Source organism: Dermacentor silvarum, chromosome 1 (genome assembly GCF_013339745.2).
Source record: "Dermacentor silvarum isolate Dsil-2018 chromosome 1, BIME_Dsil_1.4, whole genome shotgun sequence".
NCBI lineage: Eukaryota > Metazoa > Arthropoda > Arachnida > Ixodida > Ixodidae > Dermacentor > Dermacentor silvarum.
In genome coordinates, this window is record NC_051154.1 from 66,694,107 (window position 1) to 66,766,195 (window position 72,089).

The following is a 72,089-nucleotide window of genomic DNA, read 5'->3' on the forward strand; positions in this document are numbered from 1 at the left end:
GCGCGGTCAACTTCCTTGCCTTTCCTCTCTTGCTTTTTCCCTCTCTGAATGCAACACCAAGTGCTAACACACAGGCCATTATAACATTTAGCGGGACAATTTTTTTCTTCTTTCCATTGTCAGTAAAGTTTCCAAAAGGCCTCATGCGCCTCAACAGCATGATGTCCCTTATGTAAGACAATAACGTGCCAACACTAATGTAGAAGCGCACTCTTTTATCCCTTGGAGCAATACGTGGAGGGGCCTTCTATAACTTTGTAGTTTCGCACGTTCACATATCTAATCCCTAGAGAGCTGTCTTTCGCAATGTGCTGCCGGTCGGTCACGTCCTTTTATTTTTATTCCTGTTTTTTTCTTTTAGTTTAGGCTATACAATATGTGCTTATGACGGCGTAAAACTACCAATTCGCCTACCGGAATTAGACTTATATTACTTGCAGAACAAATCACAATGAAGAGTTGCTTAGTTAAGAAAATTCCCTAAGTAACCTTTATATAGTGGACTCCTGATAAAGAAAACTCGATTAAACCGGAAATGACGGATAAACGGAGCAATGGTATCAACTTACTTGGCAACCCATAGGGCCATGTTAACAAACTTGCGTTAAACGGAATACATATTTTGTGAACTCCGGTTAAACGGAAATTTATACTAAACTCTCCTCCTGCCCATCGTGGTATGGAACACGAAAGTACTACAAAACATATCAAACGATGATGCTATAAATAGCGAAAAAAATTAAGTCCATCAGGCAGTTGCGGTAAAATAACGCTAATTAAAGATGTCGAAGTTGCAATGGTGTTTTCGTCATTAAGAGTTCGCTAGGGCAAGTAATGATCCTTGACTAGGAAGAGAGCATTGCGGAGTAGTTATGGGATCTTTTAGTCAGGCTGCCACTACTGCTTCGTTCATAAAGCCAGGAATAAGAGACCTAAGATGATAGTCTTGTTGCCTGCTCTGAGGAGGCAGTTGAAAACATCGGTGAAATTTGTGGTGGACACTGTGATTCTATTGACGGAAGACATAGATATTACTGTTCAATGAACGTTACTATTTCGTACCGGACGGGCAATAGATGCAGTGGAAAGTCTGCAGCACTATTCAGAACGCCAGGGCGGCGGAGAAGATAATTTCGCTCAAGAACAAGACCTTGGCGCAATAGAAGCTGCTATATTAGAAGCAGCGCACAGTAAAGTACCCCCCACCCCCCTTTTTTTTTTCACCACAATAATATCAAAAATACTCGGACCCTTCTAGAAGAAAATGGCTGTGGGTGATTTTTGTGTACTTCACTTAAATGAAACTTCGGATAAACCGAACAAATTTTCCCGTCCCTTCGAGTTTCGTTTAAGGGGAGTCTACTTAGTTGGGACAGCACAACAAATGTTACAAATGCGGAATCAAGTAGGTAAGCTCCAGGTATACGTAGATTTACCGAAATCCTGATAAGGCACCAGTTCGAGATATGCGTCAAGTACATGTGCCGCCGAGTGTCATTGACGTTTCACACAGTTTCTTCCCGACAAAAATGTCAATTCTTACCATATTTTGCGGATAGTTACAAGAAAACTGGTACTAAACTGAGGATTCCCGCTATACAAACATGCCTTGAGCGTCGACAACCTTCAACTGCACAATTGCTTTTTGTGCCACAAAACGAAAATAATTTGAAAATAATTTGAAAATAATTCGCGGCTTTCAGCTCATTAACTAATAGTACATTGTGGTTTGCTGAGCACCTAATCACAATCGCATAACTAAACTTTACTGAAGAGGTCACATAGTGGTAAGTGCTGCCAGTTCAATATGGCTGCATAGGCAAAAAAAGAGGGAAAGAAAAGTAGCTGATATAATACACTGTAAACATTTATCGAAGCTTTTTAAGATGCCGCCCTTGCACAAAGGCTATGATCGCAGCAAGGTGTCCTACTGCATTGATGAACACGTACTACAAGCGTGCGATTTAACGTTTTAGCGCACAGTCAGTGCGCCTTTCTTCAGTGGTATATAGATGTGCCGGCATGTGTATACAGCTTCCCGTGACATTACTCTCAGCACTGGTTATAATTTGGCTGCACTCTTGGTAATGGGAAGTTGGGAACGCTGGTAACTACAAGGACATAATACCGTGGACTCAAATAAAAAAAATACATACGGACCGAGCGACAAACTAGTAGTATAGTTGAAAGACACATAATGTGGTATGTAAGAGCACAATTCCATTTCACGTATCTTCGTTCTCTTAGTTTCTTCGCATGCCAGCCACGCAAACAACCAGCAGTTTCATGTCACCGTCACATGAGCACCGATAAAGTAAAGTTGCTCGCACTGAACTCATTCTGTCAATATGTATTCCGTGTGTCTTGATTAATAGACGCAGTGTCGTACGCGCGGAGGAGGGCGCCCTCACGCGGTTCGAGGGGCCTCTGGGAGCTTGCCTTGTTGTCACGACGGCGTCACCTCGCCCCAGGTTTCATCGCTGAAATTGCCGACGAGGTGAAAGATAACGGCGAACTGTAATCCGCTGGCCCCGTGACTCGTCGGAATAAACCAATTTGTTCACTGACGGCCAATTCTAATTTGTTCACTCAAGCGCTGTCTCTGCATATTGCTAGCGGCCTTCCTTTTCTTCTTTTTTATCTATACTCCCCCCCCCCCCCCCCCCCTCGACGGGAAGAGAGTGTACGCCCCTCACCCAATTCAGGAAGATAACTACACAAAGAAGCCCAAGCGAACGTGCCGATTCACACTCGAAGCAAGTATCGCGAGTGAAACGCGAAGGAAAAGAGATAAAGAATCGCGAGGCGGGAAGGCAAGGGGTCGGTGAAGTGTGATCGCTGTTCACGAGGCCCCTCCTTCGCCCCATTCTCTCGGTGTCAGCCGTTTTCTCACCGTCGCTACTTTCTTTCTCCCCGCCTTGAATGAACGCGGCGAGGTTCATCAGGGAGATGAGCTTTTTCTTCTGCCGTCAGGTTCCCTATTTTTTTTCTCCATCTTTTTTTTTCCACACTTCGCTTTGCGACGTAGGCCCCTTCGGAAATGTGCACCGGAGCCCAGAATCTCGAGCTCTGTTCGGGATATTGCCGTGGAAATTGAATGCGCTTGCCCTCTTGTGACTGATTGAAAGTGTCCCGTGTATACAGCCTCGAAACAGGCTCCGCGCGGGCGTCACTGCCTTATGCGCGCCGTTCAGCAGTTCGCTCGCGTAATTGCCTGGGTCCGTAGCGCAAAAGGTGTCGTTTACAATATAGTGAGTTACTCCCGACTTCAGCGCTCGTGGAATACTCCTGTAGTTCTAAATTTTTTTTCCCACAAGGGTGGACTGAATAACCCTGCCATCGATGACACTTCAAGAAAAAATAAATAAATAAGAAAGCGCCGTTATGGCGGCTTTCCGTAGTGAAAGGAGGTATATCCACTGAAAAGTTTATTCCTGCCAAACTTTACTGGTTATATGTCTGGTGCTGCGTACTTCTGATTTATTTGTCGGGCGTTCAGTAATGTCGAACTAAAACCATTGGAGGCATGTATAGAAAGGTGCACTTCGAAGAGTTCTCCTTTTAACGACGTTAAAATACACACGCACGCACACACGCACACACGCGCACACACACGCACACACGCGCACACGCACGCACACACACACACACACGCACGCACGCACGCACGCACGCACAAAACGTTTTGCAGATATCTACCACATTCGAAAAGCCCTTAGGTGAAGCCACCATAATCACCACCTCGCTTGAAGACATATAGTCGGTACGAGAAATGCCGATAAATAAAACAAGACTGCATTTTCTTTCCAACTGTTGTCATTACGCTTTTCATCCACCCTCTGGGCACTTTCAACAAAATGGCGATCTGTTACGAGCCTTGTTGCTATCGTATTTTCACTGTTTTGTGTTGATTTTCAGCGGGGTCGGGGGGGGGGGGAGGGGGCGTCTCCGGATGATGACCATCTAGCCGGAGAACCCTGGTGCCAAGATGAGCCTAAATCTCCTGAAGTTTGTAAGGAGCGGCCCTTTTTGATAATTCCACGGAAAACGTTCACTTTTATAGCAATAAAAACTGGGCACACACAGGGAGGAGCTCAGAGGAAAGGAAGGAGGCTATCCAGTTCATCTCGTACGAGTCGGTGGTGGGGCGCAGGTGGCTTTCGGGACGGCTAGGCCAGGCCGTTCGCATCAAACTTTAAGCGGCAGCAACGTCAAAATGACCCGGGGTTCCCGATCGACGGCTCTGTTGCACCGGCGAGGTACTGCACGCCGCGCGCACTGCGGCTGGCGGCGGGCGGTGAGCCGTTCACGGCGCACAAGGCAGCTGGGGCCGCTCGCGAACCGAGAGCAGCGGGCCAAGACACTCCGACGCCGGAGCCCCACGTGGATTCGCGCAAAATCTAAATTGGGCCGCTCTCGCCGTCGCGGGCCGGACCGTCAAAATTGAGGCCCCAAGAGAGTGCGCGTTTGGGTGTGCCCGACCTTCTAAAGATTTGATGAGCTTCTGCGACCGCTTGGGGGATGTGTTGCCTGCGCAATGAAGTCGAGGCTCTCGCGCACTGACGCTGTCACACCTGTGTTCTCTCGCTAGCCACCCCTTCGCTCGCCAGTCTGGGGACTCGGCAGCCAAATTGTCTCGGGCCTGAGGACGAGAAAAAAAAAAACAAAATAAAAGACAATTTCTTTTTTGTTTGTTGTACCGGACGAGCATGGACTCGCGCGTATCAGTTATTTAACGTAGTCCTGCTTAAAAATGAAGATGAGCAAGCGGGTTCTCTACAGACTATGGGTTAACCTTCCATACATGCCCCCCCATCTCTCTTCCCCCACTCGCTTAAGACCTACGATGTTTCAGGAGCCGGAATGATAAACAGCGCTTGGTCACGACAGTGTTAGCAAACAAAGAAAACAAAGAAACCTTAGCAAGAGGAACGAGAGGCTATCGGCAAGCGGCTGTTGAGCAAAGCAAGCTACAAGTAAAAAAAAAATTATGCTGATATAGGGAAGATTTTAAAGGCAAGTAAGCGTAAGTAGACCGCGAGAATCTTCGAGTGCCGAGGTGTGAATTTGTACGCGTTTCCGGCTAAGTGTGTTTCTTAAGCAGTAACTATAAAAGCAACGTGACATCTCACAAGAACGCGCAAGAACGTTACGAACTTGCGCCGACTGCAGTAGGTTCCGTCGGAGACGAAGGTGCGAAAAAGAAGAGAGAAAAAAAAATGCATCGACTCACACACGGAAAGCGCCCACAAGCATATAGCACTTGCATATCTGACGCTGCGCAGAAACCAAGGTGAAAAAACAAGATCGGCTGCACAATCCTGCGTTTCACGTACCTACAGAACTGTTTCATGAAGAGACGCACCTTTTCTTTGAAATCTTCGCGTACGTTGTACCCTTAGGCGAGGGGAAACTAAAATTAAGAAAAACATTTGGTGCCAATATTCGTCACCGAAACCTCAGTCCGAACTGCCTGGTTTGGTTGCCTTTGCGTTAGCGGGTCGACAGCCTGCGCCCGCCTCTAATCCTTTTATCTCCCCAACGCATGTCTCGGCGACCAACCGTCGCTTGTGGTACAAATCCCTGACTCCGGAACGGACGCGTCAGCACGTGATCGCTCAGAGCACGCCCTACGTCATGAGCGTCGAGAACAACGTGACAGTGCTTCCAGTGCCGTTTGCGCGCTCCGTTTCATTAGCGGAGCGAGAAAAGGCGAATTTTTGTCGACAAGTATCCCATCAACGGATGGCGCTTTTAAAATCATGGAAATAACTTTATTCCTCTTGCGGCATCGTCCTCCAGTACTGCCACTTCAATGTTGTCGTTAAAACCAGTTAAAAAAAAGTAATTATTGAATGTTTGTTAATTAATGAACGAAATGTGACTGCTACTCGATGATTTGGTGTACGGCGTGCTGGAAGAATGACTAGCGAAGAGACCGTCAGCATGTTGTTTTAAACGTACTATAAAAGAATAAGTAAAAAAAAAAACAAAAAAAAACGAGCAAGGCCGAGCTCCTGCATAGATTATAGATTTTACTATCCAGAACGCTGTTCAACACACACACACACACACACACACACACACACCACACGCACACGCACACGCACACACACACACACACACACACACACACACACACACACACACACACACACACACACACACACACACACACACACACACACACACACACACACACACACACACACACACACACATATATATAATAAGCGTCCCTAAAGAAATTCTCTCTCCTCCCCTCCCCCCCCCCCCCAAAAAAAAAAGAAAAGAATGAACAGTCGGGGCCCCCTAGCCGGTCTAGGTGACCTACGCTGTCGTAAGTTTTCCTATCCCCTCCTCGCCGTTCAGGAGGAGCCTTGCGCTCTCCGGCTGTCTGCGTTTTAGAAGTAACCTAGTCCGCCTTGCCGCATCGACGCAAGCCGTACTAGCCAAGCGGTTTCGTTCGACTTCAATAGCTCAGCCATCAGCACTGCACTGTACTCGGTAACTTATTTAAACGGACACTAAAGAGAAAAAAAAATAGCTGTGTTGGTAAGTTACTTTTATACAGTACCAAAAAAGCCCCCCTTATTGTGACAAGAGTCTTCGTAAGCCAGAAAAGACGCCACAACGAAAGACGGTTGGCGACACCGTATTGAAGTTTGCGCCCCAGCTCGACATGATGTCATGAATTTTGAGGGCGGCTGCTCAGGATTAGTTAACCTTTTATTATAAGGGAACTACATTATCTCTTAAAGAAGCTAAAGACGGAACTTAGCAAGTATTAAGAGTTTTTACAAAGGCAGAAATCCCTAATTTAAAAGAAAAAAAATGAAATTCTTGATGGTCACGCTGGCATTCCGACACTGGAGTTCTGGAGCGAATTTTAAGAAATTGAAACCCTGACCTTCATTTTCTCTTCTAATATTCGACTTATAACTGCGAAATTAACAAAAATGGTCGTTTGATTTTGAAAGAACGCTTTATCGGTCTGAACTGTATTAGTACTTATATTCAGCGTCCATTTAAATGTGCCACCACAGTATGCAGAGCAAGCTATCGCGACCCTCACCGTGAGATGTTGATTGATTGATCGCCGCATTAGCGATCGAGTGCACCGACATACCTACACACGGGGCGTTATCAATACGCCGAATGGAATTATTCTTCGGTGTATAACTTAGCGCCAAGGACATTCCATCGCGGAGAGCTTCTGACACCACTGCGTTCTTGTTGTTTACTCTTTGCACGACAACTCCGTTTCACAGATACATTCCAGGTTAACGAGTGTGTTTTCTGCGCCTCTCGTGTCCCTGCTTTGACAAAGGTGCCTACGCGATGCATTAAAATGCAAGGTCATGCGTGCACTCATGATTATTCGCAGGATGCGTGGTCAGCACTATGAGCACGTCTTGAGACCTTTTACGTAGTTGCATCCATTGAAGTCTTTTCTACTTTTTACACGAAATTATTTCCTGTCCGAACTTTTCACGGGTAGAAACAATGAAGAATGTAAAAATAATAATTTGAGGGAGCCAGTATGAAATATCTAGCAAATGCAAAATTAAACAAACCGTAAGGTATGGTTCAAAACACAAATTAGGTTACTATATTAAGCGCGCTTATAGGTGCGGTTTTGCTTACGTACATAATAGAAAGAAATATATAAGGGAGGGACAAGCGTGCACGGGAGCACTGATTGCGCCCCGCCTGCTCATGGCATTGCATCCCACTTTGGGCTTGCTTCTGCTCCTTCTGTCTTCAGTGAAGGGGCGCCGTTAAAAGTTTTTGGCGCGCCCCATGTTTGTCCAAGTCCGCGGCTACCGCGGGAGGCGGCGGGGCATAACCCGGCACGAATCGCAGGTTGCGTACGACAACGCCGCAGGCGCTGCTGGGCGGCAAATTTTGAAATCTCGATTGATCCCGTTTGTTCATTGGGCAGGCAGCTCACGCCCCGCCGAGAAAGCGCAAAGAGGGGAGGGGGTGGCTCGCGTGGAGCAGTTGACCGCGTCGGGATTCCAAGGAGCCATATATTCTTCGTTAGCTGCTGCGCCTACTTTGTTTATACAAATCATTAGTGCCACCAAAAACACACACACACACACACACACATACACGGAGGCACGCAAGGCGGCCTGGTGGTTGGGGGAACCACACACAGCATATTTGCGTGCGCCGCCGGGGCTGGGCAACGAGCTGCTCGGTATGCGAGCGGCGTCGTTGGCCTTTCGCTCGGACGGCTCCTGCGCCTGGCTTGTCGACATTGTGCGGCAAGTATCCTTCAGCCGCGGCCGCTCGGTTACTCTCGACCTTCCTCTCGCTCTGAAGCCTGCCGCAGACTGCGGGGCGTCGCTTTTCTTTCCTTTCTGCCCTGTGGCAGTGTGATCGGCGTCTGAAAGCTGGGTCTTGCGCCGGGGCCCAACAGGAAGGCCTCGCCACCGCTCGGAGACCCACACCGTTGCCAAGACCGCTGCCGAGAAACCCAGCGCTGCCACTCAACCAGTGTTGGAGGGGGGGGCTGGTTCTTGCGCGCACTCGGAGTTGTCTCTTGCGAACGTGACAAAGGCAGATAGCGTCCCTAGTCTCAAGCTTTCTGCCTGTTGGAAAACCAACCTTACAGCTTTCGTGGCTTCTATGCGACCACGTTTAGCCGAACGGGAGTGCGTTTGACGGCGGCACCACTTGGACGAAATTGGCCGCGCAGGGAACGCGTCTGACGTCCGGAACATTACAGAAGTAGGTGGTTTCCAAGTCGAAAACGTATTTGTTAAGGCCAATGACAGGTAATGATAACCTACAGAACACTTAAATATTTGTTTGAGACGTGGATTCATTGAGCGTCATTGCGTTTTCGGTGTACGCATTTAGCATATGTGCCGCATCCTGCAGTTGTAGAGTCAGACGCCACTTAGAATCACAGACCAGACCATACCTCCTCCTTCAGCATTTCATATCGACAACCCTAAAGAGAGAAGGAATGTGTTACTAATAGTCGTCCACAAGTTCCGGTGCTCCATGCTGCCTGCTTCTCTGGCCCTTCTGGGACGTGCGGGACGCAGAGTGACCATTCGAAAAAAAAAAAAAAGAAAAAAAAAAAACGTCTATTCGCTGCAGTAGCACGTCTTGCGATGAGGGTGAGATATAAATAGTTTGGTGAGTTCCTGTTGGGACAAACGAAGCCCGGTGTTGGAAACACAAATATAAGTAGAATAGACTGATATAAGAAAACGAAAATGTCACCAAGCCAACCAGGATAGGCTAAGCAGTGAAGAGGTGTGCGTCACACGGGCTCGTGCATGTCTCCATTCTGCTCCGTCCTCTCCGCTACCTCCCAAGGATGCCGTGAATGCGTTCGAGGACACGCCCGCGAAAGTCTCCACCGTTCAGTACTTTGCCGCTCAAGAGCAGCCCATATCTCCGCGCATTCCCCTTTTCGAGCGTTTAGGCCACGCGCGCGCCGCCTGCGGGCCACGCTGTCCGCGAACGAGCCGGCCGAATAGACGAGGCTAACCGCCGGCTCCTATCGCGCGCGCTCAGCCCATCTCGCGCCCTTCGCTGCTCCCTTTGTGCGACTGGCGGCCATTTGCAAGTCTTTGGGACCGCCTGTCGCTTCCATGCCAACCTGATGAATGCAACTCTTGCGTTGAGAAAGAAGCCCTGGCCCGGGCGCCTTTCTTCCCCACGCGACAAAGGAAAAGCAAGGCGGCGGGAGAGGACGAGCGCCGCATACGGCTGCCATTCAGCGTGGCCCCGAGATGACTTGCTCGCCCCCTTTCCTCGAGCTCTGATCGCCCCTCCCTGGCTCTCTTTTCTACTTTCCTGCCCTCATCTTCGACTAGAGTGCTTGGCCCTGTTATCTTCTTCTTTTAGATTAAACGAGCCCTCGGTTGCGACTCAACATAACGTTGCTTGGGCCTTTTTATTTACTTGCATAGCATTATGGCTCCCACTTCCGTTTGGTGGCCTAACCACCGTTAGACGTTTACGCTGCCGTCGCTATGTGGAATCGGTGTTTCCTGGAGAGGCTTTTTGTGTGCGGTTCTATTTGAGAAGATCGCTACAAGCGCGGCATCAACATGGCAAGGAGCGCTGCCGCGCCGAACGCGGCCCTGCATTTGGACGAGGGCGCATCCGCCGCGCAGAGCTTGTTGCGGAAAACAACACGAACCAAGTGAATGGACCCTGTTCGGTACCCATTGCAAGCAGAATTGCGAATGAGAAAAATGTGGCTTCAGCAATAGAAGCATTAGGGGAAGCAATCTCTCTCTGTGACGTTTCAGGGCCGACTTTGCTGAAGCAATGCCAGTTCCTCTTTTCTAGCAACGTTCACTTCATGAAGCCTATGCCAATATGAATATTAAGGCATTTCAGTATTCGTGTTTGGTTGAATACCTGATTGATTTATATGTATTGTTGGAAATGTATGAAACTGTCTTGTCGTCGGATTTTCCACAAACAAGAAATCTTAAAACGTTTAAAGTATGATAACATGAAGTGAAATGGATGTGGTAGGTCAACAAAGCAGTTTTCACAAACGTACATACATGTGGGTTTATGAAGTGTAAAGGAGACGCGAAATTCCGAGGGAGTGGGTTGCGTATTCTAATAACTCTATAAGCAGAAACACGAGCGCGCGCGCGCACACACACACACACACACACACACACACACACACACACACACACACACACACACACACACACACACACACACACACACACACACACACACACACACACACACACACACACACACACACACACACACACACACACACACACACACGCACGCACACACGCACACACGCACACGCGCACACGCACACACACACACACACGCACACACGCACACACGCACACACGCACACACGCACACACGCACACACACACACACGCACACACGCACACACGCACACACGCACGCACGCACACACACACACACACACACACACACGCACGCACACACATACACATCGAGAGAAGGGGGAAATATAGTTGTTTATGTGCCGACACGTTTAATGTAAGGTTTTTTTTTTTCGCTATTAGCTCTCACGAAGTCGCTCCCCCGCTCTTATCGGGATCGGCACACGGCGACACAAATGTTCAGGAAATGTTCAAATCGGAGGAAATAAAGATCATTACAAGGTGTGCTTCTGGATTACAAAATTGCGAATGTTCCAGTTTTCTCACATGGCTCCACCTTAGGCCTCGTATTTAAGACGTTGTATTTGAATGTGGCTGTGCATTTTGAAAAACTGCTGTACTTTTCTCGCGCATTTCACATCAGATATTCAGATCGCGAGAGCACAGTGTAAAGTTTTGACCAGGAGAGGAGTTTGCACACTGCGAATCTAAGCAGCTCCTAAAGGAGATTTGAAGAGACTATGAGACATGCTGAGCTATGTTTATCTAAGCGGAGATGTCATTCGACTGCATCAGTCATATAGTAAGTTTAATCTGGACCCAACGCTTGCATTCGCGAGTGATTGTTCATTAAGTGTGAACAAATGAGCTCACAACAAAGATATAATTGACTGGCTACTCTATGAAATCATGCGCGAGACGACGAAGGCTTGTGTTCCCATGCTCAAGTGAAGGTTGTAAAATTACCACATTACCGCATGTAAAAAACGTATTCAGACTGATGAACAAGCCTTTCGAGCTAAACAAATGATTAAAATGGGCGCGAAGGTTGAAAGAGAGAGATATGAGATGCGAAAGGCAGGGAGGTTAACCGGAAGGTGGATATTCAGTTTGCTACCCTGCACTAGGGAAGGGGTAAGGGGTGACAGAAAAGATAAAGAAAAATGCACACACATAGAAATTATTATTATTATTATTATTATTATTATTATTATTATTATTATTATTATTATTATTATTATTATTATTATTATTATTTGATTTGTAAACACATACACAGGAAAAAGAAAGCGAGAAGCAAGGCTGGCAACTGCCACCAGAAGGGGCACAACGCCTGCCACATGAAGTGAAATGGATGTGGTCACATAGAAAGAGAGGGAGATCAGAAAAACACACACAAGCACACATGCACACACACAAAGGAACTCCGGAGTGTCACAGTCGTTCAAGCAGGTCGCTTGTCCGGAGAAACCTCAGCAGCAAACTCATCGCCTTCTGGTGTGAAGACCGCGTCAGCCGGCACTCTAAGATCGTCTGCTCAGAAAGCGACCGGTCGTCGAGGCGCGCCAGCGTCGTCACCAGCGTCTGTCTCTGGGAGCTGTAGCGGGGACAATGACACAAGATATGTTCGATTGTTTCCTCGCTTCTATCACAGGTAGCACTGTCAGCCATTCCGATGCGGCAAGCAAACGCATTCGTAAAAAATAGTCCAAGCCACAGTCGGCAGAGAGCAGTTGTCTCGATTCGGGAAAGTCCAGATGGAATATGTAGTCGGAGGGATGGATCCAAGCGGTACAGTCGAGTATACCGGATACCTGGCGTGTTCCACATGGATCGAGTGGCATCACGCGCGAGTATACGAAGCTTTGCTGCTGCATCGGTTCTTGAAAGTGGAATGGGTTCCTCCACAGCATTTTCGTGAGCCCTCCTAGCAGCTTCATCGGCCTGTTCGTTTCCCATGATGCCGCAGTGGCCTGGGAGCCACTGAAAAGTAATATCATGTTCCTTTTCTACTAATTTGAGATATATCTGCCTTATTTCAAGCACAAGTTGGTCTTGTGGTCCAGGACGCAGAGCGGATAGTAGACACTGCAGGGCTGCCTTCAAATCAGTAAATATACTCCATTTTCGTGGTAAATCTTCATGAAGCATGTGAAGGGCGCTGCGAAGTGCAGCAAGCTCCGCAACAGTCGACGTTGTCCGGTGACAAGTTTTAAACTGAAAGGTCAAGGCTTTTTCGGGCAAGATCACCGCTCCTGTAGATCCATCAAGAGTTGTCGAGCCATCAGTGTAAATGTGATGGTGGTCCTTGTATGTCTCGTGCAGCATGAGTAGAGATAGCTGCTTGAGAGCTGGTGACGAGAGTCCTGCTTTCGTTCGAATCCCTGGTACCGAGAGTCGAACTTGTGGGCGAGCCAAACACCAAGGAGGTGATAGCAGCCTCTCGGCAGGCGTATAATCTCGAGGGAGGGAGTCACGGTGCGTCAATATCATCTGGCAAAAGGAGGAATTGGGTCGGTCTTTCGGCAGCGTGGCGAGGTGATGGAAAGGGGCGCGGGCAATATTCCTGATGTGTGCTCTTAGCACTTCCAATGCCATATGAGTTCTCACTGGGTAATCTTGAGCTATTGCAATTGTTTCCGCTGTCGATGTGCATCGTGGCAATCCAAGACGAACCCTTAGTGCCTGCGCCTGAGCACTTTCGATTGTGCGGATGTTGCTTCTGCAGGTATTGCTCGGTACAGGTAAGCTGCACCTCAGATATCCGAGAAACAGTGCCCTGTAGAGTTGTAACATCGCGTGTACTGACGTTCCCCATGTTTTTCCTCCAAGAAATTAAAAAAAATGTGTGAAATGGCCATTAGGCGTTTCTTCAGGTAGGCCACATGAGGACTCCAGTTGAGGTCTCGATCAATGATCACCCCTAAGAATGTATGCGTCCTGGCGTAACATACGTTTTGCCCATTGATGGATATGGCGTAGGACGTCATTGGCTTCCGCGTAAACGCGACCAGCGCACATTTCTCAGGTGAAATCTGGAGGCCTTGTTCGCTAAAATACGCCGATATTGAAGTCGCGGCTTTTTGAAGCCTCGCGCGCACTGAGGACGTGTTACACCTGACGTCCACACGCAGAATGTCATCGGCATACATTGATATCTGGACATCACTTGGTAAGCGTTCCACGAGACCGACAAGAACGAGGCTGAATAGTGTGGGGCTCAAGACGCCACCTTGGGGAACACCACGGTATGTGTAGTGTTGTGAGGTCGGACCGTCATCGGTCTGCTCAAAAAAGGACCTCATGTGTAAGTAGTTGCGGGTCCACTGGTACACTCGGAAACCAAGGCCGACCGATTAAAGAGCGTTAATTATGACGTCATGAGCAAAATTGTCATAAGCTTCCCTTAACGTCGAGAAACATGGCGACGGATAACCGTTTCAATCTCTTTTGATGCTGGACATAAGTGACCAGATCGATGACATTATCAATAGAGCAACGGAGACGTCGAAAACCGGCCATAGCTTTTGGAGAAACATTGTGGCGTTCCAGGTACCACTCCAATATGGCAAGGATCATGCGTTCCATCACCTTCCCTACGCAACTTGCCAGTGCGATTGGGCGGTATGACGTGAGCTCTAGTGGTGACTTGCCAGGTTTGAGGAGTGGCACCAGACGGCTTGTCTTCCATTCCTGAGGGACGTTTGCATCCCGCCAGGATTCATTGAATATATCCAGCAACACATTTCGTGCTCTCTCACCCAGGTGGCACAAGATGCGGTACGACATGCCATCTGGTCCAAGAGACGACGACCTACTACACAAAGTAAGAGCCGCATCAAGCTCCTCAGTGGTGAAAGGCAGGTCCATGCGTGAATCTCGTGGATGGGGCATGATGCTATTAGTACCAAGAGCGCCTGTGTACGTTGATTGGCCTGCAATCTTCCTGCAAAAATCTTCTGCAACCTCCATGTTCTCTCGACGTTGGAAAAGCGCCAGGGCTTTGAATGACACGCGTTGTTCGGGAAATGTACGTATGCCTCGCACGGTTCTCCATATATGAGAAAGAGATTTTCGGGGGTCTAGGGATACACAAAATTTTGCCCACCGTTGAGACTCCAATTTGTCCATTCGGCGCTGGATCTTCTTTTGAGTAAGTTTTCTTAGATCATGGATGGACTTTGTGCGTCGGCATCTTCGTTCGGCACGCCAACGAATCGCACGGAGTCGCGCCAATTCCACGTCGGATTTTGAGCTTCTTCCATGCTGGTTTCGACTGTAGACCAGTCAACACGACGGATTGTGTTTGGCGAATGACTGCTGGCCAAACCTATAATAGTAAGGTAACTGGGGATATGGTCACTCCCATGCGTCTCAATGTCTAAAAACCACTTCATACGAGTAGCAAAGCGACGTGACACAAATGCTAAGTCTAAACAGCTGCCGTATGACGAGCCTCGTAGAAAGGTAGGGCTCCCATCATTAAGCAAGGACAGTTGGTGGTCAGATGCAAATGAAGCCAGTCGTCGGAAGGTTTCGTTAATTTTGGAGCTACCCCAAATAGGGTGGTGAGCGTTAAAATCCCCTGTGATGATCCATGGACCAGGGGTTGCTGTCAAGATGTCTTCTAGTCTCTTGCTGTCAAACCGGGTTGATGGGGATAAGTAGGTACCCACCAGTGTAAAGGCTACCTTTTTCTTCTTAACACTCAGGCAAACATACTCATTCTCATCATGAGGTGGCACATGCTGAACGACGTAGGTAAGCTCCCGATGAATAAATACAACGACCTTGCTGCTTTCGTTGTAGGTTGAGGACATGATGGATTCGTAGCCGGATAGCCGGATTGGGTTTGTTAATTGCGGTTCACAGATTACGATGATTGGGAAGTGGTTAGAGTATACAAACTGACGAAAGTCAGGCATCCGACATTTAAGTCCTCTGGCGTTCCACTGGATTATCGATGCTTCTCTGAGCTCTTTGCGGAACGATTGGTGATTGTCAGCCATGGTTATACTCGAGGGCTGCTAAGAATGGGCTCAGCGCGTCCAGCACTTGCAGGCCACGTCGAGCGGCTGGAGTTGCGATACTTGTCAGTAACTCTTTAATGACATTCATTAGGGGGCGCAGCATCGGTATGATCTGTCGGTCAACCCTTGGTACTTCATCAACCGAAGTATGCGTGGAAGTAGACATCAGGCGGGGAGGCTCCTTGGCAGGCTGTGTGTGCCGAAGCGCAGGCCAGTCTTCCGCGGCGTTAGATTTCTCAGTCTCAATCCTCTTCGTGCTTGTATGTTTGCTTGCACTCGAAGGTGGTGGGTTGGGTACGTTCTGCGTATGATCAGCACCCCGGGCGTCTTGTACGCTGATATTCAAGGGCGATTCCATGCCTTCGCATGTCAAAGTTGGCCACTTCCGACATGCTGTTCGGCCATTCGTCCCCAAGCCACTTCAGTGTGATAACTGCATGAAGATTGGCCATGTCAAGGGCGTCTGCACAAAGAGTACGGTGTGTCCTCGCTGCGCTGAGTCGCACACTGTGGACGCTTGCCGCGCAACAAATCTAAAGTGCGGTAACTGTGATGGCTCCCACGATGCCTCATCCAAAGACTGCCCGCAAATCCGGAGAGAAATTGCCGTGCTCAAACAAATGGTCCGAGACAGCTCATCCCACAGAGAAGCTGCTGAGACTGAACAACGCCGGCGTAATCATCGACGCAAGCGAAGGTTGAAAAGCTTGAAATAAAACTACTACATGATATTTTCGCGTACACCTAGCCGATATTTAATATAGTATAAAACACAGTTGCAGTCGGAGAGTCCGGTACTGGGATAAATGTTAACCACATATATAGAATTATAAAAGTACCGAAAGTTGGGCGAGTTGGTAGCTAATCAGTACGATATCAAGCTCATTTGCGGATGTCTTTGTTTGGTGTGTGCGCGCTGCAGTATCATAATTATTACATATAAAATATTGTTGATAAGAATCACCCCATACCTCACTCGAACTCGAAAGACAGCGTGGTCACTGAACGATTTTTGTATAAGGTAATAAATACTAATAATTTCGTTCTCCACCTGAATTACTTTTTGGAACCAGCTGCTTTCAAACCAAAACAGCAGCTAGCGATGACAGCTGCATAGACAAAACCAACGCCACGCGTCACCGACCGTCGGTGGCGAATACGTAAAGCTTGGATTTTAGCCCGGCCGGTTTTTCAAACTTTCAGCATTGTTAACAAAACTGGTAATGGTAGTGTTTGTACTATTCATTCATTGGTCCGTTCGTTCGTTCGTTCGTTCGTTCGTTCGTTCGTTCGTTCGTTCGTTCGTTCGTTCGTTCGTTCGTTCGTTCGTTCGTTCGTTCGTGCTTTATTTAGTTATTTATTATTTATTTTTTTGGGTCCTTGGCTGCTTTTTTAACGACGTTTTAGATATAGTGGACTGGCTCTTGCGTTTGCTGTAATCGGAGTTACAGTGACAGTGTATGCTATACATCTAACAGCAAGTGACGCTTCTTCGTATGTGATAAAAAGCCCAAGTACCAGAACAACGTAATTTTAGCACGGCATGGCAAGAAAGCAGATACATGAACCTGGCTTGCGTGCTTTTCTTCGACGAAAGGCTGCGCTAAAGGGGCGTCCGCTGCGTATAACCGGGAGAGCACTGCAAACGCCGCAGCTGAGTGCAGCAGGCGTCCTATATCGCGTTATCCAACGTGTCAGTATAAGAGGTACGGCCGGACGGCTCTCGGCGCCGCTGCGCCCGCACGACGCACGGTGCAGCGAGCGACGTGGCCTAAAGTGAGCAGAAAGTAATATGCGAGATATCTAGATATATTGTGGCCACCGTTTGCTTTGACAAGCGACCGGGAAAGCTCCTTCGCGGATATCGCAAACTTTCGCCGCAGAAAGGAGCCGGCTTTGTCTTGCAAATTGAGTCTCTTGTGTCGGACAATGGCGGTGGCCGATCCGGCCGGATCCCAGGGCGCATTCAGATACTGCGCGACCGAGCGAGGACGACCGAGATGCGCTTAGCTTTCCCTCCCTCGCCACAGGCGAGGCACCGAAGGAGAAAGGTATACGCTTCTTCTTCTTCTTCTTCCCGCCTTTTGGCTGTTCGCGCTCACAGTGGTGTTAACGGGCAGGTATCTGAATAGAGTGCGCGAACAGAGAGATGACAGAGTGAATATACTTCGGCTCGGGAGTATTCTTGCATGAGTGTCACCGCTGGTAATCGCTTGCACTGATATGCTTCTTCTGAAGAGCCCGTCACCACGCTTCTTCGTGGACCCCTCTTTGAACGAACCTGAGAGGAGCGACGTGAAAGAACGCTCGAGCGTCATATTTTATTCTGTCTTGCGATCTGAAACACGGTATATTTTCCATCCGTGGTCATATCAGTGAAATATGTCCTTTCGGCAAGTTGAAGCGTGGGGTCAAAAGTGTTTTGTATCAACTCATGGCTCCGAGGACTTGTGTTGTGTTTATGAAAAAAAAAATTGCTTCTTTGATCATGAAATATTGTCGCTGCTAGCAAACTATTTACGGTAACGAATTGTTGCCAAGTAAATTATATTAGTGTTACTTGCAGAAATAGAAAATAAAAATTGACAAAGTGGTGATGACTGACTGACGAGTCACAATAACGTTCCTTGCGTCTGTTCCGTCCTGTTAAACAGATAAGTCTTCAGAAAACTTCTTTCTCCCTTTAATATTGACGGTATTTCAATAAAAATAACAGTCGCACCCCCTAAATTCGATGTCGCGAATCCAAGTACCGCGGGATTATCGAAATTATTTTTGGGGAGATTGCGAATTTCATGGAGGACGCAAAATATTTCCATTTAAAAATCTGCAGCTGTCATCCGCACAGTCAACCACGAAAATGCTCTGCAAAACTTTTCTCCTTTTAATTGAAACAATGTCTTAAATGGTATGTTTCTGAAGCCTCTGTGAGACTCTTGTCGATTTGCCTATTTTAATATTCACAGAAATGAGGCGTGGTCCTTCTGTGTTTTTGTCAAAAGAGAGAGAGAGAGAGGTGCTTTCCGGGGTGTCCAGTGTCTTCTTTACGGACGGAGAGATGGTATAGGTAAGCGAACAGACAAATTTATTCGTCTTGGTTAACTGATATTAGCTCGGCATTACTTACTATCGTCGACGCCAAGGTGCGCTCAGACGTAGCCTCGTTCTCTGCACTCCGTACACACCCATAGAGTTTCATACAATTACTAGAGGGAACTGTATGTCGCTAGTGTCTACGGGAAGCTGCAAGCAGGGCAGTTAACCCAGCATCGAAATATTGGGTAGTACATGGATTTGTCTACACTTCGTCCTTCTGGCTTTATATGGCTTCGTGACTTTGCAAAGTGATCACTTTTAAGAAAGTACTGCGTTATAAATAATTAGCGTAAACATTATTAAAACTGTCCGACGGCAGGATTCGAACACCGGACCTCTAAGCGCCGAATCCCGATGTCGAAAACATTACGCCACGGATGCACGGACAAGCGGAACCACTGCAATCAGCAGCGATTATACGTGATTGCACAGTATTATAACCCTCTGCATTAAAAAAATATATAAAGTGCTTCAAAATTTAGGCCAATTTAGGCCCAGATAAAACGTAATAAATGAACTCACAAAAACGTCTGAAGCCCCAAGCACGTAGATCAGACAAATCCATGTACTAACCATGATTCCCATAATGGCTGAACGATCGAAGCGCCAGAGTTCCCTGTGGTAATTGTAGCAAACTCTATGTACACTGGATTATTGTAGTTGTTGCAGCGCACATATATGGATGTCGGTAGATGTTCATTAGAACTGAACGTTCCATTACAGAAGGTTAACCAGGTTACACCTCGTTTGATATCCAGAAAAGAACAGACAAAAAATTGTTGTAAATGTGTGGGTTCTGCATTCGGACAAACTAAGTTATGTGGAGTGGTGTGACATAACATCAATATTTGCAGAAAAGGCTTCAAGGTCTATGAATAAATGTTAAAAATGCAGTAGCAATTCACATTTCTTCTACCTTTTATTTTTCGTCATTTGCTCTGACTGTTCGCATATTTAACGATAAGTTGGTATTCTTAATGCTCTGAATGATTGTGCCAATTTCATCTGTTGTAATTAGACTTGGAACTAGGGCCAGTATAATGCAAGATGTATTTTCGCTGGCTTTAATTGCTTTCTCATCATCCACCGTTCACGATCGGCCAAAACCAGTGGTAACGTGGGCGGAACGCTATTCGTACCACTTATGAAGCGCCAAAAAAAAAGGAATAGCATTAGAATAGAGTAGCTACATTACCCCGACATATAGATTCCATTCATCTTCGCATTCGGCTGGTTTTTGAAACATTGAGTAGTTGCTAACAACTTAAAAAAAATTGTGCGTATTTGATGCAAACATTTATCGGCAGAAAAACGTGCACCAGTGTAGTCAAGAAATACTCACTTATAACATATGTTTATACTGTACGCCTTTAGTCTTAACTTAAGCTAACACATCTGTATATGTATTCTAACATTAGCTCGCTCACTAGAAAAAAATTCAGGGCCCGTATTTACAGAAAGCTATTGGCTGGAATTGTTTGCGAAACAAGTTTTCAGCCAATCCTGATTCTAGACATATTCGCGAATGCAGCTGGTCAATTAATGGAAAAGAAAACTTACAAACGAAAAGCGTTGTGAATTAGGCCCCAGTTTATTTAAGAACGCATGCGTTGATTATAATCAATATTCTGTCTTTATCCCAATCACAATGAAATTTGTGATACTAAATACTTTTAGCAATTATTAACACGCTGTTCACGGTAGCTCAAACAACGTCACAAGAACGAGGACGAAGGAGAGCGCCGGAACACAAGTGCGGAGCTTGTTTTGTGTACGCGCACTATAAGCAAATAATGTGTGCGAGAATATTCTCTTACAGAATACTAGGTTGCTCAAATGCATTACTTCTCCGGTGGCTCTAGAGCTCATCTGACAGCACTAGCAAAGTTCAGCCTCGTGCGTTCAATGTTCTCCTCGGCCCCATACCAACACGTCTGTCTGCAGTGGCAGCGTCGATGCGCGCCAGTTTATGAATCGGTTGTTGCATTTTCCCGATCACGGTGGCTTAACGTGTTGCTCTACTGGCGCCCTGAATTCAAATGGGCCACAGGCTACTTCCTGCGCCTGTTCCGACTCGCGCTTGCACCCGGAGGGTTTCCCTTGGCGCTCGCCGCGAAGGCTCAATGAGCGCGTGCAAGGAGCGGAACGGGCATAAAGAGGGAAATCGCCACCATCCGAATCCGGTCACGGATCCGTCTTACATTGGCATGCGTCTCGAGGTCGTACACGTTGTGATCAAATATTCAACCAGACACGGATATACGTCCCCCTCTCCCTTCCTGGTTCGGCGGGCGGCAGTTGCGTCGTCTTTAGTGGCCGCGGAAGGACAACGCTCCGACCGGCGGACGGAGAGCGCCGGTGGTCGCCTACGTGACACGCCATTACGCGTACGGCAGCGAGGCCCCAGCGCTCGGCGATGCCCGTCGCCCCGCCGCTCTCCCGGTCGTCCTCGCGGAGGGGGGAAAATGTAATGAGGACAAGCACAACGCGCGGCCCGAACCGTGCGGCCACCGCAATACGTCTCTTTCAGTCGTTTGCAGCACTTGCTCGGACTTAGCGCTTCCTATACACGGCCCTGCCATCGCTGCTAAATATCTACGCGCCGCTTCTGGCTCCCCTACGTCTCCTTTTTTTTTCTTTCTTTCGCCTTTTGTTTCCGAACTTCCCTTTCAGTCTCTCCTTTCGCTGCCTTTCTTTTTTGTGCGTGTGTCGACAGAGGCCCAGCGCCTGTGGGAGGGATGGAGGCGGTCATTCGTGATCCGAATTCGCGCTCTGATGTAATCAAGGCCATCTTTTAGCATGCACTAGGCACGTCGGACGGCGGGGCCCCTCGGTGGAACCGAGCCCAAAGGTGTGCGCCGATCGAGTTGTTGCCACTCCCTCTTAGGAGCCTTTTGTTATGGCCACCATTCCCCTCCCCCCCCCCCCCCCTTTTGGTGTTTTTTTTGTGTGTGTGTATTTATGTTTCTCGCGCTATTATGACCGGATCGTTTCTTAGACTGCTGCGTGATAGTGCGCATGGTAGCTGACACGAGGCACTCCGTAGCTTACGTGGTGGTTCTTGACGGAATGAAATTGCGGTTTCTTGAATAATTTATTTTGACGTCTTGATAACTTCCTGCTCAGGTAGCGACATTCCTTCAGCTAGACAACAAAGAGCGCGTGCATACGTTAGGATAGCGCTCTGGAAAGTGGTGATGTGCGCTCAGTTTTGCGTCACCGATTACTCTCTTTTTTCTTTACGCGTGCAATATGGTCACCTGGGAAACAGATTTTTTTCTGTGTTTGAAGAAACAGTTTGTGGTAATATGCCAGAGCTAGTAAAAGTACGAAATTCCGTCGTACGGATTGCTTGTGGCATAAACGTACTTCGTACGCAATAAGCTACCATACAATGAAGCGTGTCAAAATATTGGGCCCTTGGAAAGAAAATGCATTATGCCCACATAAACTATCACATCTAGCGGAAATGTGTGTAACACAGTGCAATGGGACACTGTACAGTGGAGTTGAGACAATGTTTTCTAGAAACCAATGCACTGCAGTTAGTTATTAGTTTGCACGGCATAATTCTATCATCTATTGAGAAAATTATTTTGGAGTGAATGCGTTGTGTCAGTAAGCGAGGTAAACCTTCACACAATTAATTATTCTAATAAAGTGTCGGGTTTTACGTGCCAAAACCACGATCTGATTGTGAGACACGCCGTAGTGGGGGACTCCGGAATAATTTGGTTCACCTAGGGTTCTTTAACGTGCACCTAAGTCTAAGTACATGGGTGTTTTCGCATTTCGTCACTGTAGCCACCATAGCCGCTAAGCAAGCACGGCGGGTTTAATGATTGAGTGCATGAGAACCATAAAACCATCAGACAATGAGGCCAAGCAAAGTGTAGGGGAGACGAAGTGTATTGTTTTGTTTTTCTTAACATGCAGTTTTCAAAGTAATTATGGTTGAGGGTAACACTTCCGATAAACCTCATGTCCTTCATCAACAGAAAGGGAAGTAGAAATGAAAGAAAAGATAATTTGCTACCGGTGGGAGCAGAACCCACAACATCCGGATGACGCGCGTGGTACTCTATCAAGTGAACCATGGTACCGTCCTTCCGCCCGAATATTTTTTCTTTTTTTACATAATAGCAGCCAAAATTGAAATGCCATCAGCAGAGCGCATGGTTGATAGCACAATGACCACGACCTGCTGTGCTTGTTGAGTTCAGGCGATGGGTGCGAGGATTAGCGGCTAGGGCGTTGCGCTGCTAAGCACGAGATCGCGGGATCAAATCCCGGCCGCGGCGGCCGCATTTTGATGGGGGCGAAATGCAAAAACGCCCGTGTACCGTGCATTGGGTGGACGTTAAAGAACTCCAGGTGGTATAAAGTAACCCGGAGTCCCCCACTACAGGCGTGCCTCATACGCAAATCGGGGTTCTGGCTTTTTTTTTTTTTTTTTTTGGGGGGGGGGGGGGGGTGCGAGGATGCACGTCTCATTACGATACGTTCGTCCACAGTTTGCTGCACAGTTGCTTTGCCACACCACCGGCAGAGCGCCCCTTATATCGTGCTGCATTGTATCACCAAAATTCAGCCCACACGCGAGAGTCCAGCGCGAACGTGGCTTCGTGGCATGCGCGGCTTTCTGTCTTTCTTCTTTTGCACCCATCGTCGGCCCGCTATCATCCACACCTTGACCACTGGAAAATGAGTGCGAAGTCAACGGCACATGTCGGCGATGTGAGGTGCGCTCCTACGGTGGTGTGGCAAAGCAAGTATGCAGCAAATTGTGGCCGTACATGCCGCTGTAGGACATGCATCCTCATACGTGTCACCTGAACTGAACATGCCCAGCTGATTGCGCTGATTGTGCTAACTAGCACGTGCTCCGCTGTTCGCATTTCAATTTTGGCGGATAGTACAGGTAGTTGCAACCGAGGTTTGAGATTCTTATCTAGCGTTACTCAACGGCATGGCGGCGGTTGGGGAACAACCGTTCAACCGTAGGCGTCACGTAATATGTGACCTTAGGAGCAGACAACTGGGCCCCGATTTTGTAGCGATGCCGATTCCTATACTATTCCTTTTTGCGTGTTTCGCACGTAGTCAGAGCGACGCTCCACCATCGTTATCAATTGGATCAGCTGGCCGTGAACGGTGGATGATAAGAGTGCCATAGAACCGAGCGGAAGGCATCGCTAGAAAATCATGGACCTAGTTAGGTAACTGGTTACGCTAGTACTAGGTTGCCATGGTCAATACACTCGCTATACAATGGGTGAGAGGAGTCAGGGGAACTGGTGGGCCTAAAATTAAGTGGCAATCATGTGGAGCCAACGGGACCCTAATTTTGAGCATTTTATTTTGCCCTCCCTCCAGCCATCATTATAGTGGTTCTTTGATTACGGCAAGCTGGCTTTTCTGCACACAGAGTCTTGATCTGGAGAAGTATCTTGTATGAATGAACTGTGCTTGAGTGAATGAGGTTGTGTCAAGATGGGGGAAAAGGAAAAGAAAAAGAAGAACTGTAAATGATGACAAACGAGCAGGAAGCCAAAACGCCACGCATTTATTGCACTTGTGTAGCTGTTGAGTGCACATTTTTGCTGCATTGATTGAACACATTTAAGCAATCGCTAACGTTCGCTGCTGTTGTCACAGTTTATTAACCTGCATTTAATGTCCATTGTGTACACCTTTCACCTGAAGTTGTATAGGGCAGAATTTCACTACATCTACTGCGGCAATCAATGCTTTGCTAACAATCTGGCCATAGTCACTGGTGGTGGTCTCGATACTTCTTCCTGAGTACTCCATTGGACAGAAGGAGAGTGGCAGGTGATTTTATACCAAGTTTCTATTTGTTTCCCTCGATGTTTTTTGAAGACTCAGCCGTCTCGTAAAATGTATATGGGAATATACTGTACACGTTCATATTTAGTTAAACGAGGCCTCTTGTATACAGATTTACTGTACAAAATATTTTGCTTTTGAGATTATGTTTGCACAAGAAGCGCCATCTATTTGGGATTGCTAGCCCGAATTTACCTGGACTATTTGCACTGTCATTTTAAGAGTATACGGAGCGTGGAAAATGCCAGAAAGCAAATTGGCTGTCGGAGAGGCCGAGCAGGGCATATCGGCTGTTTGTCTCAAACTACCAGCGCCTAAAAATTTGAAGAGCTTTTGTAATGAACTTAAGTCGGTGTGCGCAGTCTGTTTAGGATTTTTGTACGCACAGACCGACCAACATGACGCACACTTTATCCTTTCTTCAAGTGGAGATTTGAGTTGAACACTTTGCAATATACACAGAGTGTCTGTAGCTGGAACTAATTGATGTTCACATAACAGGCATAAGCACTTTAACAACCGGGTATGCAAGGGAAAATTAGCGGCTATAATAAACTGAACTCCATGAATTTCTAGGACATTGTATCAGGATTGAGCTTTGAAGAAAAAGCGTGAATCCTCTCTACGGAAACATATTCCTTGAGAATACTTTGCTAACAGTGCGCTTCCGCATGACAGGAATGTTGCTTTAACGTGCACGCTCGATGCGTGTGTAGGGAAGCATCGTCATTTTTCACCTTATCTCGATTAATTCACTTCGCAAAAGTTTCAGACCTTTACGAGAAAAAAAAGAAGAAAAAAAAAAGCACGCCCTCAAAGTGAAACGAGTGATCCGAGAGCGCAGCCACTGGAGCGAAAATTTCGCTACGGCGGAGGACAAACAGCTCTCGGTTTTCTCCGCGAGACGCGGTGGCTTTTGCGACGCAGGGTTCTCTACGGTTGCAAAGCGAGCGGCCAACTGCACGGCCCCAGTGAACGCGTGGAGATTAATGAGCGGTGCGTCGCCTCCGCAAAAATGGACGCCCCGGCTGTAACGCGGTTCCCGAGTGGAGCTCGCGCGCGCGCCGCTCCCTAACGACGATTAGAAATGCCGCGGAGCCGCCGGAAGCTCGAATGCGGCACCCGCGACGAGGGAGAGAGTGGCTGAGCAAAGGTGAGAGAAAGCCTGTTTGGGAGAGAGAAATTCGCTCACGCATGAAATTGCTTCCATTAAGCTGATGGACTTGAAACGAATCAGGGTCATAAAATGCACTCCCCCGCCTCGCCCCGCGCTGCCGCGCGCTCGCCTGTCGGCGTGCGCCAACTCTGTCGCGACGCCGTATACCTGTTCCTTTTCACGTGGCACACATTGAGGCGCTGTTGCACCGCCTGCGGTGCCCACAACAGGTTGCGCCCGTGGCCCGAGTCCCCCTTGTGACTACAAGGCTGCCCGCCCGCTTATCTTGCACTTCACAAGCATCGGGCACGCGCTTTGTATAATACTACACGCCAATCCTATTGCTCAGAGCGCGGACCCTCCCTGTCGGTGCTCGATGAGAAACGTGGCCCGAGCGAGTTTCGTTAATTTGTGCGGTATAGGCGTCGCGTGCGTGGCCCACGTTTATATGCCTCCGAAGCGCGCGTGGAACGTGTTATTACCCTATGGTCCTATGATCTCGTGTCCTCTCAACCACTTCACGCAAGTGCGCAGGGCTCCATTTGGAATTGGTCCAATAATCGCGGCCTCATTTAGTTACCAGTTTCCGTTGGCGCAAATTACATATCGCATTAGACAGCAGCGTTCCACAACATCACAAATTTGTGATCTGGCCGAACTTTTCCAGCCCGGTTTCACGCTGTTGCACAGATACACTTCGTACCTAAGCTAACTTTCGACAGATAGCAACAACTTCGCACAAGACGTTTTTTTTTCTTTTGTTTTGTAAAGAGCGTGTTTCGCACTTTCAGAACCAAGTAAACAGACCTCGTACTGGCCACGGCCCCAGCGCCATCTCGTGACCTCGAGCCAATGGGCACTGGCGGGAGGGGTTCGGCGCACGTGCTGCCAAGTGACCGCAGTGGCCACGCTCGAAGGTTGCTTCCGGAGATGCCGGCCCGGGGTCACGCTTGACGCATGGCCCTGGTGTCGGCAAGTGAGCCATCGCGGCCCCGCGACTCCCTCGGCGGCGCATTATCTGCGCCGCCGTCACTGCGGGTGTCGCATCTCGAATGCGACTCCTCGACCAACTCTACCTTGAAGGCGTATATGAATGCGTTCGCTCCATGCCGCGGTGCGTACGCGTGTGGGGGCGCATGCTTAGGGATGCACATAAATCAACATTCCCATAACGCGATCTTTCGCGACCCGTCCGTTGGCGCGCAACCTCCGAGCGCCCTTCTCCTCGGCTTCCGCCGGGCGCTTTACGCTCGCTGGTGGCTGGCCTTTGTCTCTTTTTCATCTACAGCACGCGCTCTCTTTGTGGCCCTTTTGCGGGCGGCCTATTTTCAAACTTGCCGCTCTTCTCCGGCACGCTTCTCTGGGGATATAAGCGGCCATTACGTACCCAGGGCACGCCCCGTGCAAGGGGCGCAGGAAGAAAAAGAAATGGGAGGGAAAAAGTAGTTGCCGCATACAACACGGAATGGCCAAGCAAACTGGGCGCAACAAGCTGCTTGCTTCTTGTCTTTTCCACTTGCTGGCGCCTGCCCTCCCGCTCCCCTTTTCTCGCGCATTTACACTCCACAAAGAAAGTTACAAGCACAAGACATTTTTCTTGTAGATTTTGTTATTTGTGTTGTTTGTCTGTTATTTACACTTCGTGTCAAATATTCAGGGAAAGCAGGAACGAAGACGCTCGGTGCTTTTCACCCACAAATCTTCCGCTACAACAGTCGAGCAATGTCAAACTTTTCGGTGGCGTTTAGTGCGCTCCGCTTAGTGTGTATGGATGTGTACAAAAGTGTGTGGGCGCGTGCGGGGGTGTTTGTGTACGCGCGTGTGTGTGTGTGCGTGTGTATGGGGGGGGGGCGTATGATGGAGTGAGCTTTTGTAGCGATCCTGCCCGCATGCGGCGCCTGTGTTCACGTGTCCTGCTGCCCATTCTCTCCTGCGTCCAATATGGTGGCGTTTGTGCCTCGCCTCAGCTGCGGCAGTGTTGAGCCTTGTGTCATTTTTAAGACACAGAAGAGAGCCAGAAGTGAGCCATGTGTTATCCAAACCAGAAACAGTGGGTTCTTGCAAAGTGCCTATTGGTAAAGGAATTTCTCAGTGAGGTTAACGATGACTAAAGGAACGCTAATTAATGTATCTGGCGTTAGTATAGCCCCCTGTGTTATGCCACTCGTTGACGTACGCCGCAATATTTACTGTACGTATCTGTTCAGTCGGTCAACCCTACTCACGCGAAACAGCAGCGGTGTTACTATCGATTCCATTACGTTCAAGTAGACGAGCCTCGGAACGACGTCAACAGTATTTCTGAATAAGATAGCGAAATTTACCGCCACCTCAGTTCCACAGGCTGCGCGCGAGAACTCAAGGCACGCGACTAGTTCCTAATGACCCCCCCCATATACGCTTCAGCACGAAGCCCTGGCGCCGTAAGAGCAAAAGCACCGCAGGTGGGTGCTGTCGGGCGTATACTTGTGGTGCGCTTTGCTGATTACCGGGACTCTGTTAACAAGAAAAGCACTGGCGCGAGAGCGGCAATGGAGGCGGAGGGAAGAAACCACCTCACTGGGCAGGGCCCGTTGAACCGCGCCTTTGTCGTTGTGTCTGTGACACTGTATCGTATAACATGACCAAGGACGCGATTGGTATGACACATGAGCCGTCGCCGCTGCAGCAGCGGCGGCCGAGTTCGGGCAACTGCACTTTGCTCGTCGGGCCTCACACAGGTCACGTTTGCCGATAATGATGATGTTTCGTGCCGATGTTCATGCGGATCCAACAATAAACATTATGCGTGTGAGCATTACTCGGCAACACCGAGGCTCCTTCATGCTTGCCTGAGCAGGGAGGCGTTGATAGTCCTCTCGGATCATCCGCGGTGGCGTCGTTCGCATCAAGGGGAAAAGAAAAATTAAACGGAGAAAGAAAAACCCTGCTGGAATAATAAAACCGGGCGCTTTTTGTTTGATTGGAAAGTGGTCTGATGAAAGCTAGCTGCCGAGCCCGGTTTACGAAACGAGCGCGTTGTGCCACTTCTGCTAATTCTGTACAGATCGCCAGGAGGCTTTTGAAACTGTATGTTCCTGTGGCCGAAGCAGTGTCAGTGAGTTTCATTGTAATGCCAATTTCCCTTTGGTTCATTTTCTTCACTATCGGGCCGCTGATACAGCGGCAGATAAAATGGCCTACATACATACATACATACATACATACATACATACATACATACATACATACATACATACATACATACATACACACACACACACACACACACACACACACACACACATACACACACACACACACACACACACACACACACATACATACATACATACATACATACATACATACATACATACATACATACATACATACATACATACATACATACATATGTATATACGCGGTGTTTCTGCGAAGATTTTATGTAATTTTTAAAAATCGCCTGGTGGCAGATAGCATAATTTTAGTCTTTGAGCTGGACTACTCGAAGAGCCGGGCATTACTTTCATGAGAAATTGAAAATAATACTTACCTAATTAACAAAATGTCACCATTTAAGTTTTAACTAAGTACCTTACGGCACATATTTCAATTTACAAAGTGTAGCCGGTGAATTTACAAAGTGAGCTGCAAGGAATATCCACTTGAGAATAACTCTGCGGACGACATCATTTTTGAGATATGCAACATCAACATTGTAGTAAAAATGCGCTTACCTTTGTAACAAAACACCTTTTTATGCATTGAAGCACAAAATTAGCTGGACCGCCAATGTATTTGTTCGCAAAGTTTAGGAATTGATATCTAAAGAGTGGTGGTCATTCTGAGAACAGGTTACAATTGAATCCGCCTTGCGATGTGCCCGGCTACAATCAGTCAATTTCAATATGTGCCGTAAGGTAACTATAGTGAAAAAAGGTTGTTAGTGACTTTTTGTTAAGTAGTCAATAATGTATTTAAATTTATGGTGTAAATAACGTCGTCCTGTTTGAGCAATACAGCTCAAGGATTAGAATTGTGTTATCTGCCACACGTTATTTTTCAGAATTCCTTAATGTCTTCGCAGAAACACCCGGTATATGTCAGTGCAACCAATTTATATTAATATTATTATTATTATTATTTGATTTGTACACATATACACACAAGGACACAAAGGGATTAAGGAGGGAGCAAGCTGACAACTGCCACCGAGAGGGGCACAACGCCTGCCTACTCCTATAGGAGGAGGGAATAGAGGAAATGAAAATATGAGAAAAGAAAAGAGGAAATAAAGAAATGACGGAGACACAGACAGAACAAAAACAAAAACAAAACAAAAATAGAAATAACGTCTATAAACGGGAGGCCAAGTCAGTGTCCTTCAGAAAACTTAGCAGGGCTCGATGGGCCTGGTCACGTCTTGCAGCGCTCCCCCTTGGAAAAAGGCAATCGTCAAGGGTCGCACATGGCAGCCCCATAAGTCTGTACTCCTTAATTAGTAATGCGCGCGGCGCAACGAATGCGGGACACTCTAAAACTAGATGTTCAAGTGTCTCACAGGAGCCACAAAACGTACACGACGGGCTGTCCACACGTCCTTGTCGGTATAGGCGTTCGCGCACCAACACACACCCAACCCTTAACTTGTATAACAGTGCTCTAGCACGACGGGGCAGGCCTCGACCACGAACGCGTGGAGGGAACGATCCGTCTGCAACACGCCGGTCTGGGTGCTGCTTTAGGAGGTGTCGGCGTATCAGGAGACAGGCATTTTCAAATGTGCACGAAATGTCAGGGCAGTCACATTCATGGTGGGCACAGCTTAGTGCATATAGGAAAAAGCGTATGGTACATACACGTTGAAAGTCATTGCCGCTAGCTACGAGTAGTTAATAATAATAACGAAGACGACAGAAATGACGTCTCCTACATGACACATATCGTGGAGGCGATAAGTGTCATGTAGGAGACGTCATTTCTCTCGTCTTCGATATGATTTTACAAAAGTGATCTGCTTCTGAGTGCATTCATTTGAATATTTGGTGTCATGCGTACGAAACTCACAAAGTCGAGAAGTGTCAAGCAGACGGTGACTGAGTTTTTCAAATATTCTGTTAACCTTGTGGAAAACAAAATATGGTAAGAAATGGGTCCAGTGACCTAATCACTGCCAAGTTGAAATGTTTAGTTGGACGATGTGCATTTGTTTTTCTTTTTGTAAATTCTGTCACTCCGGGAGCCTGCCGCCAACATTTACATGTTGAAACGTATTAACAGAAAACCACACTTTAAACACGGGAACTTTTGTAGAAATGCGCATTCTAATATTTCTGCAAGTAAACGCTGCTAGTTACGGCTCCGTACATAACGTTAAGAGCAGCGCAGGTTTTTAGTTTTAACAGCGAAGCTGTTTAACCTAGGCGTTTGCCGGCAGGTGTAACGTCGAAATGTGGGCCGATCCTGGTGGTAGTGCAGAAAGGGTCCAAACGCAATGGCACATACCCCTGTGAAATAGCGAAGCTGCTTAAGCTCGAGGATGGTTCCGTCGAGTGTACGCCGCAAAACCTCCGCCTGGCGATGACGTCACCGTGTGTCGCCTAGCAACGCTTCGCCCCAGCTGCGCCGATGGCGCCGAGCCTCACCATAGCTGCGTGAGCCACGACGTCATCGCACACGCCGCATCGTTTCGCCTTAGCTTTGCCGAACCATGACGTCAACGCGCCGTGCGGAGTGGTTGCCGCGGCTGCGCAGAGGCGGAGCTAAGCCATGACGTCACTGCGCCGACCCACGGGATATATAGCTCCGCGTCGCCACCGCGGTGACACAAAAGCCCCGCCGTCTCCGCGCCGAGTATACTTCGCGAAGATGGGGCGGCCGAAATAGAGCGTCACTCCCCAAGAAGTGGAACGCGGCGCGAAAGCCGCCGCGCTGCTACTCGAAAGCGAGTGAGACGACTTCGGTCCAATACCGAGTATTGGGTAACAGATTATTTGTCGTTTTTTTGCGTGTGTTTGTGTGTGTTTGTGCTATATTTCGCAGCAAATACTGCGATCATTCATGCACGTTAATTTAGTCAATGCTTTGCCCAACCTGGCAGTCTCATCCCAATATTCGGAACGTCATTGTTTGTGGGGTTTTATGTACGAAGTATATTTCGCTGTGCACTTCCTCTTCGTTTGGTTTTCTACTGAATATATCTACACAGTGTCGAGAAAACAACTGAATAAAGATTTATTATCAGTGATTTTCCCACCTCCCCTTTACCGTTCTACATTTTCTGGTCTAACAGGGCATGACGTACTTCAGCGAGTAAGCAAGATGCCTTTATCCCCTTGTACAAATATACTTTTCCGTAAATTTACCAGCGAAACACTACCTGTGATAACTTGGCTGCGTAAAAAAGGCATTCTTGTATCTACTGTGAATTGTCGCCTTTGTCATGTACCTGAAACTATAGATCATTGCTTCATAAGTTGTAAAGATGCAATATTGTTTTTGGATGTGCTTCAAAGGACTCTTAAGAAAGACTTTATTTTGAACGAGCATACCATCCGACACTTGATTGCACCACATGAAAAAGACGCCCCACATCACATGTTTTTCCTAATTGGGCTGCATAGCTTGTGGAAGACATAGTACATGTTGGATACCAAAACGCTGAGTCCAATGTTTCGTCGAAATTTCAGTATGTTCAAATGATTGGTCACTTGAAGGACATGCATTACCTAATAGAGTTTCAACAGGACTTACACCACATCTTGATAAGGTAACTTTATAACTTGATATCTTGATAAGTTACAAGAATACCATGTATGAAACAAAATGAAATGATGTGGCCTAATGATTAGAGCATTGGGCTGCTGTCCTGAGGGGCTGAGGTTCAAACGCCGCCGCTGGACGCGCACTTTCTTTTTTTTTTCTTTTTTTCAAGAGTGAAGATCAATCTACTCTACGAGAACCCGACCAGTGACCAACCAACGCACGCTAAATTTCCACGGGATGGTAGGCAAAGAGCGCTCAGCTTCAATAAATAATAATAATAATAATAATAATAATAATAATAATAATAATAATAATGAAGTTTGTTATTTGAAACGAATGCGTTCAGACTGCCTACATGTGCAAAATTGCAGGGAGAAAGAGTGCTTAAAAATTGCCACTAGAAATTGTATATATAGCGCAAATATGAAAGTAAGTATCTTGGACCAACTAGCCCAACAGACGGTCCTATTGAAGAAGTTGTATGCTTGTGCTCTTCTCTTGCTTTAATGATCGTCACTGAAACCCAACACGAGAACAAATATGGACATCAGAGCATCATACTGAAAATCAGAGCAGAAGCTTTTTTTTTTGTTACCCAGTACACAAAGAATTTCAATGCTAACAGACGTTACTAACTCGCTCAAATCTTACTACATATGACATGTGCTTCACTGCTACGAAATGAGCGGCATTTTAAGCATTTAGTGTATTTGTCTTGCGTCGAATTAAACGCTCGTGTTTACAAAAAATTCACCCGAATATTAGGGCTACCGAAGATGTAGCGATCTCGTTCTTCCCGGTCTGAACGAAATAAAAAAAAAAGAACTGTAACTAAGAAGAGAAAATAAAAAAAAGAACACTTAGAACAGTGGCATAGCTGCTTGAGTCACAAAAGCGGGCTCGAAGAGGAATCGACGCCCTTCGCGCTTTCCAGGCTTCTTGACTGAAAATTAAAAAAAAACCAAAAAATAGATAAGAAAAAGCGCACGACATCGAATGCTGAAAGAAAACGTGCTCACTTTTTACCAATTCGCGACGCGTAATTAGTAATCGCGAAACGCAAATCCTGTTCCGCTACTCCGTACGTTGGCCTCGCCGTTTGTCACTCGGCGCCGCTGTACAGAGGCGACAGAAGACCACGAGAGCGAGCCTTATTTCTTGTTCTTCTCTGCCGAACGGACGAAATAAAGATAAATACGCTTGGAGTTGAAAAAAGAAAGTTTTCCTTGTTATGCAAAACCTTTTCTCCGTCTTTTGCTTGCACTGTACCGCCCTCTATTTCCGCACGCTAAGAGGAGGCCTGACTTTGACATTGCTTCGCTGTTTTCTTTTGCTTTTCGGTGTTACTTTTTTTTTCTTCCCGCACCGTCCCTTTCTCTGAGGTAGAGGCGCCTTAGCGCCGCCTGCACATTCACTGTACACCCCCTTCCCCCTGGGAAGCAACGTTTTCGCTCAAAGGCCGAGACCGGCTCCTATGATTACCATCCAAATGAGCGCTGGCCGGCGAGATGGGCAGCGAGGGAGCGGCCCGCAAATGCGAGCCACGGTTCCTTCTGGGCAAACAAAGTACGCGAGACGCCGTGGCAGTGTGTTCGGTTTTAAAGACTCACCCCCCGATAATTGCAACAGCAACGGAAAGTGAACGTACTCTTGTTTCGCGAAGTACCGACGAGACAACGCCGCTACTATCATCCCCTCTCCTTCTTGATTTTTGTTTGTACCATCTATTTGCTTTCGGTCCCTTGTCTAGTTTATTGTGCTTGCTACGGGGGGAGGCGGCTACGAGTTGAGCTTTTTCGTGGACTCCCCTTGTCCGCCGAAGGCTGCTCATGCATGCCATGTATTCAGATGGAGTTTCTCTCTCGACTTCCTAGCGTCGGCTACACCAACAAGAATTCTTCTGTGTTTTTGTGCAGGTTCTATCGAAAAAAGAAAAGAACACTTCTGTAACTGATTGTATGGTTTTCCTTTAGACTGTTTTTTTTTTCAATGTAATTCATGGCATAAAGGCAAAAATCGGGAACACTCGGTGTTTCTTTTTCTTCTCGTCGACCGCATCCATGCCATTTGTGGTAAGCCAGTTGCTAGGTTCAATGCCGACTGCCACTGCTGAGACTTTTATCCACATCTGGCGTTTTCCCTAGCGGTTTGAGTCTCTAACCAGCAGTATAGGGCATAGGGCAGATGTGGCATCTATACCTACATGCTGTAGCTATAGATGCCACATAGCTATAAATGCCGCAAAGTGAGGGCACTCTCAACTATGGGAGTGCCCTCACTTTGTGGCATCAATGGCAATACTCTCACTACACCTTTGAATTTGACGCGTCGTTTCGCGCCTTAGCTCTGAATTTTTCTGCGTTATCGCGACACTCTTCGCAAGTTATTTGTTGTGTTTGCTGTGATGCTATGTTAATTCGATCGTTAATGAGAATGTGAAATTTATCATTTGATGCGTTTGATGGCTATTCGCATATTTCGCCTTCTATCTATTTTGATTTCTTGTGCTCTTGCAGTTCCATTCTTAATCCGTTTAGTTGAGCTCATATATTTGATTTTTATTCCCTTTCTGCTTGTCAGAGCGTTTTACTAGACCTTTTTTGTCTCTGACTCAATCACGCCTCTCGTGTGCGGTACTGTAGTCAAGTTGTATAAAAACTTCAAGGTACTGCGTACACGCTTTGGAAACTCAAACAATACAATTACTACTACAGCAGCTTGTGTGTGAACAGCTTGTTTTGAACCTGCAGAAAAAATGGGATTTCTTCTTGGGGGCTGTTATACTAAGCATTTAACCCATACGCATCAGATTATGTATCGCTCTCTAAGTGGTTAGGATACACTAAATATAAACACGAAAAGTCCGGAGGGTACGTTTTCAAAAACAGATCGTAGTTAGTCCAACTCAACGACTAATTCTGTCGCTGTCTGTGTTTGTGTCTAATGCGTTTCATCTGCTTGAGGCAGATGAAACCCGGCAGACACTTGTGCAGCGACCAAACAACTTATCGCTTGATCGTCTCATTCTTAAGTAACTCTGCCAAATGACTCTATTCTAAGGTCAAAACATTGTTCATTGTACCCTGTTTAATCGGCGACTTCCTAACTCTACTTACAAACAAGGCTGCCTGGGTCTCGGAACAATCAGTTAGCAAACTGAGCTCAGAATAGTTTCACTGCTGTTGTTTAAAGATATTTAAGGACATCAATGAAACATGCCAATTGGATATGATTGCTCATTAAGTTGATTGGCTTTATGGAACTGGTAGAGTTATTCCTGGCACCCTGCTCACGTTCTCGGTGCGTGCTTTCTCTCACGTAATAGCTCCACCACGTAACATGTCTGCCTTACAGACAAAACACTTTTTGCTCAGTATCCCACATTGTTCAGTGGCCTAGAGAACCTAATTTTGCGAATGCTATCAAGAAGTACAAGGAAATGCACAGCATCAAGGACATGCGCAGTAAGTATTACAGACGAAAGCATAATATTTCCGACCAGAGTATAGAAGGTGCTCGTTGATTGCTTGTTTTGAAGGGTCAAAAAACAAGTTCCTTTCACGGCCTTCTTCCTGCATCATGCTGAGGCTGCAGAATGGTTATTATAATGAGCCAAACTGAGACGTTGTTCATTTATAGTCTACAGGCACATTAGAAATGTCGGAGTGGGCTGGCCGGGATTACAAGGGGGAAGATGACCGAGTGATTTAAGTTAGCCATGTTATAGTGCATCAAGTTAAGACATCATTAATTGAATGAGTTTTTATTTATAGCGCCCATTCGCAGCACTGTCGTGAGGGGCGCCGTTGGCGGAGAAATGCGAATTCAATTGGGGCTTTTGGCTTTCTTTAACGTATAACGAAATATCTGTGGAGTGGCGATTTTGTTTCCCGCCGCGGTCGAAATGGGGCCGCCACGTCTAGGAATAGAAACTGCGACCTCGTGCTCAGCAACCGAACGCTGCAGCCACCGACCGACCCACTATGGGTGGTTTCTATTAAGAATAGTGTTTGCCCTAGCTCGTTCGGTGCACATTGCAAAAGAGCTTCCTCCAGAATACATTGACATCGACAGAAGCGAATAAGACGCACATTGCTGGAGTGGTGTGTCACGTGTCTTCTTCCCTTCTGTCAATGTCAATGTTTTCTGCTGGAAACCTTTTTCGCCATATACTGAAGGCGTGATCTTTTCGAGGTATTTTTTTTCAAAATAAAACATCGACATCCCTCCCCCCCAGCTTTCCTTCCCTCAGGCGCACGTCAAAATAAACTCAACACCATGCAGGCCACAAAAGGTACAACACATCATCCCACTTGCGTCACTCGTTTATCTATGTTTAATATGAGCTGAATATGTTTATTCCCTCATAAATGTCATCTGAAAATTTAAATTCAATGTAGTCAATTAAAGCAGAACCGTCATTGCCACCGTTTGAACCACAATCCTGACATAGCTTATATCAAAGTCAACGTATTTTTGAGACTACGGTGGCTAAATGATTACTTCCTACTTGAACAAGCATAGTGCAGAAAGAATAATAGGATGCATAGAATCTGGCTTCACGCTACAATATTACTCATTCTAAAATTTCTCACCAACGTGTCTCTTTTTCTTTCTATCTCTTGATTAGTTGAATAACGATGACAAGTGTAACAAACATAAGCAGCGATGATCCTATAAAAATTTAAAGGCGAACGATAACAAGAAAAAAAAAGAAAGCGGTGACCCGTAAACGGAAGAATGCTGTTGACATGGCCCCTCCTTGCCCGGTTGTGAGGACCGAATAGACGGCTTCTAAATGATACGGGAAGGGGCCCCTCACACGCGACCGTCGCATCCATCGCGATTTGGAAGCCGGTTGACGAGGAAAACTCCTTGAAATCGATTTGGTTCAAGTTCCCAGTGGCCGAGGTTGTTGCAAGGGCCGCCCCTGGTGCAGAAGCGAGAGAAGACAGGCGAAAGAGCCGCGCCGCTGCTTTCTTCTGCGCGCACGTCGCGAACGCTCCGGCGGCTTTCGGCGCCGCCGGCGAACGACTGCCGGCCGAGTGAGCAATGCCGCATCAGGTTCGGAATGCCAAGCCGGGTCTGATCGCTGGCATTCCAGGGGCCCGCGCGCAGCGCAGACAGCAGCCGAGCTCGGAAGCGCGCGCGTGCTCGGGCTTTTCTACGGTTCGCTTTGAATTGGAAATGTCCCCGCCGCCAAGAGCAACAGCGCCCGGCGCAACTCGGCGGAGAAGAAGGGCCTCTGCCTCCTTCTTGGGAGAAGCCGTTGGGCTTCCATTCGCGTGATTGCGGCGGCGGGCCCGGCGTTCCAGGCGTGAGTTGCGCCGCGTCGGCGGCCTTCCGGCGGCTGACGGGGCTCGGCACTTCCTGTTCCTCGCCGCTCCGGGCCGCAATTAATGGACGCCGGCCGCGAAGAAGCGCTAGACGGGGACAAGAGCGGCGGCTCGTTCCCGTGCGCGGCGGAAGCCCGAGTGACTGAAAAGCCATCGGCGACAAAGAACACGCTGCTTGCACTCTCTTTGCATCTTATTGCGGAAAGGAGGAAATTTGTTCCGGCCAAGCCATTGTCTTCTCGCTGGAGGCGCGCGAAGGCACGCAGGACTTTGCGGTGGGCTGGGCGTCGATGGCTCCTTATATAGGTGCAGACATGCCTTCCCTTCAGGCGCCCAAACCACGAGATCCAAAGATCCTACAAAGAGCGCCGCGAGGACCTTTAGTGCATTGGAGGGTGCGGACTTCTTGCTTGTTTTAGCAAATATCTGCTTTTTGGGACAAAATGTACTTAAGGCAAACAAAATTCGCACTTCTGGATCTCTGAGCTGCCTTCATGCATAAGAGGTTTCTTCTTTTTCAAACTGAAATATCCGTAGAAAATCAGTACTACTCTGGAGCAAGAAAAATATCTGAGATAGATACTAGAACACAACGATTGGAAGACTGTGTTTATTTGGTGCCAGCCCAAAGGGTATGCTTATGAGCTTTCGCCTGACCCATGGGTATAACTAAAGAAGAAATAAACAAAGGCCGTTGGCCTGTGACATGGCCAGCACAGTGGCATGCATAGTGCGGGTTGGCCTGTGCCTCACACGAAGCGATACAAGGCACTGGAGCATGTCCCTGACGAGGCGCGGTGATGGTTATATGTTTAATAGATATCGTTCTATCAAGTCTCATCAATTAGATGACCACCCGTATACACGAGGCGGGAGGCCTGCTCGCTGAGACAAACCCGCAGAGAGACAATCCCACACCCATGCAATGATGTTTGGCTGAAAGGCACCATAGTGGTTCATTTCGGTGTAACAGCGACGTTTCCGTTTCTTCTGTCGCGTGTGCCCTGAGACCGTAAAATGTATGTCGCCTTTGCATATCGATACTGAAATCTGCGTAGCGTATACTCCTTAAGGCATTTACTAGATTAGCCGGTCTAATGAGTCTGTTCCCTTGGCGCCGCAGGAATTCTCAGGTTCTTTAAAGTCCTGAACCTTCGTAAGCTTTGCTACATTCTTCTATGACCATTGAAAGGTTGCGACAAATGCATTCTTGCGTCATTTCGCCAAGGCTCAGTGACAAAAGGAACTGACTTCAGAATGTTGCATCCCTAAAGGGCAACTCCGGCGATTTTTCGATGTCCACTGACCTTAATAAAATTTGTACGTTCTCTTTTGCACTCTGATTATCTGTGGCAAACCATAAGGCTGCAAGTCATTTAGTTTTCCTGAAAATGAATTTTAAATATTGGTTGCGTGTTCCCGACTCATGCCCACATATGTATGACTTTTTACTGGCCACCCTGTGTTTGTGACGTTGGAGACTACACCGCTACTTCGGCCAGAAACGACGAAGCTGACACATTTTTCTACGAGACGACAGGCGACAATCATCGTTTTGACAGACGTGATAACCGGTGCTTCTCTTCGTCTTGCCGCAACACAATACGTTGAGCTTGGGCACGCCAGCTTCGTCGTGCGGCGGCGGCTGGCCAAAAGCCAATGGCGATCCTTCACTGCTCACATTGTCGCTGATATGATCGCTGAAATCGCCGCTGTCTAGTTCGAAAGGGCTGTAAAAACACCCCGTTTCGTCAGGTGGCATCATCAGCTTCGCTTTCTTGGCGTTAGCGCCAAGTGTACTGCGTGTTTAGCACGCGTGTTTACATTACGGTAGTCTAGGATCTGACATCATCGACTCATCGCGACGTCACACGAAGCAGCCGCCCATTTCGGTTTCGGTACCTCGTTTATTGGTTATTTAAAATTATTGATTTATTGATTAGTTTCTAAAGAAAATTGAACCCCCCTACCGGTCACAGGACTGCCAATGCCATTTGAAAATGACAATATCCGGATATGGTTAAAAAAACGCCGGAGTTGCCCTTGAGGATTCTCTCAACGCTGTCTGCAAGGTATGACTTTGTGTCGCTGCGTAAAATTCTGGCTTGAATGAGATTTTTGGGAGGTAATTCGATTGTCTTCTCGAGTGCAGTAGACCTTATAGGTGCATAGCAAAATCTCGGTTGTCGCAAGGGATTGTGGGGTACGGCGTATTCTGCTACAACTTCCGGTTCGAGACCACGACGCCGTCTATGCCGCCGTAACTTCATGCCCATGCTTCACGCGCTTTGTTTTTTATATACTGCGGAACTTTGGTGAAAAACCACGATGCAAGCACCGCTGGGCACTTCCGAAACGTAGGTGTGAGCTATCGCTCCTTCGTATTTATGTTGGCGCCCTTAGACTCGTGTATTTTTAGGTGGCAGGCATTTCATGCCCTAATGTGTTTGTGTCGCGTCAACGTTTATCAAGCGTTTTTAACGTTTATCAAGCGCAAACGTTTGTCGAGCGCAAATAAACGTTTGTTAACTTAGAAGTAGTTTTTAATAAGTGGTAAGTCAACCTAATAAGTGGCTGTTTGTAACACTTCCCAACAAACGGTGCAGTCGATCGCTTCGTCCGCTGTTTTGTCTGCAGCGGTGCGCGCGCCATGTCGTCGGCTGCTGTGCCTTCGCAGTCTCCCGTTTTTTGTCAAGAGACGCATGTCGTGTATAACTGCAGAGAGAAAGCACTGATTTAAGTATCTGACAAGTGCACGAATTATTTTGACGTTACCTCTCCTCCCTCTTTCGTGCAGCCTCAGTTGCCTTTTCGTTGTACCGGAATGAAGACGGCACATAATCAATGTGCTGAGGATCCTTGCTGGGTGCACCTGTGTGTATTTAATTGATTGTTAAAAAGGGGTATCTGTACTAGAACGTTAGTAGACGAAGTTATTTGCCAAAACACTTGCCTGTGACGAAATTATCTTTACATATTCTGACTCCTACGTGCGGTACCCACAGCTCGCCGTTCACGGTCGCTCGTTTAATGGCAACTGCCCATTTACGTTTGTGTGCTTCATTCCATGGAAAACGAAACATTTTTTTTCCTTTCACGGAAGAGTTCGCGCACCCTAATTCCGAGCAGCCAACCATAATCACGTTGCTAAGCGTGTTTTCTTCGCGAACAGCGGGAAATCGCCCTATAGAAACTGCTGACAAGGCTGAACGAAGCAACAGAAGCGCTAACTCTCGAACCGTAAGTCGCTAGCTGACGACATCGTCATTTTGCTATCCACCTATTGTCACTGGGATAACTACGGTTGCAGCAGACGAGGTTTAGTACACATACACAAATACTGAAGTAAGAGGACGGGGGGACAGCTGCCGCCACAGCTCAATTAGCACAGCACCGCATGTGCATGCAGAGGTTGTGGGTTCGGCTCCCACCGGTGGTAAGTTGTCTATTTTTTCACATTCGTTTTCCATTATCCTAGTTAATGGCAAATTTCAATTGAAGGAGAGCTGATGTACCCCGTGCTTTCCTTGGTTTCACTGTCGATTGGGCTTCATATGATTGTTACAAAAATAAAAAAAGTGGGCAGCTTGCACTAGTGGTACAAGGCTTGAGTAAACAGTGGAGCTGGTGATCGACCGAGCTTCTTCCAGGTTTTACTAGGCTTGGCTATGTTTTACTAGGAAGTGCTGCTAGGCACGGTATTCCGAATCGGCTCACCGCAGACGCGCAGATTCTCGCTTGGCCGTGCGACGCGCTTCAAGATGAGCGGCGGCTTCTTCGTGCGTCCGGATCTTCTTTGGTCGTCCAATGTCCTACATGTACTCGCTACAGAGTCAACGAGAGTTCTGCCGCCGTCGCGGCGGCTTCGAGCTTTGTCGCCCTGGTGACGTCATGGCCAAGCTGCGCCTCCACACTTGCCGGGGCGTGGCTGGCCGAAACCTGCCGAGCCGCTGCGAGAGGCGCCGGCTGCAGTCACGGACCGCGCGCGTTCGCCGCAAACGCGGGGAAACGCGGACCCCGTCGGCAGCAGCTCTGCGCGTTGCCTCGTTGGTGCTGCTACAATTTCTCTCTCTCTCGCTCTCATTTTCTCCTTCTCTCTCCCGAGCATGGCGCGCGCCGCGCACATGCTCTCCTTCCCTCTCCTTAACGTACCATGTCAAGGCAACATGTGCACGGCACGGAGAGGAGGCGAAGCACACGCCGCTCCGCGAGGCGGTTTATAGGCAACGCGCGGTGATGTCATCGCCAGGCGCAGCTTTTTTTTTTTTGGTCGCCAAGCACGGTTTTACGGATAGCTTAACAGCTTCGCTATTAAAAAGCTACTTGCTTATCCTGATAACGAAAGCGCATTCAATTCAGTATAGATACGAGCAGTCGTGGAGGCATTGCGTAATAATGGAGTAGATCAAGCATAGGTGAATATCTTAGCAAATATCTACAAAGGTTCCATAGCCATTATTGTACTTATAAGTGAAGCTCGAAAAATACCGATTAAGAAGGCTGTCAGGCAAGGAGACAAACTCCAGTGCTATTTACTGCATACTTGGGAGGAGTATTCAAACGGGTAAATTGTAAAGGATTAAGTGTGATGATGAATAGAGAACATCTCGGAGACCTGGGGCGGTATTCTGTAAGAGTCCACCTAGTGGACTGTCCATTTCGGCGGCCGTTGATTCGCTGCTGCTTGATGTGCAGGAAGGTGCCAGCCAGTCACCTTCCTGCACGTCAGGCAGCAGCGAATCAGCGGCCGCCGAAATGGACAGTCTACTAGGTAGACTCTTACAGAATACTGCCCCTGCTGTTTGAGGATTACGTCCTGTTCAACAACGCTAAAGATGACCTACAAGAAATAATGATTGAGCATTTGAACCACTAAAGGCCTAGATAAGTTTGAGGATTAATATTCGAAAGACTAAGGCAAATCCTCTGAATATTAAAAAAAAAGTGGGCGCATTTTTCTTTCAGTAGCTTCAGTCGGTTCACATGATTCCCAGTTTAGCATTCTGCCACGCTCCTATTTCAATTGACATACCAGTGTGATAAAAAACGATTGCCTCTATAAGAACCATTTTTTTTTATCAGCGATCCTTGTTGGTCTCCCACAGCCGCCGAAGCATTTAACGGTCACCTGTTTTTAAACGCTGAGTGCATTACTAACATGTCTGCCCCCGATGAGGCCACGACAATGGCGCCGCCACCTCTAAAATTAGAGTAGGCAAGCGTTCGATTAATATGTGTAGCATGGATAGGCCGCAAGTACAGGCAATGCATGGATGAAAGGCTTCAGGGAGGCATTAATGCTAGATAGACTGTCATTCCGAGAATCTGAGTAGCGTCCTCATGACAAGGACAGGCATCAGACACGATAAGACAGGATAGAGCCGTATGTTGTATCTTATGTCCGTCCATGTTATTTTAGCGCTGCCTAGTATTCCAGCGTCAGAGAGGTTTGACGGCCTGAACTTTTTAAAAACCCCAACTTTTTCTTTTCGACTGCGTACCTCAGTGTTGAAAAATTCTTCCAGTTTAATTACGGCTCACGCATTTTTTTTTTATTTTGCGAATTCTGTTTTTTTTTTTTTTTTTTTTGCTCCATTTCCAGTCCTACACCTTTGTCCCTTCTAATTAAGGCTTGTGGAGACTATGTGAAGGGCTTCAAACTAACTTTGACCATTTGAATTCCCTTCACGCGTATCTAAAAATCAGTACATGGCTGCTTTCATTTTTATCCTGCCTTCATTCAAATGAGGCTAGCGTGGCCAGGATTGTACCGGTGAACTTCTGCTCAGCTGCGGAAAGCCGTAGATACTAATTAACGTCGGCGTATGAATTTGGGCTGTGTCCTGTGCTTTGTTATAAACGCGTAGAAAATTTTGCTACAACTAGACTAGAGCGTTCGTTTGGATGTTTGTGTCGAAATTAAAGCGCCTGAGTAGCCAGACATAGACTACGCATAGGTGCTAACTGAAGTTTACAGAACTTGGATGCTATGAAAAAGTGAACCGTCAGCTTTCAACTTTTGAACACAACGTACACTCAGCACCTTTGTATTCTATGGTGCTCCACCAGATCTCAAGGAAGTACCAGTTTATCCTGGCGCCGCATTTCGCGAGGATTCTTTTCCTCCCATTCTATTAATTGCTTATCATCCGTTCTGCCTATATTTTCTGATCTGAGCGATAACGGGGTGGCGGGCACGTTCATATCAGGTACCGAAGAACTAAAAACAATGATAAAATGCTAAAAGAAATTGTTTCAGTGGAAGACCTCAGGATTCTTTGCTCCGAAAACTTCTGCGGGATTTGTTCATATAGCTGACTGCAGCGAGTGTTCTTTAGAAAGCGCATTGTCCGCGGTGATTTCAATGACTAGTGAGCGCAGAAGCTCACAGCAGAATTCGGGTTTTGGAGCTCAGATAACTAAATCATAAAATTAACTATTTCAGCATTAGTTGAGACTACCCAGGCTTGTCACATGTTATGCGCTGACTGTGCTTTACGCATTATTTGTATGTATTTGCAGCTTTATGTCAAGTTCTTAGTACGTTAGTAGTGTGTGTGTGTGTGTCTATGAAGTGTTTATTTCCTTCTAAGAGATCTTGAAAGCTTGTAATTATATTTTTTGTAGTTATATTGTTCTCTCGTTTAATGTTTTGTTTCTAGATACGATTTCGGAATAGCAAGCTCTTCAGTAGCCAAACTTTCCATACCATCGCAGTTAATAATAACAAAAAAAAAGGTCTCTGAATAGATCCCATATCTTTTGTATGCATGCATTCACATCGTTTGGTGGTGCCAAACACCCCTGGCGTTCGCTCGTCGAGAAAAATATTGTTTCGTTGCGTTTTCTTGTTCCACCATTTATAGCCAGGAACATGTCCTATAGTGCGGTGACGATATATAAATGATAGAAAGCACGAAAAGTAGTGCGGTGGCAGAGCAGTGAGATCGCGTCCCGATCACAAAGATTATGGTGCTTTGGACATCCGGCGAGGGACACTGTCAGCTGCGGCCAGCGATCGTAGCGGTGTCGGCAGCTCACTCATGTTCACACACGCGCACACATACGGACCGCAGTTCACGCATTTGTCTACGCGTATCGAGGCAGGGTGCGCCCGTTGGCTGTCGATGGACGTCTTCCCTCGGCGCCGTCGTCATCGTCGTTCGGCGGAGCATTTGAAGGGAGACAAGAGCGGGCATCTCGATGTCCTCGAGACGACTCGTAACTGAAGTAAACATGCCAACGAAACGCTCGCGCAAAAAAAAAAAAAAAAAACAAAAGCGCCCCTCCCTCGCTCTAGCGGCGACGTCCTGCGACGGATGTAGCGACGCACGGTACCAAAAACGGCAGGCGATGAGCCATGTGCGCGGGGGTAGTGTGGTTATGGACGATAAAAAAGAAAGCAGGAAGCAGAGTGTGGGCACCGCGCGGACTGCCGCGGGAGGAGGCTCGATCCGCTTCCACTTTCGAGGGGATGCGTTTCCATCGGAGCGTGTGACATGGTAATCAAGGTTGTCAACTTGGCTGTGTAAGACGATGACAGATGGCCGTCTACCTGTTACGAAGAAGTTGGGGCTGCCGCCACCTCCGGCGGGAGATGGGCTGTCCGGAGCCCGCGGTGGTCGGCAGTGGCGCGCCTCTTGGGGGGGGGGGGGGCACCGCCGCTCCGTTATGTATGCGCATCGTCGTGACTGGCCTCCGGCTAAACACCCCGCGCGCCGCTACTAATATTCGATCCCGCGCAGCCCCGGTCATTATTATACCGCAGGCGCCGAATTTGTCTCAGGCCGCCAGGAGACGCGCTCTTGGGGGAGAGAGCTGACCCGGAGGCGCGGCGCGCCCGCGTGGTCGGGGAGGTGGCAGGATGGTTCGTGAGAGAGAGAGAGAGCGAGAAAAAAAAATACAACGGCAACAAACGCACCAGAGCAGAGCGAAAATGTCGCGTGCATTGATACGCGGCCGAGCCTCAAAACGGAATGGATCCGCACTGATCCGGGCGGAAGTTCATGGCGCCGCAATCGCCCGTGATGGATGCCCCGGCCACGGCCGGCTTTGGCATGCATAAGTTGCGCGCGCCTGATTTATTGAAGGAAATAAAACAAGACCTATCTCCTTCCGCCCCGACGCGGGCAACGTCAGCGCGGTGCTCAGCCGCATGCACAGCCCCTTGGACGGCGCTCGGTATGCGCGAGACCGTGGCACGTCTCGAGCAGGCGGTGCTCAAAATAATTAGCCAAAATAACAGAGGTAATCGCTGTAACTAATCCTATCGTGAAGAAATGCAAGACGAAATAAATGTGGCAGTAGTCGTGAATAAAGTAAGATCTCTAAGTATAATGTACGAAGAAATACGCTTTCAACCAACTCAATGTCGGGGGAAAAAAAATAAAGGAGCCCAGAAGTAGCTAAACTTGATGAATAAGAAAGTTTAGAAGGTAGACTCAACGTGACGCCGAATACGCTGAAGCCGGTCATTGTCACGACAGTCTTAATGTGAGAAGAAGGCAGCTAAGTAGCTTTATACTACCTGCATATATATGTATATCCCGTTCGAAATCAAGAAAGCTGGTGAGTCGAGTACTTAAACGCAAGAAATGAAGCTTCAGATCCCACCTAATTTTCACGTCAGGCTTCAACATGAAAAATGACGAAGGCAATGATAATGAACAAGGTGCAGTAATTCTTGGACGCTCAATTCCCAAATACTGTATATATATATATATATATATATATATATATATTTGTCGTGTGACAGCAGCTGGTCATTATATATATATATATATATATATATATATATATATATATATATATATATTGACCAGTTGCCGTCACACGAAACCTTCACGTAGACGTAACGCCTTCGGCCGAAAGATGTTCCACATCCGCCGCTAGGGACGTGAGTGGTGGTGCTGGCTAACACTCCCAAGGTTAGTTGTAGTAGATAAACATAAGTACCCCAGAAAGTCAATGGTAAAACGGCGCCGCGATAGCTCAATTGGTATGAGCACCGAACGTGTAATGCGAAGATGAGGGTGCGTATCCCACCTGCGGCCAGTTGTTTTTTTCATCCACTTTCATTTGCATTTAGTTATCATTTCTTTATTTCAATTAAGAACTACGGATAATTTCCCCTATGATTTCCTTGGTGCCATTATTTGTTGGCTCCTTATGAAATGACTAATAATAATCGGGCCCCTCGGTTCCCTCTCACCACGGCAGGTTTTCGAGGACAACAAAAAAGAAAGAACATCGTCCCGGGCAATTTCGGTAATTTCATCTCGCAAACGCGAGAGGCTATGCTAATTTGTCCCAATAATTTATGCCTGGAGAGAGAGAGAGAGAGAGAGAGAGTCAGCATTTAATGCCTGGAGGAATTCGTCTGACTGAATTTGGGTGTTTAGCAGTTACTAAATTATACAAAGGTTAGTGATAATTAGCAGCAGCGCTAATGGAAAAAAATGTAATAATTTAAGCGGCAAAGTTACAATTATGCATGTAAGTGTTGCCATAGCTACGTACTGCAGTGCGAGTTAGGGTGGCGATGACATTTTGGAGTAGAAATGCTAGTTTAGTCGGATCTATTTGTTTGCTAGTACTGGATGACATATGAATACCTGCGTCACTTCCTAGCACGACGATAACAATTAGAGGCCGAATCAGAAAAATTATTGTCTTACAACAACTTTCCGCCGGAAAATGACCCTTGGAAAGGTGAAGATAGGAACCCACAAGATTGTTCGAAGTCAGAAGAAGGAAGTTTAGCCAAATCCATGCACTACTATATCCATAATTCTCCTATGCTGGATGAACCGGCATACTGGCGGTACACGCCGTACGCTAGCGTCAGATTTCCCTCTAGTACGCCTTTGAGTCGCGCATTATGATAGACTGTCCATAAACATGCCGAAGGTGAATATTTTTAAAGTGATGGCTTTCTTTGGCTCTTCTCCCCACTTTGCGGTTTGTCAGTTTCTGGCCGTTTACAAACAGCTTGGCACACTAGGTGTCACTAGGTAAGTGCCCTATATATATCAAATAACAATTAAATAAATAAAAATGCCGGATGGTTCGTTTTGAACCCGGGTCCCCTAGCACAGCATCCCGATGCTCTAACCATTAGACCACTGGCGAGTGCCGGAGAAAGAAAAAAGGATAAAAGCCCTTAAGAATTTCCTTCGTACAACCCAGCGCTTGACACGCTTATCGCGTTAGGCACGTCCCATATAGCAACAAATTACTTATAAAAACATTAGCGCGCGCTTCTTTAATAGCTGTCAATAAAGAAAGAAGTTACGCGACGCGTTCTGCTCAGGTCAAGCACGTCATGTCTTGTGATTCAACACGTTTTAATGCTGAATGAAAAATACCGCTTCCTCTGCAAGGTCCCCAATGGTGGCTGAGGAACGCCTTCGTCACTGAAATCGACAGCGTATCTTTAATGGTAATGTGCAAGCTGTCGCTTACAAAGATATCAACGCAAGGTTGGTTTTACCGGGAATTGGTGCTGCAGGTTTATTTAAATGAAAGTCAAGTTGGTAGTATTTTGTATTAGAAGCAGTGAGATGTTGGGCTAGTTAGTCTTGCATTCTGACTGTCGTAACTTGGAACGAAAGGGCGGACAGACACAGACCACAAACAGACAAGGGCGAGTGCTAGTAACAACTTTTTATTAAAAGGATATCACCCACCAATAAATATTATTTGGCGCGCATGCGCCCTAGCTGTCAGATCATCGCATCACAGCACAAGAAACCACGATAATAATACAATATAGTTTCGTAAATGCCGCTCTTTTGCTCCGGTTCAGGTTCAGTTCCATGATGGCGACACACATTTTGGTCAGGCTTCAGTCTTGGCTCTGCAAAACTAAGCCGTTCAATTACAGTTAAGGTTCCACATCGTGTTTTTAGAACGTTCACAGTTCCACTGACAAGTAGAAAACTAATGCAAAACAATATTTTTTTATGATTACTTGTTTAAACGTATTGAAAATTGGCAAGCGTTATCAAAACTACAGTTTCCGAGAGTTTCCTACATCGCTTACAGTTGTCTAACAAGCCACCGATCCGTTTCTTCCGCTAAAACAGCTTGTTAGATATACACGAAACAAAGCGACCCCCCCACCCTACCCGAAAGGCTTCATCGGGGATGCCAGCTCCCTTTTCATGCTCGATAGCTCGGGAACCGTCTGAAGTTATAGGCATGAAACCAAACATTGCGGCTGTCATTTGGAGTTCCCGCGATAATGGAGGCCCCTTTTAGGTGCACCTTTGCTCTTTTCCGACCCGGCCCTTGCCGAGCAGCCTCGAGACGACGCCGTCGCGTGGCATGGCACCGTATGCCTATTCGGAGCTGAGGGGCGGCCTGCTGGCCTCCGATATGCATCACGTTCAGATGGCCAACTTTGTTCCCGGGCAAAACTTATGTATCAGCTGGTACTGTTTAACGAGTGCAAAGTTGCTGGAGTGGAGTGAGCCGCGTGTAACGAGGAGGCGGCCGCGGAAGAAGCGGCAACAGCATCCGCCCTTTGCGCAAGAGCCAGAGAGAATCGTCGCCGGCGCGCGGAGGGGGAAGCAATCACATCGAGCCTCCTGACAGAAGTGGGGAAATCCGAAATTGAGGGCCATTAGAAGAAGGGGGTGGGACGAACCAGAGGCGCATACATTCGAGGGCTCCGCGCGCCCGCCGTCCGAGCTCCGCTAAAAGCAGCCGATCGCCGCGCTGTCCGCCGCTGGCAGAAACGAGCCATTCTGCGAGCGAGCGAGCGGCTATTTTTGCGTTAGGCTGATGAAGAGCGCCTATTAGACCTTCAAGCCTCCTCCCGAGTGTCTGCAGCTACGGCGGGAATATCTGCGGCTCGCTCGCATTTGCGCGGGGCCCCGAAGAACTTGGGGCCGCATTACTGGCCACGTGTGTGCGTGCGCGCTCGCGCGAGCAGCCCATCTTTCTACGCACGAGGAGCCGCATCTCAGCGCTCCCAGGAGGCACGAGAGAGGGTGGCCGGTGCCGGTGTAAACAGGAGACGGGTGTTGCCGCCCTCCGGGAGCCAGGTAACTGCGGGCCTCTGACGCTGCCGTGAAGAGAAGCAACGCATCGAGTTCGCCCGGCCGAATGGTCGACGCGCATTACGACGACATCGGAGCGAGCTCATCTTGCTCCGGGAGTTCTCAGCAGCCGAGATGAAGGTCTAACTACGTTAAGCGTGGTTTCTGCGAGAAATGCGTGCCTACACTGTGTCCAATGGAGGCATACGCGGAGTTTGGGCTCCGTGGAAAAATGAGGAAGAATTTGGGGACAGCGACCGCTTTCATTCTTCAGGCGAGAATGGCGCTCAGCTAACGAAGTTCCATTCGCTGTCCAGAAGTTTGAAGTTCAGACTGACGAGAAAAGCAAAACGCAAACGTCACTGAAATAAAACAAACTCCAACTCTCATCAAGAATTTTTGTAGTTAGAGAAAGGGGCAATTTCAGCATGAAAGTGCAGGTGACTGATTGCTATCGAGTTGGAATAATTTTTTTTAGCCTGCAGCTTAAAGTGAACGAAATCAACGCTTCGATGAACAAAACCAACGCATTATTGAAAACTTTTAGGACTATTTGATTGCTGAAGCACGCTAGGTTATCGCAGGTGCAGCAGCAGCTCCTACCGTGTAGGAACAGTGAAAGTAGTCAAAAATAGGTTTGCAATTACATGGAATTCAAACTTGAAACCCATGAAAGAAGAGTACATTTTGGCGTATCTCGACAAGAGATGAGCCGACGTGTCAGACACGCGTGTCCAAAGTGATTGCGTCAGAAGTGTTTGTCCAACTCCGCATTGGCAGAGGCCTAACTCGCGGGCGTGCACACGTACCTGTCCTGTGCGCAGGCACTGGCATCAGCAAGTTACACGTGGCCCTCGATCTGCACAGCTTGAGCCAATAGCCCGGTCCCTACTTTCCTTGGTAATTTCGGGAGGTCCTATTAGATTGTCATTCATACGCTTTCTCTGGTGGTACAACCTACAGCCATCATTGCTGACGGAGGCATGCAGGGTTGTCACACACGTCATTGAAGCACTTTAGCCACGAAATGCTCACGCAGGTAGGATGCGTTAAGGATTCATTAAATATTTATGAAAAGTACTTGACGTGTCCGAGCGTTAATGCACGAGTGAAGAGAGCGTATATGCTGGTGCATGCTGCTTGAAGCAACGCCAATCCAACGCCATCGCAAGTGCGTGTCGGTTCAAAAGGTGATGGTTTCTGTGCAATGAAACGGGGGCGCCATGTATCACCGCGCGGTGTGTTTCGCCGTGTTTTGCAGTAGCAGTGACAGATCGCGCCACCCCTCTTTCTTAGAGGCATATCGCAAGCTGCCTGTGTCTGAGCATAAGCTAGCCTTTCATCCCTCCATATCGAGAACCAATGCCAAGAAGGCCACCGAGATAACGCCCGAACTTTGCTGCTCAGGTGAGATAAAGAGTTGCTAAAATCTACACTATTCACTTCCTGTGAAGGGGGCAAACGGGTTATAAACGGCTGCTCGTTCAGCATGAAGCAGGCCAGCTGCCCGCATATCAGGCGATGACGTAATTCCCGTTGCCCATCCGGTTGTCCTCGGGTAAACTCCAGAAAAACCACTTCTGCGATAAAAAAACCACGAAGCTATATATACTATATATGTTACTGGTCGGTCAAGGCTGGAGCAGCAAAAGTGCCACAAAGGGAACATGTGCCCATGCTTTAATAGCCCCTTGTTTTGCATGCTTTAATAAATCACTTCATCTGATTGTCCAGCCGGTCTTTATGCTATTCACAGGCCCTGTCTTTTCCTTGGCCGCCTAGGTTCGGCCTTCTCCGCTGCATCATCTAAACTGTGCCGCCGCGCGCACCATTTGGTCGCTCACTCAAAATGAAGGGGGGAGTGCTAGTTACTTAATTCTTTGAAAATGAGGTCAAAATAAGATGCCGCCAAATCCCGTGTCTAAGTCCCGTGACAACGTCCCGAGCCTACGACTTCACAGGCTCACCAGACAGCCTTCTCGGTGAATTACCGACGGTGCCTCGGTTACGCCGATGTCACACCCATTTTTTTTCTTTGTGAATATAACGGTGCATTTTATATGATCTACAACGCCAATGAACCAGTCGTTTAGGGACGTAGATCAAATTGAATGCTCTCCCCTCTTCCCTTCCCCTAGTGTAAAATAGCCAACCAGGCGCTTCCCTGGTTAGTATCCATGCCTTTTCTCTTTCTTTTCTCTCTCTGAAGGGCCGCACTGGAGCCTCACAACATGAACATGTGAAGAAGCGGCCGATAATTTTCTGTTCAGGTTAATTAGCTATAGTTAAAATGATTAATTGCCTCCCTTATTGGTTTATTGGAAGACCCGCGTTCTAATGCAACAGCTTAGTCAGCCTTTGAAAGCATCAGATGGCAGAGCTTGCGGCAACATATCTTTTGTGTACCTCTTTCTTTCTTTTTTTAGCAATAGACATTCTCTGCCTCATACCATGCAAGCATTTTGGGGCAGGTAGGTAACTTTATGTCGGGCGCCGTTCCAAATCTCCTCAATATAATAACAAAAACGAATGGCGTGCCTGATGGCAGCACCGAACCAGGGTTCCCGCGCACAAGAGCCCGCCGCTCTACCCATTAAGCCGCAGAAGCACGCACGTTTTTCTCGTGCCACCGACTAGCGCTTTCAGACAATTGCCGTGTGCGTCACGTCGCATAGTGGCAATTTCCTTAAAAAAGCGGGAGCAGTTGCGCGCATGCCATGTTACCGTTAGGCCGCAGACGCAGGAATAGAACTCGCAAATAATTGTCAAACTCACCACTGTCCTTCCCATGCGTCACCTCGCAATGCAACGAGCTGCTTGTAAAAACGAGAGCGTTGCACTTTATCCCGTTCTCCCCTGTTTGCAGATAACGCTTTGAGACGCTACATGATAGCGCACCGCCTACGGGGTCGGGCCAAGCACAATATGGGGGAAACTGGCCCACTCACTTTTACGAGCAACGAGTTGCCATGCGACGTGACGTACGCGAAGGATAGCGGTAAGGTTGGCAACTAATCGCGCGTTCCAATCTTGGGCGTCTGCTGTGCACAGGCACATGCTCCCGCTTTTATATATATATATATATATATATATATATATATATATATATATATATATATGGTTACGATGTTACCTGACGCGAACGCCAAACGTCTCGGAGCCCATGTTGGCGTGAGAGAAGTATGTGTGCGTCTGTGGCTATAATGGGTGGAACATTTATGGGATTAATTTTGGCCATCCGGGCTTCTTTAAGGTGTACTCGATGCCCGGTAAGCGAGCGTTTTTGCATTTGACCTCCATCGGAATTGCGCCAACGCGACTAGGGTCAAACCGGCGACCTCGTGCTCCACAGCGCAAAGACGTAGCCACTCAACTGCCGCGGCAAATGAGGCAAACTTGGAATTCTCTGCATATCTTTGAGAGCGCATTTCAGAGTCCCAAGGCTGGGCCACAACATGCGCATCGACCTCAACAAGGTTTATCACTTGACTACGCCAGCGATGATATTTATTTTATTTATTTATAATATACCTCAATTGCCCCTCCTAAGGGGTATTACAAGGGGGCTGGGATTTTTGTGAAAGGAAACATCCTTCGATGTATGTATAGAATAAAGCCTGATTATCTCTGTGAGGTGCTCGAATTTTCTCATAATAGAGGTCGGTGCCGGATTTCGTAACAGTTCTTTTCCTTCTCCATTGTTTATGCCCTTCGTCAGTGGCTCGCAGAAATCCACGCTCCCGCTATCCCCATTATACAATGGTTTCCAGGACATTGCAAGATCACTGTGAATGACCCCGCCGATGAAGCCGCTTGAAATGCGCATGAAAGTGGCCAATGTGTTTTGATTCCGCTTTCACGAACAGACGCTGCGGCTGGACTGCGATTGATGTTCCGTGAATATACGTGGCCCCTGTGGGACTCGAACATTTTCACCATGTGTCGTTTGCGTTTGCTGTCTGCGGATATACAGATACATCTACCACCTGTGTTTCCACGACGTGAACAGACAATGTTGTACCGTCTGTGGCTAGGCATCGCATTTGCAAACTCTTATGCCTTCCTTATTGGAGTGGCCAACAGCCACACGTGCGCCACATGCAGCTGTAATGAGCGGCTCGCACGCATTATCTGTGTATGCCCGCGCTATAGTGCCGAGAGGCAAGTGATGTTCAGAGTGCTGGACCAATTGGACAATCGCAAGCCGATCAAAATACAGCTTCAACCACTGCACAATCCGCTCTTCAGTGATATCGACGTGACGCGTGATATCCACGTGATACCCACGTGACAAAGCTGCGCTCCATTTGGCGGGCGTTTGGAATTAACTTGAATTAGAAGATGACATAGTTCATGATTTATTGCACGTCAAGGAATTGAAGCCTCTGACCGTGGTCATGGAGTCCGCAGCTGCCTAATAAAAAAAATCATTTGGTTGCAATCAGATGGGAGAGAAACAAATGTAAGAGAAGCTAAAAGAAAAAGCAGATGTACATTAACATTTCTGCGTAATCTGCGTGTCAAGCCCCTCATTCATTGTGCCACCCGTAGTCCAGCTGTTGCCTTAAAATGTGAAGCCCCATCAGAAAATTAGTTAAGTGGTAATGGGATAAGTCAGCTGCCCTTATCAATAGAGATCAAAGGGACACTCGGCAATAGCCTCTGTCTGGGGCAGGCGATACATTTCCGTCTGTTTTGAAGCCGCACCCGCTTTCGCAAAAGCGATGCCGCTTAAAGACGCCACGCGAACTCCCGCAGGCTCGCCAAGGGGATTCCAGAGCACCAAGACCCAGAGCCACCGCATCGTGGCAGCCCAAGCGCGTCTTAGGAGAGTGCAGCGGTGTCTGAAGCGACTTCCCCGGAGAGCGTAACGATCGGCTTTGTCTCGAAATGGCTACCGTTGGCGTCATTAGCCGGCAGCCAGGCCATTTCCTGTCGGGGCTCAATTCAAGCGTCACATTCTGGACGCATTCTGGGTGCATTCGGCTCGCGCGGCTCATCGCCCGCGACCATCACGGCCCGGCTGGCGCGAGACGGAGCGCCAAGGCGCGCGCGCGAATCATCGACTGCGGCGCGCTGCAACCTTGTGACCCCCGGGCACGTAAATTTATGAAAATGACGAGATGATGGCTTCTGAATCCTCGCGGGCTGGGAAAGAAAGAAGAAAACTTTCAACACGTGAGGTCCATGTTGCTCCTCCTCTTGTGCTGCTAAGCCGCCCCCGCTGTTACACCGGCGGCTCGCCGGGGGAAGCCTTCCTCATGCGGGCGCCTCGAGAAAAGCAGTTTGCTTCCCGATTCATGGTGAACCCGACCGTGCATTTATGCAAACGCTCCGCCTGAGATGTTTGCTTTTCTCCGACGGCGGCCCTGGGTTGGCTTTTTATTTTGCTCCATCCCCCCTCTCGCTCCAGTGGGGTGGTGGCGCCAAGATGGCTCTAGTGAGTACGACGGGCCCAGAAGGAAATCGTTCACTGCGTAGAGAATGTTTGCGTTTTGCCAAAGCCTCTTTTTCTCCTGATAATTTTTTTTTCTCTCTCCTTGCTCGCTGTTTGCCAGCGCTGATGCGTGCGGCCATTTTGCCTGCTGGATGTGCGCCGTTTGTCCTTAGCTGCTCTGGAAGAAACGCGCTCAGTTCTGATGTTCTTGTTGACATCGATGATGCGAAAGAGATTTGCCTAGACTAAAATGCTTTTAAATGCTCAACAAGGCCAAAAAGCAACATAGATGAGCGCGGAGGCAGTGGCAACAGAAACGCCAAAATGACATCCGGGAAAACATTTTCTTCCATTTGCGCAGCTCTGTCAGCGTTGAGCCGCCCTTTTAGCCATTCTCATCATGAGTTCTCCTTCTTGATGCTTTGTTCTTGAACACATAACGGGAAGCGTCTTGTGCCCTTACGAATGTGCATTCTGTTTACATGAATAAACTTGGAGCAACGCACCTCAAAAATGTCCAAATTATCAATATTAAGGCGTCATCTCAAGTGTTGTCAGCATCTAATCTCGTGAGTGCATCCAAGAAGATTCTTTAATGCCCACTTTTAAATTCGTTTAGCAGTAACGAGGCAAGAGAATCCAAATTTACGTTATTCGCTTGAGTGCGCTAGTTCCCCTCGAACGACCACCAACGCACAAACATTTTGTAATCTTCTTTCTGTTAATATGAGCGCGACTGTTTCTTCTATGCCTTTCAGTAAGGAAAGATCTAATATTGCATCCCCCATCCCCTTCAAGTACAAATTAAACACTTGTATTGGGGACGCTGAGTAGGTTGCAATCTTCTTGAATGACGCAGTCTAAATGTTGACTGCTCCCCCACCCCCCCCTCCAAAAAGAAAGAAAAAAAAAAACTATCACCATGAAAACTGCACTTCAAGGCCGCAAAGTCTCCCACACCACACCAAGCATGTGCACAAGATGCCGTGGCGTCACGATAGCAGTAAGGACGGCCATGAAATCAAATGGGGATGCATACAACTGAACCGTGAAAACATACACGTTCCCACTTTGACCGCGCCATGGTACGCGCATCGGTTGAGCTGTACGATGCTACTAGTATGCCGAATTCCCTTATAAAGCAGCTCAGATAGTATCACTTATCTTTTACTTTCGACTCACCCTAACTGTGTGCATGCTACGATTGCATTCAGTCTGCACAGTAGTATATCATCCTGGCAGCGTGTCACGGCTGACTCGGAGGTCTTCCGCCGCAGTTTATCAGTCCGTGTCACGCGTTTCAAAAATCTTTCTGCAAATATTGACCGTGAAGCTAATTGTGATGCCGCCGAGGCGGCGAGGCGACAGCTTACCGCGGCGTCCTAATGGGGCCTAATCCTTCGTGTAGGGCGCAGGCGGCAGGCTTAAGATGACGCCGTTGCCGGCCTAATGATATTTTAAGGCCGCCGCCGCAGCAAATGAATTGCGCAGCGATTAGCCCCTGAATAACGAGTACAAACCGGCACTGGATGCAGCAGCTTTTACGGGGCTCGCTTCTCTCGACCGCCGCCGCCGCCCCCGCGCAGCTGCCGGGCCCCAAGTCCCATGGCGAGAGTCGCGGCGAGCTCATTACGCTGATTTGGACCGGTTGGACGTCTGTTGCTTCGCCGGCACCCTTCCTCACCTCTTTGCCCTTTGGCTTAGCTCTCCAGCGCGCGCTCCCGCTCCTCTGGCGCTGCTCTGCCGCATTATGTCGGATAACGCCCTGCGCACGGGCTCTCCCCGGCAGCCCGGGCGCCAAGTCTACGACTTTATTGGGTAATCATCCAATACTATGGCCAGCCAGAATGGCAGTATTGTTCTGTCTTCGGGGCTGTTGTTGCCAACCGTCATGCCGCTCGCACTTCCTTCAGATGATTAGGAAATAATAATGACTTCTTTAGTACCAGAAAATTCTCTCGAATGCTTCATCTTGACAGCTCGTGATATTGACGCAACTGATTTCTTTTTTTCCTCTGCGCACACAGGCGGGCGGATCCAGTGAACTATAGCTCAGCTAAACCTACAAGAGCGCACGGCCGAGTGTTCACGCGATTGGGCTAATTTAGTTCGTGAACTAGGGACCTCGAAATAAGCCGCCGACGAGTCAATAGAGCAGCAATGATAGCATTGACATTCAGCGATCGCATTGTCGTTTTTATTTTTGTACTGTCTTTTGCGTCATTTGAACATGGCAGTATGGTCATACGTGTACCATTTGTGTCATCGGGTGATGAGGGTCACCATACTCTCGGCTTTGCAACGCATAGCTCCAATAATCACAGCTCGTACTGCAGCGTAGATCGGCACGGCGCTCCAGCGTAAATGACACAGAATTCCCGCAAGCACACAGGTTCTTGAGGCGGAAACCTCTTTGCTTACTAGAAGGATACTCAGTGGTACCGTAATTATATGCGAGTATAGGGACGTGTAGAACGCGATAGGAGAGCGTTACGCCAGAGGTGTTTAACAGACTTGACGCAATGCATCCTTTCAAGCTGTGCTTTAACTGATTCATATAAACCCTGGTCTTCTGCATACCTTCCTTCGTTGCGCCGATAAGGGATATGCCTCCAACCTGCCCCGTTGCGATAAATATTCCGGACATGTCAACAGAAAAAGCATTCAAACCACAACCTGAGCCTGCAGCTGTCAATTGCCTGCCTAAGAGTTGCAAAATATATTTAACGTCTGTGTCTGGCGTGAAGAACGCCATTGCATTCGCAGCACGATATGTCACCTTCAAATTCTCTTTCAGGGTAACTAGAAAACAACTTAGTTCGAGCTCAAGCTGCGTCGTTACTAGCAAGCATTGTTCACAACTCATAGGGAAAAACATTACGAGCTCCGCTTCGCGTGCGCGCGGCGTTATTTCATCTTCGCAGTTAATGCGCGTGTTTCATAAAGCGGTTCTCTAAACATCTCAATGTCTGGTCATTTTCATGAAAGGCGAGATTTTCGCCGACAATCATATGAGCGTTTACTGCGGGTAGCTTTACTGCACATGTACTTTTAGCGCCGTGACTAAGCGTTCGCTTTTCAACGTCTTTACTGCATGGAGCAGCTTTTATGTTTCCTTTTTTTTTTCGCGGAAGAGCGCAGTATGTACTTCGCTTTCGTTGATAGAAACATTTTTACATAGCTGAAACACAAAAAAAAAGTAAGGAAAGAGTGCGTCGCACGTTCTCGCCGAACGTTTTTTCAGAGGCGCCAGTGGATGCCTCCCGGGCTGCATCGCTCGCCTGCAGCGAAGGCAACAGACGAACATGACAAATTTCATTCTTGGTGGCCATTAAAAGCGCTGGATATGGGCGTCGTTTCAGGCCACTTAACGTGCCGTGGCCCCCGTGCATTTTCTCTTCCCTCCCGCCTATCTCTGGCCACGTCGACCCTTTTTCTGCCTGTGTAGACGAGGCACGCGCGAAAAGCGCGCCGATGCAATCGCCGTCCGCCGCCGCCGCGCTCAGAGCGAAGGAGCGCCGCAAAGAGCCTCGAACAGCGTAGCAGGGCTCGAGCTGCCAAGAACGAATGCGTGGTGGCGTAGCAAGGGTGAGACGGGCGGAAAGTGCACACAGAGAACACAAATGCGTGCGCTCGGAAAGCAGCGGCAAGCGCGCGCACAAACCGAAGCAAAACTGAACTGGCGGTGGAAAGAAGAGGCTCGCTGCTGCCTGGCCACCTACACCCCCTGTCCCCCCTCCCCCTTCCCCCACCCCCGACTCGTTGCAGAAGCCCTGCCGGCAGCTTCTTTCGTTTTCGCCGCGAGGGGTCGGGTGCGCGTGCGATCGTAAAACCGGCCGCTGCCGATGCGGGAGACTATAAAACCTTGGGGGGAAAATAATCAAATAAAATGCGTAAATAAATGATTTCCACTATTAGAATCTGGGCCGAGATCTTGAAGCGGCGGCCGCGCTATACGTGCTATTACGAGACCTGTTTAAAAATTTAATACTCTATCGGTGGCAAAATGGCAGCCCCAGCGGCAAAGGCGGCGTCATTCTTGGCGCTCCTATCGCCTCGGCCATGCCACCTGCCGTATTTTTTCTTCTTCTTCTTCTTCGAGTGCGCACAATGTCGGTGCTGCGTACGGGGTTGTGAACCTACGATGCCCTTGCAAGGAAAAACAACTCGGCCTGACAATGGCAAAGGAAGAGCTCTTTTGTTGTTACTGTAGGATATAAGAAAGTACAAGGATCAGAGTGCAAAATTTGTAACCCAAATTCGCAAGCGCTGCTTGCCTATCTAACGCCTGTTGCCCTTCTTTTTATTCATTTTCAGACGTGCAGTGCCTGTTGTAATGAAGGCGGTCATCGAGGAAAGTCTACCGAGCAATAGCAAATCCCTGAATAGAAGCAACAACAGTGAGGTCTGGAATCCTGATGATTCTTGCCGCTCAGCCGTTTATTGTTCTGGCCAAATTCTCACTAGCACTCACTTTCACACTACAATCTCGTGTGCTTATAAGGCAGGACTTAAGTTTTACTGCGACAACAGTTCGATAGCTCGAAGATGGCTTTGCTGGTCGTCTGTCCTCTCTGTTAGGTCGACGGCCCTCATTCAGCCCACATGGCCATGCGCGCGTCTTCAGCCATACGGCGAGCATCCATACACCCTTACCGTACGGCGAAGAAAATAAATTAGTTCTACTCCCAACACCTCCAGTCAAATTCAAACTGAGCAATTAGCAAATGAGCAATTAGAAGAGAGGAACATGCTTTAATGTGATGCTGGAGATGTTAGCCTGGCTATTCGCCTGCAATTAGAAGGTGGACACCCTAACTCCTGCACGCGTGCCAATTTGTGCGGTGATGTGCCCTGCGCACAGAGTGAAAGAAGTTGGGTCTGTGCATGTATTTCGAAGGCCACAGAGGCAATGCGGTAGCGAATGGTGCCTTGTTGTGCGCATAACAAATTAATTTTTGTTGGTGTCTTCTGTGAGAGCCCGCTTACTGTCGCCGTAAATGAGTTCAGAGCTGAAGGAATCACTGAAGTTTGTAGAATTATGTATTCATAATGCGTAAAAACTGCATGATGCCCAGATATAATGTGTTCGTTGTAAATAAAATTATTTCTGAGAGTTCTAGTTGCCACCGTTCGTTGCTTCTACTTGCAGCAATGTTTCTTTCTACAAAAGTTCGACTTAATCTTCAATAAGCAGCGACAAACGGCGCTAGTTCTGGCGCACCAGTATTCAATACGCCTGTGATTCATGGTCCTCTCATGAACCATGAACCATGAACAGTGGTCTGCCAGCTCATGCGGTGTAGCGCCAGGCGCCCCTGTCAGACCGGCACGCCTTCTTTAATCACTGCCCCGTATTTTACGTACAAACGAATTTTACCGTTTAATGAAGCACATCCGTCAAAACCTGCGACTTTTTTTCCGGAATTCGCATGCACACCGTGCTATTGCACGTCGCGAAGTGCATTTTGTACCACTTGGGCGCCGGAGTGAAGTGCAGCTGTTGATTTCCCGGGACTGGTGGACCACCAATACGTCCAATTACACTGGTTAAGAGGTGAAAAGGAATACTGACTCCTTGGTGTAGTTGGGCCTAGAGCACTGCACGGGCCAATTTTTTCAGCCCGGGCCTGGCCCGGGCCCGTTTTTACGTTGGGCTGCCCACCCGAGCCCGATCAAAACTTTTATGGCTAGACCCGGGCCCGGCCAGGGCCCGGAAATAATCTACGTTACCCGCCCGGCCCGGCCCGCCACCCCTTTACCTTAGGCCCGAGCCCGGCCCGAGCCCGACTCGAAACCGGCCCGTACCCGGCCCGAGACCGAAAAATAATGTTTTTCAGAGTTGAGACGCCCGAGAATAACTCGCTGCACGTTACATGCACACCACCAGAAAGCCCAATCCCGGCCCGGGCCCGCGTCAAAAAGCACACGCCGTGCCCGAGCCCGGCCCGAGCCCGTGAAAAAACGGTTCTGCCCTGCCCGGCCCGGGCTTTCGGGTAAGCGCGAGCCCGTGCAGTGCTCTAGTTGGGCCACCTAACGGTGACTGCCGACTTGAACAGGCTCAAACTGCTATGGTACCATGTGACACATATCACTTCTTCTTCTTTCTCGGGTTTTACGTGCCAAAACCAGTTCTGATTATGAGGCACGCCGTAGTGGAGGGCTCCGGATTAATTTTGACCACCTGAGGTTCTTTAACGTGCACTACAACGCAAGCACACCGGCGTTTTTCCATTTCGCCTCCATCGAAATGCGGCCGCCACGGTCGGGATTGAGACACATATCACGGTACACTACAAAATATTTACGCCCATTCGGGCGTATCTTGTGCCGCAACATCAATCATCAACATCAATAATCAATCTTGCGTAAACATTATTTAACGCGATTCCCTCGTTACGTTCCTGTCAGGAACGCTACGTCACGTGAATAAGCGCACGTCGTTTGTGAACTGAAAGTACCGTAAGCGCAGCGCTAAATGAAGGGCAGGCAAGATAGATTATAATTGTTGCAAGAAAAGATAAGCCCTAAAGGGTGTAAATTTGTTAGTGTCTTTAGAGAACGCTGAGTTCGAGGTGTTATTTCACAACAGCAAATCGCCAATATTAAGGAATCACCATTGGCCTTTCAGTGCTTAGGAACTTCGTATTGGCGAGATGGCTTTGTACCTGTTTCCGTCTCTTTCAACTGCCGCTGACGCCGGGTGCTTGCATTTTCAAGGAAGTGAGACAAAACTATTAAGAACAACAGACGAGCCTGTGTTCCATGGGTTGCACTAACTTGATAAGTGCAGCCGTGTCATGATCAAAGGCTGCAGAAGAATGCAAAACACACCAGCTCTGCGACCCTATCTATTTATACAGGGCAATCACAGTTGTAGATAAAATAACTTTTTAGACTGATTTCTTAACCCAGCTACGTTGCCCAAGAGCTTCGGCCACTGGGTATCATAGGAACAGTGAAAGTCGTTCTAAATTAAAATTAAATTATGCGGTTTTACGTGCAAAACCACGATCTGATTATGAGGCACGCCGTAGTGGGGGACTCCGGAAATTTGGACCACTTGGGGTTCTTTAACGTGCGCCTAAATCTAAGTACACGGGTGTTTTCGCAATTCACCCTAATAGATTCGCAAATATAGGGCTTTGAAATGTGTATTACACATGGAAGAATGGTACGTTACGGTGCACCGCGACAAGAGACGGGCAGAGTACTTGGGCAAACGCGCGCCGCAACCGTCATCACAGACGGCGGAGAAACACAACACAGCACCACCACCAACGACAGCGTCTAGTAGACCTTCAGACTGCACAAAGCTCTCACGCAACAGCAGGTGCGCCTCAAAGAGTTATAATTAAAACAAATTTCTAGGGTTTTACGTGCCAAAACCATGATCTGATTATGAGGCACGCCGTAGTGGAGGACTCCGGATGACTCCGGCCGCGATTTTCTAGCGGGGCATTATGACTTATTCTACTCTAGTCTTATCATCCACCGCTCACGGTCGGCTGATCCCGTTGATAACGCGAGCGGACCGTCGCTCCGACCACTGACAAAGCGCGATAAGCGCGAAAAGGCATTATTACATGAAAGGCATCGCTACAAAATACCGGCCCTGGTGTTCTTTACCGTGAATTCCCACTGTCCGCGCCGCCACCGTTGGGCTATCTATCCCGCTATCGACGGCACATGCGCGGCTCGCGCGCGATATGTTACAGGATTTCCAGAGACGGCGGAGTGCGTTTGGCTGCAAAAACGACGAATCGAAGTGGACGCATTGCCAGCGCTCTGCACAATCGGCTCGGTGGTGGAGCCAGAACAGCGTTCTGCCTTCGACTGCTGGCGTGAACGTGGTGCGCACGCTCACTAAAAACACACTAGGGTTCCGGCTGAGCTACTGTCTGTATGCTCTGGTCTGAGCGCAGCGGACAATAAACGTCAACCTGACGTTGACGGCTTCCCGTCGGTCACATCTCGTGAACCACCGAGGTGCGACGCCTGCAGCGCCACTGGCGACGCTCCTGATCAGCCCAGCATTGTGAGACGCCTGGTAGCTGCCTGGGAGCTGTGCTTTCCGCCCAGCAGCAGTTGCCTTGCATAGCGCGTCTCACCAACATCTCGTACCCGCGTATAATTAGAGCTCCGTTGAAGCAGTGCAAGCGCAACGCTAAACCTTGTTATCGTTCTCAATACTTCATCCTTCGGGCGAAACTGCCAACGTTTTTTTAATGAATTGCGTGCTTAGCGCCATATATTTATTGCAGTGATGATATTTGATAGTGATGATTGCAGTGATGATTAGGTGGCGTCTGTTCTTTTAAGTAATTCCCTGGAGAACAGAGCCGGTGACCGGCGCATCTGTTGCGGTAGTACCGATATGTTTGATGTCCTGGGCTCGTATTCTTGAACGATCTCTTTCGGCGATACTATAGCTCTTTCGCGTGACGTAGTACCCAGTACGTTGGCTGATTCACGCAGTTTTTCTCAACCAGCCAATCCGCACGCACTGAAAGTGATATCTCCGAAAGTGACCGTCCGCTGTGTTAAACCAGTTGAGCATGTCAGGCGATGTCGTAGTATCCGTGAAAAGGAAGTCTGCGGGAGACCTCAAGGAAGAAAGAAAGAAGGAACGGTTCGTCGGTAAACAATCATGAAAACTATAGTCACGAGATAACCGATACACGGTGGTGACAGGAATTGGTATTGTTTCCTAAGAAATACGCGTCCGCATACTTTTATGCTACGACTATACTAGAGGAAAATCTGGCGCTGGTGTCTACGCCCGCCGGTGGTACAGCGCTTCGGGCAGCATTGGAATGATGGGCATTACATAGATTTGCCTAAACTTTGTGCCCCTTTCGGCTTGATAGAACTTTTCAGTTTTCTTCGCGCATTGTGTTGCTGAACCAACGTTAGGATGCAGCCTAGTCGGCCCAGCGCTTTATCACTGCAGTGTCTCGGGCGCACGCGCAAAGGGCTTTAGTGGCAGACTTCTGGGGTACACTGGCGCGAACCGAGAAAGAAATATGGTGCACCACTCGGCAGGGCCTGTGCGTCGCCGTGTGCGCGCGCGTATCTCGCGCTGCGCCACACAGTCGTCGTCGTCGTCGTCGGCAGCTTGCTCGGAGCAAGCGCGCAGTGTGTCACTCCTTGTTGAGTGCGCTCGAGTGGGCTCGGAAGTCGTCTCACCCGTTGAGCCGCGCGTCGCCAGTGCGAGTGAGGATGCGTTTGAATCTTTTTCTTCTCCCGTGCGAGCGCGAGTGGCGGAGTCAACTTTCGATTCCTCGCTTCCGGCCGACTCTCCCTTCCCCTCCGGTGCCCGCGGAACAAGGCGGCTGCCGAAGCTCTAGGACGTCGTCCGGCGCTCAGGGGCTGGCAAGGGAACGGGGGACATTAATATTCGGCAACCGCCGCAGGGAGAGGAAATCGCAGCGGGGACTCGGAAGAGGAGGGTCCCGGCGTGACAGACCGTTTGTCTCCAATCACTTTCTGCTCTCCCGAAAACGTCCGCCTTCTATTCATCTTGGGCCCCGCTCCGCTGGTGGGACCTCCCTTGTCGGCTGCTTTGTCTCCCCATCTTCGCCCCCCCCCCCCCCCCCCCCCCCCCCCCGCCGTGTGTTCGATCGGCCGCCGCCGCGACGAACGGCTCTGCCTGACGGTCGGCTGCCTCCGCTGCCCAGCTGCCGCGCCACCATCCGAGACGGCGACGTGGCGCAGCCGACCAAGACACCCTTCCGGACCCAGTCGCTAGCGCGCTTCAAGGAACGGCGCGCCTTTTCTTGCCGCCACCAGCACCATGCCCCACTTGAATTTTCATTTTTTTTTTCAAGCCGAGGATTAAAGCACCGCTGAAGAGCGGGCGCAGGGGCTGGAGAGTACGTTCCGTGAGTGTGAGCACGTCAGCCTTTATTCATCACACTAAACACGCGGCGAGGCGCCATTGACGTTACTCACTAATTGAGCACTTGAGCTAATAAGCACCGTGTACGTTCCACCACAAAGCTTTTTGATCGAGGGAGAAACAAACATAAAAGAAAAACAAAATTTTATCGCCGAACCTTCATCGAATCCACCCAAGAATTGAAAGGTGCGATCTGTAGTTTGGTTCTTGGCTGTCGCACTGCAGTCCGTGCTCAAGGTTGCATTTTAAAAACATAGCGAGCAAAGAAACAATTTCACGACACCCGTGCACTGAAGGCTTTTCTGGCACATGTACCAGGAAAGAAAGCAAATGTACCAGGAAAGAAAGAGACAGATGAATGTGCCGCAGAATACTGTTTATAGATTCATGGTTTAGCTTCATTCATATCATATGCATTGACTTCCCAGATAAGATTAGGAAAGGAGTACCAGTCAGTTGAGCTGGAGCTTTAAGAAAGTACGATTAAGTTCGTCCGAAGCCGTATAGTTAAAGAACAAAGGCCCTTCTGCTCGTTAACTTTGTCTTGAAAAGGCTGACAAAATTTCTTTCACATTGAATACTTTGGCTGATCGCGAAGCGTAAGCGTTTGATCGTGGTTCTTGTATACCACCGGCGACTAGTACATAGGTTAGAAAATGTGACACAGGTTGACCCTAACGTCAGCTTGTTCTATCTCCTATGTCAAGAAGCAACGATATTCTGCTAATAAGAGTAAAAGCGAAAAAGAAGACAGGACGACAAGAACCATGGGCAGGCGCTTTCTGCTGCTTGATATTCTGCTGCTTTGTTCTACTGAATAACTTGCAGTTCTCATCGAGGTCATCGCGATTCCATATTTTTTTTTTACAAGTCGGTTGCAGCTAAAAAAAATATAAAATGAAATTACCCAGAACGTCAACAAGTCTAGTATATAGGCATGGGCATTTGTTGCAACAGAAGAGCCGCATGCCAGAAACACACAGCGTGCACTGCCCAGCCATTTATATCTGAGGAACGGCCACTGAAGTATACCTTCGATATTCGCGATGATGATGATGATTAGGATTTAATGGAATCCGCTTTGAAACGGGGCGGTGACAAATAGTCACCTAGCCGGCTTGATTTAATCCGGTATGCTATACATGTTTTTTATCTAGCATTTTTGTATACATCTCCTTGACCTTTTTTTTTTCTTCAATATTGTTACGGGGATAACGTTTATTTAGGGAGTATGGCTATATACAAGGTTTGGACAAGCAGCGGCGACGGATGCAAGGCTGTCGCGCGCCTCTGGCCACTTCGTCGCCGTCGTCTTCGTCCGACCGACAGTAGCAGCCCCTTCACTGTCTCGTGGCACTACCCCCCCGGGGCGAGAGCGCCGACCCGGTGCTTGCTACGACGGACCAGAGGGTCCAGTTACGTACGGATTAAGTCTCGCAACGTGCACAATAGCAGAGGGTGGGGGCGTAGACGGCGCTGGCACGGTGACTGGCTCGATCTCATACGTAACGTCGGTGACTTGACGTAGCACCCTTTAAGGACCATCGTAGCGCGACAATAGCTTTTCGGAGAGATCGATGCGGCGGGACGGAGACCACAGTAGCACGAGGGCGCCTGGGGAGTAAGAAACGTCTCTGTGGCGACTATCATACAGGGCTTTCTGGGAAGCCTGAGACACTGTGAGCCGTTCACGAGCCATCTGGCGAGCTGTGTCAGCGCGCGCTATGGCGTCGCGAACGTACGTGGTGGTTGAGCTGACAGGATGTAAAGTATGGAGAGGCAGAGAAGGTTCGCGTCTATACAGGAGATAAAACGGGGAGCAGCCAGCAGTGTCATGTCGGGACGAGTTGTAGGCGAAAGTAACGTATGGCAAAGTAGCGTCTCAATCGCGGTGATCGGCGGAGACGTACATTGAAAGCATATCGGTCAGAGTTCGGTTCAGACGCTCTGTGAGTCCATTCGTTTGCGGGTGATAAGCAGTTGTGAACTTGTGGTGGGTAGAGCAGGAACGAAGGATCTCATCGATGACGCGAGACAAAAAGTATCGGCCTTCATCGGTCAGAAGCTGTCGAGGAGCACCATGATGCAGGATGATGTCATGAAGGAGAAAGTCGGCGATATTCGTAGCGCAGCTGGTTAGGAGGGCACGGGTAACGGCGTATCGCGTCGCGTAGTCAATCGCGATGGCGACCCACTTGTTGCCTGATGTCGAGGTTGGGAAGGGGCCAAGAAGGTCGAGCCCAACACGAACGAACGATTCGGCGGGAATGTCTATAGGATGAAGCCGACCGGCAGGTAACATAGCTGGCCTCTTGCGGCGCTGGCATTTGTCGCAGCTAGCGACATATCGCTGGACGGAGCGATAGAGACCAGGCCAGAAGAAACGGCGCCTGGCGCGATCATAAGTGCGAGTGACACCTAGGTGACCAGCAGTGGGCTCATCGCGAAGCTGGCTAAGGACATCTGACTGCAGATGGGCAGGCACGACAAGGAGGCGGTCAGGGCCCGCTGGATGCATATTATGGCGGTATAAGGTGTCGTCCTGAAGGAAGAACATGTGAAGGGAAGGGTGGGGTGTGGCGGAGTTGAGACGGTCGATGATAGACCGTAAAGCCGAGTCGCGGCGCTGTTCGTCCCGTACATTAACGAGGTCTGAGATAGACAAGACGCAGGCATCGGTGTCTTGCTCGGTGACGTCAGGGGAATCCACGGGATGCCGTGGGAGACAGTCGGCATATTGATGAAGCTGACCGGACTTGTGCACCACTGAAAACGAGTATTCTTGGAGGCGCAGACGAAGGCGTCCTGTAGGGTCTTTGAGCGAAGAAAGCCAACAGAGGGCGTGATGATCAGTTACGACGGTAATGGTGCATCCAGACGAAGGACCAAATCCGGATTTGTAGAGCCGGACGGCGCGTCACGTGACCTCACATCAGCGATTTGCCTCGTCCGCGCCTCGTCCGGGAGCCGCGCGGACGGATAAAGCCAATCCGATTTTCACATCCGGATTCTGGCGGGGCACAGCCGCAGCTTTAACTTGTAAACACGCAGTGCCTGGCAACCAGTACACTTCTTTCCTGCTCGAGGACAACCGCATTGCTTATCATTGCTTTGTTTGCTGGCGCCTGGTTTCAGTGCTTCATAGCTTCTGGTGTCCTTCACTTCAATTGAACATTGAATTTGTGCGATGACGCCGCCTTTTATTTCATCCACATCGTGGAAGAGTTTCCAACTTTGTGGGACCTCAGCCGCGCAGATTATGCGGACACCGTAAAAAAACAATCTATCTGGGAGCAGATCGCCGAACAGATGAAGGAGAATTCGCCAACCTACGGGCCGTACAGCGTCGGTAAGTGCTTTAGCATAATCCCGTGCCTGAAAAAGCGATGCGATATTACAGTAACTTGAGACAGTACTCTCAAACCAGTCGGCTGCTAGCCAGCGCAGAGGCTGCGGTCGAGAGTAATCCGGCTCGGTGGCGCTGTCGTCTTCAAGGGCCTCGTCCGTCGTGTGGATGCGCTTGCAGCCGGACGGTCCGTGGCATAGTCGTCCGCGTCCGCTAAAAATCCGGATTTGGTCCTTCGTCTGGATGCACCATAAAGGTGCGGCCAAACAGGTAGGGACGAAATTTGGCGACAGCCCAGACAAGAGCAAGACACTCTCGTTCCGTGATGGAATAATTCTTCTCCGGTGCGGACAGGAGGCGGCTAGCGTACGCGATAACACAATCGTGGCCGCTCTGACGCTGAGCGAGGACGGCACCGATTCCATGGCCGCTGGCATCTGTTCGAACTTCCGTCGGTGCAGTCGGATCTAAATTCGCTAAAGTAGGGGAAAGCGTGAGGGCATCTATAAGTGCCGAAAAGGCAGCAGCTTGGGGTGAGCCCCATGTAAAAGCAACGTCTTTTTTGAGGAGCGCCGTAAGGGGACGCGCAATGTCGGCGAAATTACGAATAAAACGTCGGAAATAGGAGCACAATCCTATAAAATCGCGTACGTCTTTGGCCGTACAAGGTACAAGAAAATGCTTCACGGCGCGAACTGTTTCAGGATCGGGCTGGACACCTGTCGCGTTGACGAGATGGCCAAGTACGGTTATTTCACGGCGTCCAAAACGGCATTTTGAGGCATTGAGTTGGAGACCGGCATTGCGGAATACCTCGAGAATGGTGGAGAGGCGCTGAAGATGGCTGTCAAATGTTGGCGAAAAAACAATGACATCGTCAAGGTAGCACAAGCAGGTTGACCATTTCAAGCCACGAAGAAGCGAATCCATCATGCGCTCGAATGTGGCCGGCGCATTGCAAAGGCCGAAAGGCATCACTTTAAAGTGATAGAGGCCATCGGGAGTGACGAATGCGGTTTTTTCGCGGTCCAGTGGGTCAACAGCAATCTGCCAATAACCTGAGCGAAGGTCAATAGATGAGAAATATTGGGCGCCGTGAAGACAGTCGAGTGCGTCGTCGATATGGGGCAAGGGATAGACGTCCTTTTTCGTGATCTTGTTGAGGTGTCGATAACCAACACAAGATCGCCAGGTGTTGTCCTTTTTCTTGACCAGCCCAACAGGAGTGGCCCAAGGACTCGAGGACGGTTCGATGATGTTCTTGGCCAGCATTTTATCGACCTCCTTTTGGATTATGGCGCGTTCCGCAGCGGAAACGCGATAAGGGCGCCGGTGAACCGGTTGAGCATCACCGGTGTGGATGGAGTGCTGAACAACTGTTGTCTGGCCTAAAGGGCGATTTTCGAGATCAAAGATATCGGAATACGACAGCAAGACCCGGCGAAGATCTTCTTCTTGCGTATGTGGGAGGTCGGCTGACATCATTTTCTCGAAATTGGCACATAGCGACGAGGTGGCTGTGAGAGAGCCGGAAACAGTTCGAGGGCCGTCGGTCGACGGCTAACAGAAATCGCGCATTCTTGCAACGACGACACGGTGGCAAGCGCGATACCAGCAGGTAGCACGTGGGTAGAAGGACCAAAGTTCAAAAGCGGCAGGCAGGTTTTGTTGTCGCGTACGGTAACCACAGTGTGCGGGAGAACGAAAGAGTGCATCAGGACCACGTCGAGAATCGGGGAAACAACGTATTCACCATCGCACACAGGAGGAGAGGGACTTAATGGGACGTACATGGAGGCTTGCAGTGGCAGGTGGAGGAACTCGACAGAACATAAGCGGCTGGGAGTGTCCGATAGTACGTGGGCGTCAAAAGGGAGTTCCAGTTGAAGGACACCTGTGGAGCAGTCGATAAGGGCTGAGTGCGTCGAGAGAAAGTCTAGGCCGAGGATCACGTCGTGGGGACACTGCGCAAGCACGGCAAACAAACCAATGGTCTGATGACCAGCAATGCACACTCGGGCGGTGCACATACCAAGAACGGCAGACGAGCTGCCATCAGCGACGCGTAGTGTGCTCTGAATTGCGGGCGTAATCACTTTGCGGAGCTGAGTACGGAGAGAAGCGCTTATTTTTGAAATCTGCGCACCGGTGTCTATGAGGGCCGTAACGGTGACGTCGTCCGCTTGAATGTCCAGAAGGTTTCGGCGCGTAGGTACAGTCAACAGAGGATTTGTATATCGGGTCACTGATGCAGCGTCACCTCCGGGAGCTGCACGGCTTAGTTTTCCGGAGCGTAGGTGCCAGTCCGTGCATAGGACGATGACCGGTATGGTCGCGGCAATCGTGTTCGACGGCCTTGTGGGGATGGTGAGCGGCTAAACCTGGAGTCTGGAACGGCGCCATCGGAAGCATCGGAAGCATGTGGATCAGAGCGAGGGGAAAACCATCGAATGTTGCCTCCAGGACGACGCCAAGATCCAGCGCTCCAGTTTGAAGGCGACGACCAGCTACTGCGGCAGTGACGGACAGTGTGTCCAACGCGAGAGCAGTTCAAACATATGGGTCGGTCGTCTGCCGTCCTCCAGTCAGCCGGGTTTCTGTAGCGCGAAGGGTAAACCTGGTTCTGGGTGACATTTGCAAGGGTACGTTCGGATGTACGGATGGAACAGACGGCCGATGGTAATCCCATGTTCGCGAACTCCTGGCGGACGACTGCTTTTATGAGTGACACGGTGGGCAGGTTGGCTGACTGAACGTCTGGAAGAATGGCCGTAGGAGCTAGAGCTTCAAGTTCGCGGCGGACAATACGCATTACATCTTCTGACGCTGTACAGGCGTCGGTGGGTCTTCGCATGATGATGTGGCGGCGGTGTTAGGCAGCCGAAGGAATTGGCGGGTGATGCTGCGACTCTTTGCTTGTTCAAAGCGCTGGAATTCCTTAACTATGGCGTCGACCGTCGTACAGTCCTTACACACCAGTAGATTAAACGCGTCGTCGGCTATTCCTTTCAAAATATGCGATATCTTGTAATCTTCGGCCATTTGTGCGTCAACTTTTCGACAAAGGCCCAGGACGTCCTGTATGTACGAAATGTACGATTCAGTGGTCGTCTGGATACGAGATCCCAACTCCTTTTTAGCGGCCTGCTGTCGGTCAAATGACCTACCGAACAACTCACTCAGCTTCGCCTTGCAAGCGTCCCAACTTGTAAGATCTTCGTGCGTCCGGTACCACACGCGTGCCGTTCCTTTCAGATAGAATATCGCGTTGGCTAACATAACCGTGGGGTGCCACCTGTTGCGGTCGCTGACGCGTTCGTACATGTCGATCCACTCTTCGACATCCAAGCCATCTGTGCCAGAAAAGGTTCCCGGGTCTTGTGGGTGCAAACGAATCACAGGAGCCCGTGGCTGCTGCACCGTCGGCACTTCACTGGTCATCGCGGAGCAACCAAGACGGCGACCGCTTCGAAGTTCCGTGCTTGGTTGACGAAGTCGGC